The following is a 71,052-nucleotide window of genomic DNA, read 5'->3' on the forward strand; positions in this document are numbered from 1 at the left end:
GTGCTTTATTCAATTACCTAAAATCCAGGAAACTAATCTCGACCACCATGAACTCTGTCTCCCTAGTTCAGTCACCGGCTGAACTTGCTCAGTCTCTGGAAGAGATAGGCAGAGGCCTTGAACGTCGGTTTACGGCTCTTCTTCCTTCTCCTCCGAGATTTCTTGCCACATTGGACGATTTCGAGGAGGTCACCCTCACTGAGCTCTCGAACACTAGTACTGTATCCCGCCTTCTACCCGCGGCCCCTGGCCCTGATGGTGTGACTTCTTCTATGATTAAAATTTTGTTCGAGGAATCTCCCACCGACTTACTGGCACTTATGAATTACTCTCTTAAGGGGCCATGGATTCCAAATGAGTGGCGTCTAGCAAAGATTATCCCTTTGCTTAAAAAGCAAGGAGATGGTTATGTGTTAGACAATATAAGGCCAATTTCTTTAACTTCGAACCTCGTAAAGTTAATTGAGAAGGTGTTGCATGGTAGAATAATGTCCGTTATTTCAGAGACTGGGTTGTTGAACCCTTGCCAGATAGGTTTCAGGCCAGGATGCTCTATATGGTGTGCCCATACCGGTCTGGAGAGCTGCATACAGTTAGCTCGTCGCCGAAACAAATACGCAGCGATTGTTACTTTAGATGTGTGTAAAGCTTATGATAGCGTTGAGCACAGGACGCTCTTGCAAAGACTACAGGCAGTAGGACTTCCGAGATACTTTGTGGCTTGGGTTGCTGAATTTCTTGCTGACAGGGAATTTTACTGCTTCCAGAACGGTGTTTCATCAAGCAGATTTCGACAAGAGAGAGGAGTGCCCCAAGGGGCGGTCCTCTCCCCTGTACTTTTCAACATCTTACTCAGCATTATTCCCTGCAGTTTTAAGGTGTCCACCTATGTGTATGCTGACGACATCGCCTTTTTTTCCTTCAGAGAACGACATTTTCTCTTTGTACCAGTCCTTACAGTCCTACCTGAATGTCCTGGACCAATGGTTAGGAGACATTAATCTGTCCCTTAATGTCAATAAATGTGCTTTATTGGTTTTACCGCTCTCTCATTCAGTTAATATCTCTATTGTTTACCGGAACCATGTAATACCTCAAGTGCAAAGTATCAAATACCTAGGAGTAATTTATGATCCTTCTCTTTCCTGGCGGGCCCATATCGAGCAGATCACTGCGAAAGGAGTCCGAGCAGTTGGTATGCTGCGCAGGCTGAGCAATGTTCGTTCTGGCATGAGAAGGCACTCGCTTCTTATGATTTATAGAACGTACGTCCGCCCAGTCTTAGAGTTCGGCTGTGTTTTATTCTCTGGTGCGCCAGCATATAAACTTCACCCCTTGATTTTCTTAGAGTGGGAGGCGTTGCGCCTCTGGGCCTTCCAAAATTTGTGGCGAATCCCGTTTTGTACCTGGAAGCGCGTATTCCATCATTGCCTTTAAGATTTCGGCTCTTAACGGTGAAAACGTTTGTAAAAATGTGCGATTCGTCGCTTCATGCCTCCAATTTGATCTTCCTTCGTCAGCCTGGGCCATTTTTCAACTAAACCTGGTCTCGTTTCCGTACCCCTCAGATATGTTTTGTGCAATCCCTTCTTGACCCCTTAAACGTTCGCATTTCGGACATCCTTCCGGTATGCTCCAATTCTTCACCTATTCGGATTGTCTTCGATGACATCTTTCCAAAACATGCAAAGTTAATGCCTTTTCATTTGCTCAGCGGTTTATTACAGGATTACTTGCTGCGCTTTAAATCTCATGTGCTCATAGCGACAGATGCCTCACAGTGTGAAGAAAAGGCCGGTGTTGGCATTTTCTCCATCTCCCTTGACTGGTCATTCTCACCTCGTCTTCCCGATTACACCCCTATTTATTTGGCCGAATTTCTAGCAGTAGTCTTGGCGTTGCGCAAATTAAACAGCCCTTTGTCTCCTGTCATAATTATGACGAATTCATTATCGCTGTGTTCCTCTCTCACCGCGCCTACAACATCTCAGGCACTACGCTTACTCAAATGCTTGATTCCACCCCAAGTGTGTTCATTACGGTTGGTCTGGGTGCCTGGGCACAGATGAATCCATTTGAATAAAGTTGCTGATACCCTGGCGAAGGCATCTCTTCAAGGCCCAGTCGTATCTGTGCTTCCACCCAGCGCATATATTACTGCAGCTAGGTTTCGCAGGTATCTGCACTTGAAAGAATTCACAGCATCAGCTCTGACCTCCTCTCCCGAATTCCGGCATCTCCTTTACCCGTGGTGCAGTAAAGGATGGCGATCACGCAAGGTTGAGGTTTCCTTCAAGCGTCTACGTTGTCGCGTGCCTCACTTAAACTTCTACCGTTATAGATCTGGTCTGGCGGTCTCCCCATTGTGCCCGTTCTGCGGAGAACCCGAAACGATAGATCATTTCTTGTTGACCTGCCGCCGTTTCTCCTCTTTACGGAGCCGCCTGCTAGAGCATCCGTTACGACAGCTAGGTCTAAGTCTGTCAGCTGGGGTTGCTCTGTCTCTTGGGGCTTCCTCCCTTGGACACAGCAACTGGAATGTGCTCTCCGCCATGCAAAACTTCCTTACAGACACTAAACGGCTGCCGTCTTAAACTCTGCTCTTTCTCATGATCAATATTTGTCTGCAACGAAAGCTTTTCGAAACATGGAATATTTAGCCCCGTTCTCTACTTCAGTCACCGATCTCACAGTATTTGTTTAGCTTATTTCATTACACATCTGAATTTCTTTCCCAATTACTATTATTATCATTATTATTTTGTTTTTTTTTCCATCATTTATTTCCTTGTTTAACATTCTGAGGACCTATCAGTTGCCGCCTCTGTCTTGGCCAATCTCCCGCAGTGGGTACACGCCATTATTTAGAGGACAACAACAACAACAACAGTTTAACACGCAAGCAGAAAGGCTGCGGTGATGGCCACAAATCGCCGGGCACGAGTATATATGTTTGGGCCTCATTTTTCTCGGCAGTTTTCCTATGCAGTAAAAGAACAAGTCTGCAGCTATGGCTGAACTGTCGAAAACAACGGCAGGCGAAGCTGATCTTTTCGCGTTGTCGCGTGTTTGAATCCCGTTTGAGGACATAAGATGGCAAGTTTCGTTATTGCTCCAGGCTCTGTGCTACAAACGCCGGACACTGTTTTTTTTTTCCACTGAACCGTTCCCATGGTAGCACTGAAACATTACGATCATGTCATATTTTCGGTTTAGGCAAATGTTATTTCAATGCTCTTATGTTCTTTTTTCTAACGTTTTTGTAATGTTACATAATAACCTTCCCCGAACATAATAATGAAACATAACATAAATTTAGCACAGACGTGACATTTTCGAAAACAGTGAAGCAGCCCTACACAAGCATGCAGGCCTTCCAGTTGTGATGGCACATGAACCAGCAATGCGGGCGACACTTCAACTTCACATACAACTCAAATCCACGCACCTCCGAATGGATACCATATGGAGTCAAGCTTATATACCCATTATTTTACTGAGGGACGCCCCATGAGTAACAGTGGCGAATGGGTAATAAACAAAATATTCTGAAAAAGTAATGGGGCTGTGCATGCAATCTATGGCAAGTACTAAGAGATTTAGTTGCTAAGTGCTCCTAGCTGAATAACACGTTCAATGTAAGAACAGCGCAGGAAAAGCCTGGGACCCAGTGCTTAAAGTATATGTTATGTTGTTTTATAGTTAAACGAAAACATTTTCGACGGAGGTCCGTCTGGTTGGGTTTTTGAGATAGTTGAGAGAAAAAACTGACGCCAACCAATATTTTAATTTTGTCCAACGTTTCGGGACCAACTCGGTCCCTTCTTCAGGGGTGTGTAAAGTGTGCCAGCAGCAGCGGGGTGTTGCCTTCGCTCTCCCTTTGTTAGCACGTGGCGGAGCCCACTAACGTCCGCAGAGGGGAGCGTTACTGGAGTTCTATTCATCGCCGCCTTTGTGAGCCGGATGTGCCATGACTCCACATGTCGCCTCTTGAACAGGTTTGGCTCCACGACCAAGACCATGGAGGAAAAAAAACTAGGAGAGAGTGCGCTCAGCTTCTGCAAGCCATCCTCCTCTGACGCCGCTGCCGAGGGCCCTTTTGCGCAATGACTCTTGGGAAATAGGCCTTCCTCCACAGTTACCAGACTGCCAACCAGCGGTGCTTTTTAGTGAACGTCCGTGCTCCGATGTAGCGCAGAAGCGCAGCGCCTGTGTTGCAGATTTGGCGGAATGCGTACCCAGCTCGAGGTTGTCTGAAGGCTCCGCGTCTCAACTCTTCTGTTGATTACACTCTAGAGTTTTTGGCTGCACTGTAGAAAACTGCAGGTAAACTTTTCATCAAAGGGTGCGGCCGCGACCTCGTCACTGTTCAGCTGTGGTTCCTTTCGTCGTTATAAACACATACGGAGCGTTTATTTCAGCGCATGCTATAAGCGGAGAACTCGAAAGTAGGCGAAGAAAACGAGCCTCTAAAAAAGGGCGCAGTGGCTTCCAGAGCGCTCGCGGCGCACGGACGTGTTTAACGAGCGCTCCGGCGTTCTGCGCAAGATTCTATTTCTCGGGCAGGCGGACTTCGACCCGCCCATGGGCCCGCCGTTCTCCGCTATTCTCGAGACACAAGTCGCGCCGAGTACGCTCGCGCACATACGCAGTTCCGGCGTGAAATGCAGCAGTGAAGTATTTCTCGCTGTCGAGAAAGAGTGCCGGCGGCTTTACGTCTGCCCCTGCGCGGGGTCTCCCGGCCACTGCGCACAATCACTTACAAAAAGAAGTAAACTGTATGTACTACGTAGCCGCGCGCACGCAGCGTCCTGTCTCGGACTAATCGCGCGCGCGGCACACTGCACTAGCGGCCGGGGTTGGGGCGCCGGGCCGCGTATACCGTCCGGGGTAGCACCCACGGAGCGTTCGTGTCACGCGTGCACTACCTGGCGAAGAGCAAGCGGGAAGTCAAGTCCGCTTGCTCATGACCGCACAGAGGCTCACCATTGTTCTGTCACAGGTGCGCGCATTGCAGCGCGGCCACAGGAGCGCCTCGAGACTGTCCGGGAGGATTCCCAGCGCCCTGTAGGCCGCGAGCATCTCGTGACGCGGCACTGCAGAAGCGGCACAGCGAAGGAGCATGTGCTCCTGTGTCTTCACTGCACCGCAGTCAGCGCACGCGTCGCTCGCGTATGGCGGCCGCTGCAGCGAGCGAGCAGTTTGCGCTCACCACGGAGCCGTCAGTGAACGCAAGCAGATGGTCGCGCAGTGCTCGTAGAGCGAGAGAGCGAAACCGAAATCCGGCTGTAAGAGCTACCGCTGCCTTGTCACGTGAGGGCCTATTTCCCATGATTCTTTCCATTATATATTTTATGACTAGGCTTCAAGACTGTGACGTCATGCTCCCTCCTAGTTTTTTTTCCTCCATGACCAAGACGCTCACCTCCTCGAAGGATATTGGGTGGTCGGCGCGCTCGCAGTGTTCGGCGAGGGGGTTGGCTTCCGAATTCATTAGCCGGACGTCGTTCTTGTGTTGCCTTATTCTTTGGGGGAGGTTTTTTGTTTCGCCGACGTATGAAGCCGGGCACTTGGAGCACGGGATTTTGTAAATGACACCAGGTTGTTTTTCTTTGGGGACGCGGTCTTTTGGTCGTGGTAAGAAGCGGCATATTGTCGAAACAGGTTTGTGAGTAACGTAGATTCCATATTTTCCCAGAATGCGTGCAAGTGCCTCGCTCCTCTCACGTACGGAAGCACCACGCGTGCGCGTTTCGTTGTTTCATTGTTGGCTGTTATTCCCCCTGTCCTCTGGTCCTGACGGCGACCAACACGTTGAATGAAGCCACGTGTGTAGCCATTCTTCTGTAGGTCGGCGAGAACGGTGGCCTCTTCTGCTCTTTTATATGCTTCCGAGGTGCAGATTGCCTCTGATCTTCTCAGAATAGAGGAGACGGCGGATTCCTTGTGGCTAGTAGGGTGGTTGGAATTAAAATTTAGGTAGCGGCCGGTGGGGGGCGGCTTCCTATAGACACCGAACTTTAGATCTGCCTCTTCTCTTCTTATGAAGACGTCCAGGAATGGCAAAGTGTTGTTCACTTCTCGTTCCTTTGTAAACTGAATTGAAGGTTCGACTGGGTTGAGGTGTGCCAGGAAATTTTCGACCTATGTCTTCAGAATGCAGATGCAGTCGTCAATGTAACGAATGCAAACTTTTGTTTTTTCTTGAAAGGTCTTGAGTGCCTCCTCTTCGATGGCCTCCATCGTCAGGTTAGCAGCAGTCACCGAGATCGCGGCGCCCATGGCAGTGCCGCTTGTTGTAACGGACACGTGTCGTGTTCGTATCAGTGCCGCACATCAGTGATTGCATCGCGCCGATGCGCAACAGTAATGCGCAGTAGGTACAGCGCTCTCGCTCGTGCCTATAAAAGCTGTGCCTTCAATAAACTGTGGTTCACTCTTGCACTGACCATGCTGCTGTAAGCGTCGTCCCTCCGGCTGGTTACATGGTGTCAGAAGTGGCCCTTTGAGGCCTATGGAAATCGACCCTGCGTCCGGCGTGCTATGGACCTGCTGAAGACACCAGGGCCATTGCGGCTGACTGGTAACGTAACAGAAAACTGGAAGCGTTTTAAGCAGAAATTCGAGTTATTTCTGCAGGCGACGGAGACTAAGGACCAGCCCAGATCGGAAGCATCGAGGGCGGCACTCCTGTTGAGCATTGCTGGCGACGACGCTTTGGACGTCTTCAACAACTTCCAGTTTGGCGACAATGAAGACAAGACGAACTACAGCACCTTGGTGAGCAAGTTTGATGCTTATTGTGCCGAAGTTAGCAATGAAGTACATGAAAGATACGTATTCCGTTCAAGAAAGCAAGCGGAGGGAGAACCTTTTGAAAAATTTGTTCGTGACTTGAAAAAGCAAGCGGCACAGTGCAACTTTGGCACGCTGCAAGAATCGATGATAAGGGACCAGATTGTATTTGGCACGTGTAATCCTCGACTACGTGAGAAGATGCTGCGGGACAACCAGCTGACGTTGAAAAAAGCAGAGGAAATGTGCAAAGCAGCAGAGACGCTAGCACAGCGGAATGAAGTTTGGCACAGAGGGGACGACAGTGTCGACGCGATTTCGAGGCGCGCGGCTCCCTCGAAAGAGGGGAAAGAAGCAAAAAAACAGTTTCGTTGTCGTAAGTGCAACCGCTGGCACAAACCTAAGCAATGCCCAGCTTTTGGAAAGAAGTGTCGTTTGTGTCACAAGCTGAACCATTTCGCAAGTTGCTGCGCGTCAGCCGGGGTCAGTGAAGTGCGAGAACAGCAAGACGCGGACTTTGACATCCTAGAAGTCACCACGGCAAAGCGCGAGAGGGATTGGATGGTCAAGGCTCAAGTTCGTAACTGTGCGATCCGTTTTAAAGTGGACACCGGATCGCAAGCAAGTTTGTTTCCTATGTCGATTTACCAAAAACTGCGGGGAGCAGAAGAACTGAAGCCGACTAATTCGATCCTGCGGGCGTATAACGGAGGCATCATAACGTGTTTTGGAACGTGTACGCTTGAAGTCCGCCTTGGGAACACTTCTGCCACAGTGAAGTTCTTTGTGGTGAAAAATGGGCGTCAAGCCATACTTGGGCTAGAAGCGAGTGAAGCTCTGGGGCTAGTCCAGCGTAGGGTATGTGCCGTAGACAAGACCGCAACTGATGACCTTCTGAAAAATTTCGGGCACATATTCCAGGGCCTCGGTTGTTTGCAGCAGGCGTACAGCATGGTCCTGTCACCTGAAGCGATACCTGTAGTGCAACCAGCGCGACGAGTTCCGGTGGCGCTGGAAGAACCCCTTAAAAAAGAACTCGACAGAATGGTACGTGCTGGCATCATTGTTAGGGTGAACGAGCCTACCGACTGGGTCAGCCCTTTAGTTTTGGCAAAGAAGAAAGATGGCACGTTAAGGGTGTGTATGGATCCCAGGGCTATAACAAGTACATAAAGAGGCAGCATTTTCCGCTTCCTAGGCGAGATTTGGAAGCCTGTTTAACAAATGCCCAGTACTTCAGCTGCCTTGATGCAAATTCGGGCTATCATCAGATACCGCTTGATGAGCGGACTTCGAGGATCTGCACTTTTTCTTCGCCGTTCGGGAGATACCGTTTTCTCCGGCTGCCCTTTGGCATTTCTTCCGCACCAGAGGTATTTCAACAGAGTATGAGCCAAGTCTTTGATGGCCTACCCGGCGTACTGGTATATGTTGATGATATTTTAGTATGGGGTTCCAGTAGACAAGAACACGATGAGCGGTTGATAGCAGCGCTAAAAGCCGCCGAGAAAGCCGGCTTGACTTTCAACATCCAGAAGTGCAAGTTTAGGGTGAAAGAAATCAGATTCCTTGGCGATATCATAGGCCGAACGGGCATATCGCCTGACCCTAAGCTGATCAAGAACTTGGTGAATATACCAACACCAACGTCCAAGAGTGACGTTCAGCGAATGCTGGGTGTACTCAATTACTTTAGTAAGTTTGTGCCACGCCTGTCCGAGCGAACGACGCTTCTACGTGACCTTATCAAGACAAGCTCAGAATTTCAATGGACGGAAAACCATGCGCAGGAGTGGAAAAAACTAACACAAATCCTGACCACCGCCCCCCTTCTCGCAATCTTTGATCCGCAGCGAAAAACCAAGATTACCTGTGACGCATCAAAAGACGGCGTTGGTGCAGCATTACTGCAAGACTACAATGGTGAGTGGAGGCCCGTAGCATACGCATCTCGTGTTTTAACGCAAGCCGAGAATTATGCCCAAATTGAGAAAGAGGCACTTGGGATATGTTTTGGCTGCGAAAGGTTTCACGAGTTCGTGTACGGTAGAAACGTGCTTATCGAAACGGACCACAAACCGCTGGTAGCGATAGCACGAAAGGAAATTGCTGACATGCCACCACGAGTGCAACGATTTTTTTTGCGTTTGCTAAAGTACGACTTTGTCTTGCAGTACATTCCAGGAAAACATCTGGTTCTCGCTGACATGTTGTCACGGTCAACAAAGGATCAGGGCGAAGAAAAAGTTGGCGCAACACACGACGTTGAGGTTCACGCCGTCCAGTCCTTGGGCTACATGGACACCGCCGAAACGCTGCGGTCGCTACAGCTGGAAACTGCACGGGACTGCTACCTCCAGACTGTGATAGCATGCTTGGTGGACGAGCAGCCAGTGACAGGTGAACTCAAGCCATTTTCGCACGAACTCTGTCGTTAATGGAGTAGTGCTGAAATGCACTAAAGTCGTCATACCGAAAAGTATGCGACGAATCATGTTGGAAAGAATTCATGCGGGCCACCTTGGGATGCAAAAATGTAAGGAGAGGGCTCGGAAACTTATTTTTTGGCCTGGTCTGAATGGCGACATCACTGCCCGTGGGGAAAGCTGTGCAACGTGCAGAAAATACGCGTACAGGCAGCCACAAGAACCCTTGCTAATGCGACCCGTTCCAAGATGTGCTTGGTACAGGGTGGGAGTAGATATCTTTTCCTATGCGGGCAAGTCGTACCTGGTTGCGTATGATGCATTTTCAAATTTTCCCGAGGTCGACACGCTCGACAACACAACTGCGGAAACCACGATCGCAGCCCTTAGCGCCATGTTCGCCCGGTATGGTATACCAGTGGAAGTATGCACGGATAACGGACCCCAGTTCTCGAGCCATGAATTTGCCACGTTTGCCAGAGCATATGACTTTCATCATATAACATCGAGCCCCCGTTATCCGCAGTCGAACGGCTTGGCGGAAAAAGGAGTGCAGATCGTGAAGCGGATCCTGAAAAAGAGCCTCGACGCCCGGGAGGACTTCTGGCTTGGTCTTCTTGCATATCGCTCTACACCGCTGGAAGATCGGCATTCTCCGGGTGAGCTTCTTCAGCGAAGGCGACTTCGTTCTAACCTTCCCGACTTCGGCAGGGTGACTCGTACTACAGTAAGGAAGCGCCACCAAGCCAGGGCTGGAAACCCTTTGGCAGCACTACACAGAGGCTCAACGGTGCGACTTCAGGATGCTGCTGGTTGGTCGCGTAAAGCGAAGGTCGTTGCTGAAAGCGCTCCACGATCCTACTTGGTACAAACCAAACACCAACGTATGCTGCGGCGGAACCGCCGGCATCTGCTTAGGACGGCGGAGCAGTACACCAGTGACAGCGACGACGACACTTGTTCGGGTTCTCAGCCCCGTACACAGCAACCTACGACACCAGCTGAATCAGGTGCACAATCCTCTAGAGTGACCTCTGCTACAAACGGTGAGGAATCGTCTCGACCAGCAAGTGGATACAATTCTCCGTCGAGCATCCCGTCGTCGCCCACCGTGAGATCAACTCGGACCTCCCGGTCCCCACAGAGGCTACGCTATGACGAACACTTTAATCAAGTGCCCTAACTGTGACTGTTATATTGAAGTCTCATTTTGTTCTTTCCCGAGGGAGGATGTAACGGACACGTGTCGTGTTCGTATCAGTGCCGCACATCAGTGATTGCATCGCGCCGATGCGCAACAGTAATGCGCAGTAGGTACAGCGCTCTCGCTCGTGCCTATAAAAGCTGTGCCTTCAATAAACTGTGGTTCACTCTTGCACTGACCATGCTGCTGTAAGCGTCGTCCCTCCGGCTGGTTACACTTGTCTGCTTGTAAAATTCTCCTTTGAAGGAAAAAGCTGTGCTGCTTAGGCAAAACTCCAAAAGCTGGCAAAGTTCTTCTGGGCTCAGGCTCGTCCTTGTGGCAGGTCAGCGTCCGCTTCGAGGGCTTGCTTCGCTGCGGAAACGGCAAAAGGCACAGGAACGCTGGTAAAGAGCGAGACCGCGTCGAACGAAACCATGCACTCGTCCGCATCCAGTTGAACGTGGGACAGACGTTCGACGAAGTGGCTGGAGTTTCGCACGTGCGTTGATGTTTTGCCTGTTAGGGGCGATAGGACACGGGTAGGCTGGAAGGGGCGCAGCGGAACGCCAGGTTTATGGATTTTTGGCAGTCCGTAAAAGGCCGGTGCTGAGCCGTTCCAGCAGATCAAGCGTAAGTAGAGATGTTTTGATTCCCGGTGGTGCTTGAAGATGGATGCTAGAAGTTTGTTCATTCTGGTCTGAAGTTGCGAAGTTGGATCCTTTCTTAATTTTTCGTAAGCGGCGCCGTCGAGGAGCGTTTTGACCTTTTCCTCGTAATCCGGTCGGTCGAGAACCACCGTTGCACTCCCTTTGTCTGCTGGGAGGATGACGATGTTTTGGTCGCGTTCCAATTCAAACATTATAATAATATTTAGTAGGCTATATTAAAACATTGTTTACTTTCAAGGTTAAAAAATAATACAGATATAGCATAGAACGTTATATGTTAATTTTTAACGTCAGTGTAACATTCGAATGTGACATATAACCTTACTGCAACTTGCATAACATTTTTATAACATTATTCCAATCTTCGGTGCTACCTGCGGTATTAATAGTACACGTCCTTTACCTACCGGCCGCAATGGTTGACCCGGTATGAAGTCCCGCGGCCTCGTTCGGTGGCCGCGTCTGAGTAGAGACGAGGCGCTGAAGACACCCGTGAGCTGTGAGATCTCGGTGCACGTGGCTAAAGGGTCGCCGAGGCAAAACCCGATAGTTCGACACAGCATTCCAGTTGGATCATGAAGTGCACATCTATTCAACAGATTTGAAACCAACTTTTATAACTGATCGTTTCTGAAAAACCGTCATCCGACATCGTGCGCTGAACAATACAGAGCACGAAATTTGTGGGTTCCAACAATGTACACTGTACATTCGAATACAAACTATCAGAAAACGCGCGAACGTGTGGGTAACTAATGCTTCTGTTTCAGATGTAGGGAAGGCACACCTCCCTCACGGAGCCGATAAGCAGAACAGCTTCCGGGGCTCTGCTAAGAACCACGAACATGAACGGGTGGTCCACAGTGAACTTGGAGCGAGCTGGCTCAGTCCACGTGCCAAGCTTGTGCCCTCTCTCCCTGGTCTGCGCGAAAGCGCAGTGAATGGCCAGAGACAGGTGCGGACCGCCGACTCCGCTGGCGGAGCTAATAACGTCTTGAGCTTTGGCGCCAGTCGTTAAGCCCGGCAGTTCGGCCCGTCCCCGAACGAACACGTCCACGACTCCCATCCTTGGCAGGACATTCCTGAGATCCAAGGCCTGCTTGACTCCGAACTTAGGCAGAGTGACGTCGACGCATCCGCGGTCCTCGAGCTGTTCCAGACAGCTCCGGAGCTTGGGACCCGTAAGGGCCTTCTCCAGAGCGGCTAGGCCATCGCGCTCGCGCGGAAGAATGAAGACCATGGACTTCTTGTAGCGCCTGTATCGGAGTTCTAGAGCCGTAGCGTCCAGGTCTTCGGCGAAGTCGGCGATGGGAAAGCGGCCACGCTGGCACATCATGGTCACTGTTTTCACATGCGGAGAGGGAGAGGACAGACAACGCTTTTAACGAGACAGAATTCTCGCCTGTTTACAGACATATGCCTGAGGTAAGCAGCGCAGCTCCTCACTGCACCGCTCGAAAAATAAAGAAAAGTGTTTGTGAGATTCCTTTTCGTGATTTTCCGCAATGCACGTTTTGAAAACATAATGATGATACTGTGCTTAAAGCGGAATGTTCTTTACTCCTCTACTTTCTTCAGTCCCCTCAGATATGAAAGCATCAAAGTTAGTAAACCTGAAACTGTCACCACTGCAATGAGAAAGAGTTTGTATGTCCTCTATGCCGTAAAGTAATCCGCTTCTTTGCATACCTGCTACCGCTTTAATTACTAAGCTTGAGTATACATAAGAGCGTACAGATGACCGAATGGCAGACGTATTGATATTTACTTTTTCCGTTTGAGCTGCTTCGGTTCAGTGACTGCGCTCCTGACTCGGTAGTTTCAAGCTACTTTTCCTTCCTTTATGAGCTCGATGAATTTCCTTTAAGAACTTTTCCTTAATTAAAGAGCAACAACATGTCGCTCACTGCCGGGTGCCAGGAAGAAATCGGTCATACCGAAATCCGTGACGACCAGTTCCAGTTGCAATTGGCGATACGAAAGGGATAAATTAATTAAAGCACTGTGATGTCAAAGGACGCCTTGCCAAACTCAGGTGCATGGAGGAAGGAAAAATCGGGAGGGACCAACGGAAAAGGCAGAAAGAACGAATAAACACACAACACCAGCGCTTTACAATGCTACAAATTAATCAACGAGCCCCGATTACCACTGTCAGCCAGTTCAGGAAGGAGCGCCAATTCAGTTGGAAGCGCAGTCAAAGAAACCGCAGGGACACCTACTTTATTATTGCGAAAGCAATACTGCTTGCACTTTTCTGCCATCGATGGTCGTGGCGCCTCCTTACACAGCGGCGTGTCATGTGGCTGTGTGACGTCACGACAGACCGAGAGACGGGGCCCCAGCTCGCGCCATCGATGACGGAGGTACAGCCTTACACGACAGCTGCGCCGCTCCACCACGGTGACGTCACGACAGACTGAGAGCCGGGGCCCCAGCTCGCGCCATTGATGGTGGAGGTACAGCAATACACGCCGGCTGCGCCGCTGCCGAGAGAGGGCGCTCGCTAGAGCGGGATAAAACGGGGGGGGGGGGGGGGGGGGATGCAGCTACGCTCTTCTCAGTGCGCTATGTCGGATGATGTGTGCAAGGCGAGGATGGAACGATCTGCTGCGGCCAAGCGACGGCTCCGCGCCGAAGAAACAGATGAAGAACGGGAAGAATGGCTAGCTAAACAACGTGCGTATGCAGCAGCCTGGAGAGCACGCCGGTCAACATCGCTTGATGTGGGTGCATCTACAAGTGCAGGGCCAAGTTTAATGAGTGGTGTTTATCTTTTCTCATATCTTTCCACTCTTTTCTATCTGCACGTGGCAGAGGTGGTGGCTCGGCTGGAGCCAGTAGGCAGGCCCGTGCACTTTCCTTTTCATCCGACACGGCGGATGCGGGCTGAAGAAACGGATGAAGTTGCTTTCGCAATTTTCGGGCTTAACCAAGCTGAGCCTCTGCCAATTTTTTTGTCTTGGCAATGCGACAGCATTCCAAGCTGTTGATGCCTTTGTCTGGAGTGACTGGTGGGGCTTCTGAGGCCCAGATTGCTCTTCTCGAGCTTTTACACGTATACACCACTTGCCAGAGGCTTTACACAGACAAGTCTGGTCTGCTGACGTCACTTATGGCCAGGTGACGTCACTTTCCTCTAACCAGTGGACATTCTCAGGTGTGGTGACAATTTCCAGTCTATTGACGTCATGTTCCTGCATCCAATGGGATTTCTCCGCTCTGGTGGTATCACTATAGTGATGCCACTGTGCACTAGCCAATCACGATTTTACTAGACGATGCCGGACGATCACCGTCGGCTTTTTGCTCCTTTGAGGCTTCTATGCTGTCGAATATAATAATAGAGCGAAAGTTGGCCCGCACGTGACAAGGCGCGTTCTACTGGCCAGAATCTAGCCTTGGCCCTCACGTGGGACCGACTGTGACTCTCCCGGAGCGAGAAAAGAAAGAAGAAAATAACGGGCTTCAAGAGGTCTCGGCTTGCGGAGGACGGCCACATGACGCAACGCTTCCCCCGAAGCTTTAATGCAATCGCATTGTAAGCCTCAACACGGAAAGAACCCGACGTTGTGGTGTCATAAAATCCGCTGGTTCTAATACCACTGCACTGTCCACGCGTAATATAATTAAGTGTCCCCAATGTTTTGTTTCCTCCGTGCTCAAGTGCTAAGAACGTATAGGCTCACAAGTCCCTGATGCGGTATAGATACCCGCCAATGCTCTGTATTAACTGATGCTTGTTGGGAGCTGCTAAATAGCGCGAAACCAAGTCAGCGCTCGTGTCGTTGTGTGCTCTTTCTTGTTGCATTTTGGTTTCGCGCTATTTAGCAGCTTCAGATGAGCCACCAAATTGGGGGATCCTTTATCAATGTCACCGAGTCCTTTCACTGTGTGGCCACTTGCCTCATTCTTGAACGATAGTTTCATAGGAGACCTCCTTTGTACATGACGTCGTTTTCGTGTGTCGTGACCAAAAACTGCAGTCACCTGTTGTCTAAACAAAACGGCTCAACTTCATAGAAACTTAAGCTATTCTATTTGGCCAGGTTTAAGGCAGAGGTAACCTGAGCCATACAGATCATGAGCCAAATGTGGGCATGCATTACAAGTGGGTACAGGGCACACTTATACAGGGGGGTGGGGGCCGTGTAAAGCATGCATCAAAAGATAATTTTAATTTTCGAACAAAGCCAATAGCGGCGCTCCCCTGTCCTTTCTACTATCCCCTCACGCCTTTTCTTTCACTTCTACACTCTGCCTGCTATCCTTTATTTCGCTGTCCCAGCTCAGGTGCTTCCAGCTGCGATAGCAGATGCCGGGGCAGCAAACATTCTTTTACCTTCCATATTAAATGTGCCAGTAAATAACCACCACTACTACTAGCGGCGAGTACCCTGTTTGGCGACTCCTGACGTGTTGTAGAAGACTCCCGTGACGCTGTCCCTGAGGCGGAACTTCCACTTCCAGTCGGCGGCTCGCAGCGAGGTCACGCTGGCCACCAGGAGCGACGTACGGGCGTCCACAGCGCCCTCTGATATCGCCCGCTCACATTCGAACGCCGTCATCACGTGTAGCCACTCGTTGGTGCGTTGGCGAACGCCCTCGCCGTCTGCAAATCAGCAAGCACTTACGGCACTAGCAGACGAAGTCGTTGTCAACGGCCACAAAGTTCTTACACCGTTTTTAACGCGGAAAGCGAAGGTAATTAATCAATTGGAGAAACACGTTACCAGAACAAGCCCGGAGCGCACTATATGGAAGCACGTCACAATTGCACGAAACCAGGAACCGCAGACGCGTCGCAGCGCTGGTATAGCAGGCATTTCTCGGAGCTTCTGGTCTTTGAGGCCCAACGTCTAACCCTCTGTTCATGATGCACAGATATTTAACTGCCTGAGACAACTGCGGATTGGAGTGGCCCTTACCCCTGCGGTTCGGCAACAGTGGCATAGCCATACTTTACTCACTCCTGACATATGTGCCCCCACTGTGCAGCATATATTTATTTCATTTCATTTATTTCATTTATTTTACCCTCAGGGCTTTCGCATTACAGAGGGGGTGGGACAGTGAAAAAAAAACAATAAATAGATAAAAAACAGGGCTATATATATGAACAATATTGAAAGATGCTAGAGACAGAGGACGAAAACATTGAGAACAATAGTACAGGAGTAAAAAAATAAAAGGATTACAAAAAAGAAACCTTATATAGTCTATATATGCATGGGTAAACAACATATCACAATTGGTCTGATTCTAACAGTGCGAGTAATTTGCTTTTGAAACGCGCAGTGTCGCTAACACAGGTGGCTGTGGGTGAAAGATTATTCCAGTCACGACATGTTTTAGGGAGGAAGGAATTAGAGCTGGTCAGTGTGCGGCAGTGTGGAACAGCTACTTTTTGATTGTGGTCTATGCGAGGCGAGATGAAAGATGGTGCCTTTACACAGATGGCTTTCAGGCAAGGATTGTGATAGTAAATTTTATGGAAGAGGCAAATGCGTGAAAGCTTACGGCGAGTGGAGAGTAAGGGGAGTTTAAGATTACACTTCATTTTTGTTACACTGGCAGTGCGATGGTAGTTTCCAACGATGAAACGGACGCTTCGATTCTGCACGGCCTCTAGTTCATTTGTTAATGTGATGGTGTCAGGATCCCAAATTGAACATGCGTACTCTAGTTGCGGACGAATGAGTGTAGTGTATAGTAGCATTTTCAATGAAGGTGGAGAGGATGAAAAATTCCTGCGGACGTACCCTAGCATGCGGTTAGCCTTTGAAGTAATGAACCTGATATGAGCATTCCAAGAAAGGTTAGAACAAACATTAACGCCAAGATACTTGTAAGACGAGACTGGATTCAGCTGAGTGTCGTTAATAAAATAATCTGGGCTTGTTTGCTGGTTACGGGTCACGCGCATGCATTTGCATTTAGATATGTTTAATTCCATTTTCCACGACTGACACCAGTCATAAGTTTTATTTAAGTCTGTCTGTAGCTGAACGATATCATAAGTGTTATTAATTACTCTGTAAATTACGCAGTCTTCAGCAAACAAGCACATGTTAGATGAAATCTTTAAAGATGAAATATAGATGAAATATGGTTAGATGAAATATGGTTCTGACACTACTGTGCAGCACCTAACAAGGGAACAGTGACTCATTAGCATCTACCAAAGCGCAGCCATACGGCTACAAAGGAAAGATATACAGATTTAGCTCTAAACTTCGCAGCTGAAAAAAAAAAAATTGCCCTACTCCGTGGTTCGGGATGATTACAGGGAGTAATCACTCCTGGGAGTACTGTGATTATACTACACCGTAGTAGATGTGTATACCTTGAGCGAAATCGGCGCCGTGGTGCTCCACTTTGAGCGATTCGAGCGCCTCGTTAAGGCGAGCTCCGTCCGCCGAGTCGGGAGCCGCTATGCATCCGCTGGTGATCAAGCGCGTCTTGTTGTTCAGACAGAAGTAGCCGAGGTTTCCCGCCAGGCCGGTAAGCTTGCAGGTGCGGCGACGCATGTACGCCTGCGTGTGTACGTGCATGCTCATTAGGGAAGGTTATAACATGCCGGTGGGGTTAACCTTAAGGTAGCCTCGTGACCACTTGCTCTACCCATATCCAGAGTGAAAATCTTGGGAAAGTTGGACACCTTTAATAACGAAAAAAAAAAACGGATCGAAACGCAGGACCAATATGTGGATGACACACCGCCCTGGATATCAAATCATTCAACTGATATGAATCGCGGCTGATGGAATAGAAGAATGGGTTAGTAGCCAATATGGCGTTAGGACTGATGCTTGGGCGAGTTGGTATGCCATGTTCAAGAAGAACAGCGCGAAAAGACAAGGACCACAGGAAGATACACAAAGACAAGCGCTGACAAAGACAAGCAGCGCTTGTCTTTGTGTATCTTCCTGTGGTCCTTGTCTTTTCGCGCTGTTCTTCTTGAACCAATATGGCGTGCCGCCTAATTATTGTCTGTCCGGCGTTTTCCGCGGTTTTTTATTTATTTTAAAAGATTGCATCTCCTGGCAGTGGCTCAAGAGACCACCGGCCTCTACATGTGCAACATTCTTGGGGAATAATTATGAAAATTGGAAAATTGTAAGATACTGTAAAGAAAACATTGAACTTATTGGTCCATTCTTCTGATATGTAGCAAAATGTTTCTCTATTGGTTTGGTTGGTTTATTGGTATATTGGTTTTCTATGGCAGCAGTTGAGACCGCCACAGAAAACCAATAGGGAACGTTTTTCGACAATAGCAAACATGTTAATAAAGAGAAATTCAAGACTGCGGTCGCGTGATCTGTAGGTATATTGACAGTTATATTGAAATCTTGCATTATATGAACCCAATGCGTTCGTAAACAGTTTCCGGCTCAAAAATGCTTTTGCCCAGAGTTGTTGGGTATGTTGTCCTTGATCCTTCATGGCATGCAACCTGCGAGATGCTGTCTAGTGGCCCAACCCACCTTCACAGGTTTCGCTGCAGTGTTTCGTGCCTGTCGCGAAAACACGGGTGCAATGGCATGAAGTGCTACAAGTCACCCACGACGGTACAGTTCGTGAACAGACGTGACGAGCGCATTGAATATTGTCCAGCAACTTAACAGTGCGCAGGCGATACGGGTATCAGTTTCTCTCGCAGTAGGCCTCGTGCAACAACAGGAATGGGCAGAGGCGACAGAATCCAAATGGTGCGTCGCAGGTTGCCTTGAGAGATCCTCGTTCCTTGGAACGGTCTCTAACGCTAGTATAGTGACCACAGTTAGAGGTTCTAAATGGCATTGGGCGCTGGGGCTGCACGTCTGCTAGCGACCATAAACGAAAAATAGCAGTCGCTCACGCCCCAAGCAGCTCAGGCAATCGGCCCAATACTCCAGATGGATGGCTTCACTCTGGTCCATTGTAGGACCGGCATTTGCCAATACGTTTCACCTGTACTGCTTGGGGCAATTGAGCGATTCAGATCTCCGTGCCTAGCTACGTTAGTCATTTCAGTGGGGCCAATATTTTCTCCACGTTAACTCAGCTTCTCAAGTCGCAATCAAGAGGGCTTGGGCAGGGCATGTATAATGCGAAGGCAAGATAACCGCTGGTCCTTATGGGTAACAGAGTGGATTACGAGAGAAGGCAAGTGTAGCAGGGGGCGGCAGAAAGTTAGGCGTACGGGTGAGATTAAGAAGCTTGCGGGGATACGGTGGCCGCAACTGGCAAAGGACAGGGTTAGTTGGAGAGATGTGGGAGAGGCCTTCGCTCTGCAGTGGGCGTAGTCAGACTGATGAGGATGATGATGAACTCAGCTTAGCACGCGTCTCAGAGGGTAGAGTATTGTGAACAGTTGTGCACCGGCGCTTACTCTCAAGCAAATAGCTCCAACAATTGCTGTAACTAAGTTCGTCTCTTCTATTTGATTGCTACCATAGACTGCTTGGTTTTTGAAACATTAATCAAAGTGACGGACTTCAGACCCCTCGCGTTTCCCATCTTTCTTTTTTTTTCTGGTTCCTTTTCGTTCACATGCAGGAGCGAGTACTGCGTGTCTGCTAACACGCATCCTTCCAAGACATACACAACAAGAGGACAGTACTACCGTGAATTACACACAACAAAATGGACAATGTTATGCTGCCTGACGAAAAACACTAGTCGCATGACCAGAAACAAGCGCCCACCTAATATCTTTCAATTCCATAGCTCCACGGCCATGCTGGTCTTGGGGCACATCGTAGAAAGTCTACGACAGAGTGCCCCTTCCGGGTGCAACCGGGCTTCCGTACCCTGAGCTATTGCCAGGAGTGCCCACCTGGAAGTGTTCGTTCGAACAGCAGTGGAGGTGCAGGACGCTCGCAATCTGTTCGGCGGTGCAGCCTTCGGCCAGGGCCAGCATCAGGGCTAGCGTGGTCTGCAGGGCGAGCGGAGAGAAGACCACGTTGGCTGTTCCGCCTTTGGCCACCGCGGCTGCGCTCAGCTCCTGGTACACGTCGACAGCGAACTGCAGCATGGCACCGTGAATGCCGGCCTCGTCCGGCAGAGGCCTGAACAGGGGGGCCTGGTTTTTAACACCTCAGTCGAAGGGGCACCGAAACACGTGTTCACTGATCACGAGAAACTCCTTGGCGTGCTTTCAACCTGTCAGGCGCTTTGTGCACAACTGTGCACGTTGCGAATTGAAAGTTTATTTTGGGGGTGTGCATTGATTTCTTAGTTTCAGGCCAATTTAGCGCTGTTTGTATCTCTATAGGGCGCTCTATTGGGTCAATAGACGAACGAAGTAAATAATAGTACTCAAATCAGTGCCTCCATAGTAGCACTTGCTCCTCCATTTTCATGCATGCTGTTTTTGTCACCTATGATAAATCGAAATTTTTCGGTGATTCAGTGCCATGTGAATCATTTAAGAATAAAAAAATATAGATACCTGGTCTCGACGAATCATTAAACGAAACGAAACAGCGCAACTAAAACGAAGGACCAAGAAAAAGAGAGACACGAACACGCGCTGACTTACAACTGACTGTTTTAATCGGAAAACCACATATAAATGTGTTCGTGTCTCTCTTTTTCTTGGTCCTTCGTTTTAGTTGCGCTGTTTCGTTCCGTAAAGATGCAATACCAACTCGCCCACTATGCTATGTTGCTACATTAAACGAAGCTTGATGCTACGATGTTAGTTTCCTACCGTTGCTCCGTTTTGGACAAAATTTTGTTCATGCGTGAAAAAATAATTACCATTGGAGATTTCCGCTACAAACCAGACGGATGTGTTTGTATTACGCTTCCATAGAAATGCGGTTTCCGCGTCCGAGAATCGAACCGATGACCTCGTGTTATGCACCGAAACACGAAGCCAGAACAGGTATGCTTACTAACGATTTCACCTCTGAGGAATTAGGTAATAAAGCAGGGAAATCATGTGCAGAATATTTATATTTTGTCGCACCTCGCAATGACTGGACCGACATTGACCCCCGATGCCGGCTCCTTTATAATGCCATGATGGTGGCGATAAAGAATACGTAAAAAAAGTGTCACCTTAATATGTGTTCCGCCTGTGGGCGCCATAAATAGTGAAGGTTTGTGTAACATGACCGAGGTGTCATTCAGGTGTATAGGTGTCCACGCAGAGGGCGACAGTTGCCTTTCCCTATCTTTATAACCTCCCTTACTTTATAACCTCCTCCTGCTTTCGAATTGTTTTTGTATAACGATATGCATATTCAGGACTTCTGCCGGGGCAGACATTGTTGCCGTAGTATGCCGTGCCTTAAAATTCCTGCTTTCACCTCCTGGTAAATGAGAATAAAAAAAAATGGCTGAGGATTAACTTGGTTAAGCCTGGAGAATGCGAAGCATCATCGTGTCGCGTAATTTGGAGGCGCACAACCACAGCGACGGCGCGAGGTGGGCCCCCGTTTCTCCACTCGTGACGTCATCGTGTCACGTGGTGTGACGTCATGTATCACGTGATTTGGAGGCGCACAACCACAGCGACGGCGCGAGGTGGGCCCCACGTTTCTCCACTGTCGTGACGTCATCGTGTCACGTGGTGTGACGTCATGTATCACGTGATTTGGAGGCGCACAACCACAGCGACGGCGCGAGGTGGGCCCCCGTTTCTGTAATGTAGTGACGTCATCGTGTCACGTGGTGTGACGTCATGTATCACGTGATTTGGAGGCCCATAACCACGGTGAAGGGCTGAAGTGGTAGCTAAAGTAGTATGCTTCGCATAAAAAAGGGGACACCTTCTAGAATGCCACCTGTGGGGTTACGTTGTCGACGCGAGCTTCAACTATGAGGGTACTGGAGTGAGCGCTTTCATAGGATGTCGTTCGCCCAGGAGGAAGACGAGATCTGGCAGTTACTTTTTTTTTCTGCAATAATTAAGCAGGCCGACATTTCAGGTCTTCTGATCTGAAATTAAAGCGTTGTACCAGTTCATTCCTTTCTGAGGTCATATGAAATTTTGTCATCTTTCTTTCCGAGGTAAGTGGTACTCTTTTAGGTCTGTGCAAGACATGTTCAACCGGGACAAAATAGGCCTAACGTGGGAGGTGTGGGGTGCACGAAAGTTGCTTTGCAAGTACGCAGCGCTGTACCCACTCTTCTCCTCCGTGATTCTGGTCGCGAGCGGCTGAAGACGTTTCGGCCTCGGAGAGCGACGTCGTGCGGCCGGATTCTTCTTCGACGCGGGCTCTCTGCTCGGGCCTTGAGGCTTTTCCGCCGCCCGTGTCTTCCGGCCGTAGGTGGGAAGACGTGAGCTGCACCGATGACCTTGGCGCCTTCGCTCGGGATTTGTCTTTCTTGCTGCCCTTCATGGCGTGCTGTTGATCTCGGGGCAATTGGCACCTACTGGCTTCGCGGAAGGCACGACTTCTTCCTCTTCGCGGCCCTTAGCGAAAAAAGGCTGTGCTAAAAATGCATTTACAACATGTATTGATTTCATATTTATTTTGTATTTTTCTTTCCGCATGCTTAAATTACAACACGAATGCTTTATAAGTATGCTATGAGTAATATTTTGAACATTCTTAAATGTCAAAAATATATCTTTTGCCCGCTCAGTATATGTATCATACATTAAACATATACTAAAAATATACATTAACTAGATCACAATACATTAAAAATTCACTAGAAATACGCCTTTAAGAAATTAATATATACTGACTTTGACTTCAAAAAAGTCTACTAGTTGTCTTTACCGGACGAGACGGATTAAAGTTGCTGTCGGCAGAACTGATCACTGACCCGGCTATAATCGGTGATCATATGAATCCCATCCCTGAAAAAACGCGGCGTTGTCATCAGTCAATAGGTCTATGGTACTGCGAGGTGACGTTACACGTCTTGAACGGGAAAGATTTTACCACACAGCAAATGACGACAGATTGCGACATCAGCAACCAGGAAGTGCTCCTAAAAGCGTGGTGCTTGAAGAGGAGAAACATTATTTTTACCGGTGAGGCGTTTTCGGCGAAAAGAGTGTGGGCCCCCAAATTGTCGCACAAGAGCAGGACTGGTCGCTGCCGAATCTGGGGCGATCCAGAACCGAAGTGCTAATGGTAACTTGCGTCAGGCATCGGTCAGGAGTAGTCGAACTGTCAACTAACAAATACATTGGCGTCTAAGGGAGCCGGTCGGCCTTTCCAGTCGGGGTCCTTTTCACTGGCATATTCGGGCCCGGAGGTGCCCAGGGCGCCCTTGCCGGTACATGCTATCACGTTCTCGACACGTATATTGTAAAAATGTGGTGATTGCCTTCCTCTTAGAAGTTATCATAAAGAAAAGGACGACAGGAAAGGGAGAGTTTTCACTGTTCCCCAAAACGTGATTTCAAGCACTAGATTTTTCCACGGCAGCTTAAAGTGGGCTGCAAATATGTCTATACGGACTGCCCATTTGTTGGAATTGAAGTATACTTTGAACGAATTAATTTCCTTGTTTATGAAAGTATGCTTCTAATACAGTGACAATATGCTAAAGCCGCATACATAATTTTTAACGCATTTGAAACAAGCTCGAAGCATGCTTTAAGTGAGGTAATTTTGACAAATTTTAAGAGCACATTTCGAATACGAAAACGTATTAGTTTTCGCTAAGGCGGTTTCTGGAAAGCGTTCGTACGCATGGGTTCTCGCAAAATCGGCGGGCTTACAAGGACCAGAGACACATAAACAATTATTGACACACGCAAGTTCGTCCCTTATAAAAATGGTCTATAGTCTGTCTACAGACTTTTTTATAGCGTCTATTGACTTCGTGCAGATACTTCCTTTTGTCTACTGATAGCCTATACACTGTCTACGGAAAAAAAGCCCCCTAAAACTGTATGGACATGAAACTATACATTGTTTGTAGTGTGTCAGATCTGTATTTCCTATGGACAAGTCTACAAGAATTGACTGTAGAAAGCGTATAAACTTCATAGATTGTCTAAAGAAATTTCTGAAACCGGTGGCTCCAAGCTGTGGTCGGATATCAAATGCGACACATTTATGAGGCCAACTCTTAGCACTTACCTTATGTCCATCGTGGCCTGAGTAAGACGCACTCTTATCGCTGGTAGAAAAGAACTCCCACTACGGTTACCGCTGTGTGACGGGGGATTTAGCACAGGTGTTTGCGGTGGGGAATATAATATTGTTCATTAATTATTACTTGTCTTCTTCCCTGATAGAGTGGGCTTGACGTCATCGTACTGTCACCAGTGACTCACTGTACCTGAGCCGGTCATCGTGGCCTGGTGCATGTTGTCACTGCTTGCCGACCAATCAACGTTATATTTATATATATATATATATATATATATATATATATATATATATATATATATATATATATATATATATATATATATATATATATATATATATATATATATATATATATATATATATAACAGAAGCCAATAGCCACAGAAACCAAGGGGCACAGGGGATTTTTTAATTAATTAATTTATTTTTTGGTGTTGATCAACTTAGAATATTACTGAATATGTTATCGCTTAAAGCTAACTGATTAGAAAAGCAGAAGAAAAAACAACCACATGCCGCCGGTGGGATCCGAACCCACGACCTCCGAATTACGTGTCCGGTGCTCTACCTCTGAGCTACGGCGACGGCTGTCAAATCTTCTGCTTTCGGGGGTATTTTACAAGTAACCTAACATTGAGAGTATTCATCAGCGCCACCCACGTTCATAAGCGGCGGACGTAGAACGTCCTGAGTTACTGACGTAGAACGTCATTGAACGGAGAGGGTGGAAGCTGCGTGAGAACCCTCTTATGTTTCCTATGGCGTCAAGGCTGCCAGAACCGAGACCCTCGCTAAGCAATTAAGCAAACAAGGAAAGGGGGATGAGGGGCTCTTTATAAATATGACAGAAGCCAACAGCCACAGAAACCAAGGGGCACAGGGGATTTTTTTAATTAATTTATTTATTTTGTGGTGTTGATCAACTTAGAATATTACTGAATATGTTATCGCTTAAAGCTAACTGATTAGAAAAGCAGAAGAAAAAACAACCACATGCCGCCGGTGGGATCCGAACCCACGACCTCCGAATTACGTGTCCGGTGCTATACCTCTGAGCTACGGCGACGGCTGTCAAATCTTCTGCTTTCGGGGGTATTTATGTTTACAAGTAACCTAACCTTGAGAGTATTCATCAGCGCCACCCACGTTCATAAGCGGCGGACGTAGAACGTCCTGAGTTACTGACGTAGAACGTCATTGAACGGAGAGGGTGGAAGCTGCGTGAGAACCCTCTTATGTTTCCTATGGCGTCAAGGCTGCCAGAACCGAGACCCTCGCTAAGCAATTAAGCAAACAAGGAAAGGGGAATGAGGGGCTTTTTATAAATATGACAGAAGCCAAAAGCCACAGAAACCAAGGGGCACAGGGGATTTTTTTAATTAATTTATTTATTTTGTGGTGTTGATCAACTTAGAATATTACTGAATATGTTATCGCTTAAAGCTAACTGATTAGAAAAGCAGAAGAAAAAACGACCACATGCCGCCGGTGGGATCCGAACCCACGACCTCCGAATTACGTGTCCGGTGCTCTACCTCTGAGCAACGGCGACGGCTGTCGATTCTGTCATATTTATAAAGAGCCCCTCATTCCCCTTTTCTTGTTTGCTTAATTGCTTAGCGAGGGTCTCGGTTCTGGCAGCCTTGACGCCATAGGAAGCAAAAGAGGGTTCTCACGCAGCTTCCACCCTCTCCGTTCGATGACGTTCTACGTCACACCTGCGGTAACTCAGGACGTTCTACGTCCGCCGCTTATGAACGTGGGTGGCGCTGACGAACACTCTCAAGGTTAGGTTACTTGTGAACATAAATACCCCCGAAAGCAGATTTGACAGCCGTCGCCGTAGCTCAGAGGTAGAGCACCGGACGCGTAATTCGGAGGTCGTGGGTTCGGATCCCACCGGCGGCATGTGGTTGTTTTTTCTTCTGCTTTTCTAATCAGTTAGCTTTAAGCGATAACATATTCAGTAATATTATAAGTTGATCAACACCACAAAATAAATAAATTAATTAAAAAATCCCCTGTGCCCCTTGGTTTCTGTGGCTGTTGGCTTCTGTCATATTTATAAAGAGCCCCTCATTCCCCTTTCCTTGTTTGCTTATATATATATATATATATATATATATATATATATATATATATATATATATATATATATATATAAGCCTATATTTACAGTCAGACTAGGACCACTGGGGCTCTTGTAGGAAGAGCTCTCATAAGAGCCCCTGTACTCTCTCGACGCATACGTATTTCTTCGAGTAATATACTCGGTCAACTTGGAGGAATACTTGTATAGCGACAGGGTGTGCGGATTGCTGCGGAAGGTGCCGTTGTAATATGTACATACCTCCTTAATGTAAGTGTTCAGAATACCTTTCTTGCGCCTGTTAATGCCCATACTAAAGTACCTTCTAAACTTGCGGCCATGGACTTAAAGGTGCCCGCTTACAGACTCCTATTTCTTTGGTTAGATTCCCAGCTTGTCTTACGTTTAGTTCTTTATTTATCCCGTTCCGACAGGTCTTTTTACCTGCTTCGCAAGAATAATAATGTAACGTGGCGGCCAGCCGAAGAATGAGACGTGGTGAACCATGGCTATGAGATGATTTAATGGCCGCTGGCCTAGCGCGAGCGCTCCGTCCCGCGCCACTGCCAGCTTCGTCTTCGTCACAATATGCATGTCTATTTCTTGTAGGCCGCTTTCAGGGTGTGTGATACTCTTTAAATTCGTTTGTGAGGTGCGTGTCACTTGGAGCTAGGTGCACGCGAAAACTGCAGTGCTGGCTAGTTCCTGTACTTGATATACTCGTAGTTGGTAAGTACGCTTCTCAGAAGTGTTATGAATGCTTGCCATCGAAAGCGCCATAGGACGTTCCGAAGCGGCATCCGGTTTATTGTTGCAGCGAGTTCAGTCGCACATGGACCTGCCAGCATAAAGCTTCATACAGTTGCCTAGAAGAAAAAGTGCAGCTGCAATTGTGAATGCACAGCAGGAATGCCGGAGAAGGTAAACTCGGTATTTGGCTCGGCTAAAGACTGAAAAAAAAATCCGGATTTAACATCGTAAATTCAAGCACGTATTGAAGAAAACCTTCAAGGGACCCCCTTCTAATATTCCCTCATATCCTAAGGGCTCCATAACTAGGAATATAGTTTTTTTTGTGCTTTAAGTGATATTTTATACGATGCATAATAGCCTGAATCACTTGACAAGCTAGAATTCAGCTACCGAAACCCCGATTATGATCTCACGCGCATTAAGCTAGCCAAATGCGAAGTTTGCGCTTCCCGGCATTCTCGTGAAGCGTTCTTTAACCTAGTACAGGCAGGGAGTGAAAATATCGGATAAAAGTTATAAGCTTCGAGAATTCCATCACTGGTGATCCTTTCAGTGCGGAAATGTTAAAAAGCTGGGAATTTGTTGCGAAAAAGTTGATGACAGCATAACTTAATTTAGCTAATTTTAATTACTTGCGGTTCCGTAATAACAGTAAAATTATTTGCCAGTACGAAGGTGCGCACAGTAAATTAAGAGAAATATCAAAACTGCTCCATAACCTGACATCTCACCCCCTCAGTACATATCATCAAGACTAGATCACATTCATAAGGTTGGCATCCCTTTCTGCAGAACAAAAACTTTTTTTTAGTCATTCGTACCACGCACATCGAATGAGTGGAATCACCTTCCTTCTTCGACGGCCACCATCACCGATCATCATTTATTCAAGAATGTCATAGCTAACACTGTTTAACTAGGATGTATTTTATACTGTTATTGTTTTTTTTTCTTTCCCTGAACGCCTTAGCTAACAATGTATGTGTAGTAGTCATGTTTGTACTTTGCCTGTTTAATTAACTCCTGTTTGTTAAATTTCATTTTTTGTAACCACTCCCCTCTGTAATGCCGTAATGGCCCTGAGGGTATAATAAATAAATAAATAAATAAATAAATAAATAAATAGAACATAACGACTACAAATATTTTAGCCTATTTTCGTCGTTACTATTTTGGCAGTTACGGTTATCTTTCGCACGAATTTATCTTTCAGTAAGCGTCTTGCATCTCTAGCAGCTGACACTTTTAGCTCGCTTGGATAAATATGCATGCAACGGCCTTTTATTTGGTGTGTTAGCAATTGATACGCCGGGTATTTCAGGATTAAGAAACTCTTACAGACGGTCGCCTTCGGTAACTGTGAGAAACTGCATGCCAGGACTTCCCGTAGATGGGACAAAAGCGGCCCACCGAGGCACATGAAATCTCCTGCGCACCCGCTCAAAGACTACGCAGGAAGGTGCGAGCTTATTGGTTTGAACGGCGCAGAAAGTCCCTCCAGTGCATTAAATTGAGCAAGCCAGGCCTCTTAGAGAGAAAAATGCAGTTTAGGGCTCGTATCCTACGTTTGTTAGTGCTCTTCACTAAACCGTTTTATCCATTGACATTTCGTTTTTTTTTTTTTGTAAAGCGCGCTTTGCCTTTGTATTTGGTTGTCTCTTAGAGAAGCACGCTCTAAAGGCGGCCTCTGCAAGAAACAGTGGGGCCGGTTGCGGTCACCGTACCTATTAGAGCACTGCACGGGCTTCACTTTGAGAACCGCGCCCTGCCGGGCCCCACGCCTACAGGCCCGTGGCCGGTCGGATACTGTTTAGTCACCGCCTTTCTGAGCTCAGGGTCGGCCCTCCAAGCTTGGTGTGAGGCCCGGCCCAGGCCCGTTTCCACAGCAGCGCTGCCGGCGTAGGCGCCCAGATCACAATAATGTGAAGAATTAGACAATATGCGAAACTGCTTGGAGGTCTGGCGACACCGCGCCCGTAGCTTCCTGTTGCCCTCTTGTTCACGTCGAGCAGGTGCGTCGTTTGCTAACATGCTTTCTTCCCACGAATAGAATGTGAAGACGCAAGTTACAGTCCCTGCGCCACTTATACCGCCGATCGTTTGCCGAATGTGGGTTCCTTCTTGTCGTGTAGTCAGCGCCAGCATGCTTTTACCACGTTCCCTGCTTCGCTTGAAGTTTGGCGCTGAAGATGAAGTCTGGCGCCCCAGTGCAACCTACAAACAGAAACCGGACATATGCTCTCTGTGTGCTGGCTCGAGCACGGCGAAACTGCGCACTTTCCGCAGCGCATTTCCTATTTACTTTCCAACTGAAAAATCTGCTTTAATTATGCCCGTCCAAAAGGGGAGCGGGGGATTATTTCAACACACCCGGAGAAGAAATAAGCGTAGCGCACTTTCCGCAGTGTTTAACTGTTAGTAAAGCGCTAACTGTGACAAACAACGCAGGGAAAACTAATTCAAGCAAAAAGAAAGCCAGCATCCGTCCTCATCACTGGCTTCACGCCAATGCCGAAGTGGCGGCTGCGTGCCGAGAGCTTACCCGTGTTTCCTGTTACGCTATGCCAGCTGGAACAGCATTCACCAGTTTAATTAATAACTGTAGGCCCTTTCCCTACCCCCGGGGCCTTCCTCCTCGGAGCGAAGGCCCTATTTAATCCCTGCCAATGATGAACGCTTTTCCCAGACGAAGACAAGTCCCCTTGTCGAAACGTTGGCTCAAGCAACCTGAGGTTTTCCCCTCCCTTATTCATTTTGTGATCAAGGACCATCTACCACGCCCTCTCTCTACCATGGACTGATATAAGTGAGAAAGAAATGCATTTGCTGGAGGACGAACTGCTGCAGGCGGTACAGTTACTTTCAGTTAATCTGTATCAAGTGTGTTCCTTCTCTGCACAATATGTTGCAGTGTTTCCCCCACTAAAGCTACTTTACATATGAAGTTTGCAGAAGAGAGCTGGATGCCACAAGCAATGATTCTAATCATTGCGACGAAATTTATTTAATGCATATTGCCAGCCTGGATGTCAAGCCTTCGGCAGGAGCGGGTGGTACAGAGAGAGTGTACAGTAATACAATGCAGATTCAGTCGAACAAATCATGGCGTGAAAATAACATGTACAACACATACAAAGCAAAACATTGTGTTAAGACAATGTGAGACGCTGCTGTGCGTTACGGAACGCACTCAGTAAAGTAGACACGGTTGAACCCTCAACCACACCTGCAGGTAAGTCACTGCAGGTGGGGACTGTTCGCGGGAAAAATGACGGTTTTAATGCAGTTGCCCTACATGAAAAGTCGATCACTTTTTGGAATAGAAAGATCGAGTTTGTAGCCTGGAAACTGACTGAAAATAAGTATTTTTATTTATTCCAAGCTGATTATCACAACTGAAGTAGAACAACGTAATTTTTTCATAGTTTAATATAGTATGCTAATGTTGCAAAACACGGCGCACGGAACCGGCCAACAGGATCACTTCGGGGCTCAAGCAGCGTATGAGCAAGTAGAACGGCCGGTCGACCCGGAAGCGAGATGGGTCCAGTATGACGCCACCGGCAGCTGCTGCAGAGTCTGCTGGAGCTGTTGTCTCGGTGCCTTCTTCGTTGACCTCGATGGATGCCTTGTGCAGGGCGACCGACAGGGTGGGGAGGCCTCCTGCCTCTTCACCATCTTTCTTGCACACACCGTCAGTCGTGAAACCCGGAAGGTTGACCATGTGCGGATCGAACAAGTCCTTGACGCCCATCGCTTGCAGAACGGCCTTAAGGTCGGTCGTCTCTTCGAGCTGTGCGACAAGAATGCAGAAGCTTAGTTTTCTGGAACATCAAATGCTGGATAGGATAGAACCAGCAATTCGCGCCACAGACATTAGTGTTCCGATAAAGGGTGTTTCACCTAATACCTTACGCAATTTTTAAAAACAGGTTGCTTGAGTCGGCGTAGCATTGTCAGCGGTGTAGTAAATCAGAATGGCGCTAGGATGTGCTAACTAAATGGCTGGTTAGCTAATATTGAATAGTAAACTTTTACTATCAGGCTCGTCAATTACAGAGTGGCGTGTGCCGACGGTAAGTATATCCATATCAGTTTTTAGAATTTCGAAAACGCGGTTATCCTCTGCGTTGTTTTGGCTCCATCGCGCCAAGATACATGCGCTATCGAGAAACTTGCAGGCAAAGGAACCTCTCCAGTGCATATGACTCGTCGCAATAACCAAAATTTGTCTGGCCGCAGTGTCAAGGCTAACCGCGTTTTAAAAATTCTAGAAACTGATATGGGCATTACTTATGGTGGGCTACAAACCTCTAAATAAATAAGAAGCCCAACACTAATAGTTAAAAAACTTAACCGTTCACTATTGTTTAACCAGCATACTAGTTAGTACGTCTTAGTTATTTTGTGATATACTATACCGCTCACAATGCTAGGCCGAAAAAATCTCTCTTCTAACTCAAAAAGCCAAGCTTTAATAATTGTTTAAAGTCTTAAGCGAAACGCCCTGTATATGCTCCCGCAGAGAGCAGAGTTGCGTCGTTGTCTTTTCCGCGCCGATCGTAACACCATTTCCGTAGCGCCTATCACATGTCCCTGCTGACGTCATATGTCCCATTTTGTATCGGCTCATACCCAACGTATGAGCCTGAAGACACTAGCCGCTCCCATCTTGAGCGTAGTCTGCTTTGTTATTCAACTGAGGGGATGTTGTGTGGCCCCCACCAGGAGAAGGAAGGGTGCCTCTTAATCGCCTTCTCGTGTGGCAGTCTTTCCTGCAGAGCTTGAAACATAATGGCGGAGCTTCGCGCAACTCTGCTCCCTGCGTGAGCGCATACAGAAACACTGTTGAACATTAGCAACTAGCGCCATTTGCCAGAAGCAAATACCACTTAACGCATCAGGGTGAGAGCACGGTGAGATACCACGTGAACATGGTGATAATAATAGGCTACTTTTCCCAATCGCTGCAAAATCTAATCTATAACATTTTCTTTGCTCAAACGAATAGCTCCGACGGCCACAGAAAATAAATGACGTCTGCTCTCCTGTGCGCCGTTCTAGAAGCGCAGCGCCGCTGATATTCGTCTCCTCGGGTGGCGTGTTCCAAAGCAGCTGTCGCAGACTGGCCGTGCTGCCTTCCTCCACTACGGCCATACCCGCCCTCCTTCCACGGTAACCACTTTCCGGATAGTTACCGTGGTATGCCTTCCTACAATCTCGCTATAACCTTATCCTCTCGCCGTAACCTCCATCCACGGCAACCCTCCTTCTAGGGTAACTACCCTTTGGTTAGGTCTCATGGCAACCACTTGATAGTTGCGCCTTCTCACGCTCTCGCCATAGCCTCTTTTAAACATCCTGTAGTTGGGGATTTTCCTACTCTCGCAAAGCCTCTTTTTCCGCGGTAACCACCTACGGATGGTTACCGTTCTAACCGTCCTCTGGTTATGTCTTCCTGCGTTCTCGCTACAATAAAGCCTCCCTCCATTGTAACTCTCCTCGTGCTTCCAGGGGAACAAGCCTGAGAGTGGTTTCCATGTCAACCGCCGAGTGGTTGTGCGTTATGCTTTCGCCATAACCTTCTCCTTCCAGGTTCTCTACAGGGTAACCATCCTCCTGTTGGGGATTCCTCTGCTCGCTCGATACCCTCTGAAGACACAAAACTACGCAGTAGACAGGACACAGAAAAGAAGCAGACAGGACGAGCGTAGACTAACAACTGATTTATTGGTCGAAAACAACCTTCCTTCAAAGGCAACGCATGCGCAACCAAACTTAACGCCCAGAGCAAAAGTACACAATCTTATCAACCCAAAAAGTCAAGTTCCTTCTGATACAAGTGAATTGATGCCTCGCTAACACATTTTTCCGCACCGTATCTAGCAATTTGCCAGGCTTCAAAGATCTCGCGTGCCTTCTTGTCCTTCGCGCAGCCTATAATCTTCGTTTGCTTGAAAAGCGGCGTACAAAATACTTGTTTCTTCTTGTCATTTATCTTACAAGACTGGCAGTGCCTTGCTAAATGCTGCCCACCGTGCTGGCTCAAAGAGTTATTATGCTCCTGAAGGCGTTTATTAATGCAGCGCCCCGTCTGCCCTACATATACGGAACCACAGCTGAATGGGATCTCGTAGATAACTCCCATCTTACAGGCTACAAACTTAGGTCTGTGGTTGACTCCGCACCCTACTTTCTTTTGCAGGTTATTGTTAGTTAATCGGCATAAACGAGACAGTTTACATGGGGCGGAAAAGAACACGTTAACACCAAATTTCCCTCCCACCTTCTTCAAACCGTGCGAAGTCTTGTGCACATAAGGAAGGACTTCAAACTTCTTCCTCTCACTTTCAGTGAGTTCTTGTTGGTTTTGCTTCAACCGTAGGGTTTTCAGCAAAGATTCTGCAACAGCTTTCAGAAGAGAAGGAGGAAAACCCGCAGAGTAAAGCCGGTCTACTTGACTGGAAAAACTACGTTTCACCATGTGTGGGCATGACTTGACAAGCGAAGATCTTAAACATGAGGTTGCGATTCCCCTTTTTACGAGCTTTGAGTGGCAGGAATCATAAGGTAGAAGAGCCTTCTTAGATCTTGGTAAATAGGCCCAGCATAGATGGCCCCCTGTATGAAAAAACAATTTTAAGTCTAAAAACTGTAAACAAGAGCTTTCCGGGAGCTCAAAAGTAAAATTCAGATTAGTGGCTGTGGATTTGAAGGTCGCTAAAATTTCATTCACAATCATTTGTAGGCTATCGTCAGGGTTAATATTCAAAAGGATTAGGAAATCGTCAACATATCTGACCACATGCGTGATCCGGTCATCAGTGAGAACGCACGAAAGTTCAGTGTCAATTTGAGCTAAAAATATCTCAGTTAAAATAGGCGCCACGCTAGAACCTATACAGATACCTCGCCGTTGTACATAAAACTTGTCCTTAAAAGTTACAATGGTAGAAGAAAGATAGACTTTCAGCAATTCAAGAAAACCATCGATTGAAATGCCGCAAGTATTCTGGAAGGACACCACTCCCGAACGTTCGATGCAGTTGCGGACCGCCAGGAACAACTTGTCGTGGGGCACTGAATAGAACAGTTCTTCAATGTCTATTGAGAAACCTGAGTTGATACTTGACGAGTTCTCACTAAACATTTTCACCAAGCTATCAGAGCTACTGATCTTGTACGGATCATGAGGTGTCAGGCTCTTTAGGTGTCGTTGCAGGTACCTGCTGACAATTACTTGCCAAGTACCTCTTTCCGTCACGATGGCTCGGAAAGGACACTCCGGTTTGTGGCTCTTTGCACTGAAGAATACCGTGAGAACATGGACCTTGTTCTTGTCGACTTCATTCTTCAGGCGTTCAAGTTTCAAGTTCTTGAGAAGGGCTACCGCCTTGGCCTTGGCTTCGTTTGGCTTTTGAGTCGAAGGACGGAAGTTTTTCCTTAAAGCTAAAGAGGCCTTCTCACCAAATAGCTTCTCAGGCAAGACCACAAAGCCGCCTTCCTTATCAGCCTGCATTAAAGCAAGTCCGGAGTCATTAAGGCAACCGGCTACTCTCCTCAACAGGGAAGTGCCGTCCTTTTTCTCTTCGTAACCATTCCGCACAGAGTCAATGCCTTCCAATAAACAGTGTCCTTTCTCTTCACCCTGCACCTTCTCTGCTATCTTGTGAGCCGAAGCGAGAAGTTCGTGCTTCTTGAGCGGCACTTCAAGGCAAAACTTCGGACCCCTACTCAGAACCTTTTCTACTTCGGGTGTAATCACAGCCCCTCCAAGAGCAACAACAGGAACCACACCAACCTGCTTTTTGGGCGCTGTAGGTAGGCTCAGCCTAGATTTGTTCCAAAGGAATTCGGTGCTTGCCTCAGCCAGCCTCTTGTAGTCCATCAGTAGCCTGAAGCCAGCAGGTCCCGTACCCTTCCAACTGAAGCACACAAGTTGTAGCCAGTCCATCAACAGGCGAACATGCCTCCAATATTCGCTTCTTAGAATCTTCGCCATCCGCTTCCAATGACCTTCTGAGCAGCCCAGAAACCCGAAAAGACTTGAAACACCGGGACTCGAAGGACAAGAAGGCACGCGAGATCTTTGAAGCCTGGCAAATTGCTAGATACGGTGCGGAAAAATGTGTTAGCGAGGCATCAATTCACTTGTATCAGAAGGAACTTGACTTTTTGGGTTGATAAGATTGTGTACTTTTGCTCTGGGCGTTAAGTTTGGTTGCGCATGCGTTGCCTTTGAAGGAAGGTTGTTTTCGACCAATAAATCAGTTGTTAGTCTACGCTCGTCCTGTCTGCTTCTTTTCTGTGTCCTGTCTACTGCGTAGTTTTGTGTCTTCAGTATGTCTTACCAACTAGCCTCTCATCACACACTTCTCGATACCCTCCTCCGGATAGTTGCTTCCAACCAGCCACCGGTTACGCACTTCTCTGTTCACCTGACAGCTTCCTTTTTTTCACGCTAACCACCCTCCGGGTGGTTCCTACAGCAACGCACCCACTGGTTATGTCGATTACAAATACAGACAACGACAGGCTACTGCGACGCGAGAACCAGGAACGGGCGCTTAACAGTTGTAGCTGTAAAAAAAATTGCACAGCTAGGCTTACCGGCTTAACACACGAATTAGCTAAAGTGCACGGTTTAGTCATATAGTTAATAAGAACGGTAAACTGGGCTAGTTGGTAGGAATTCATACTGAAAACTGCACAAAAAACGAAGACACAGAACGAGAAGGCACGACACGGGCGCAGACTATCAACTGAATTTTTATTCACATGAAGATGCCTATATAAGTATCTTCTGCCCACAGTGAGACAAGCACAAAAACACAACAACCGCGAAAATCAACCCAAAACACAATCACCCACTATCCCATCGCGTGCACCGTGATGCAACCGTCAATTACACTTCCAAAAAACTGCGCACAAACAAAATCACGACAACCTTAACGGTCACGCTGATATCACGCCAAAGACACATACCGCCTGCTCGCCTTAAGAAAACTGGCCAAAAAGGTTATCTCCCTATCAAGCAAGGCCACTGATGGTGAAGCCACACAGGAATCTGAGTCTTTCTTGATTAGGTAAGCCTTAACAATCTACCTGCATACCCGATCGGTGTGTTTGAACAAGACGCTGGTCCTGTTCAAATGAGGGTAGCATTTTTCGCAACTCTTGCAATGCAAGGCGAGATTAGAGGAAGCCGCGCCCTTCAATGACCTACGATGCTCCGCCATCCGCTCGTTTACACAACGACCCGTCTGGCCGATGTACTTTTTTCCGCACGAGAGCGGCACTTCGTAAACAACTCCAGTGTTACACTCTGTGAGCCTAGTTTCCTTCCTGTGCGCTACCGAACAAACAGTTCCAGCACGACTGCCCTCAGCCTCTAGCTTTTTACGCACAGCACTACAAATCCGCGCAAGCTTATTTTTGGCCGTGAAAATCACGTCCACTCCGTACCTCGCCCCCACTTTCTTGAGCCGGTGTGAAATTCCATGGACGTACGGAATTCCCACCACACGTCTCCGTCCCTAGTGCTACTTGTTATTGGAACCACTACTCCCCTTCCTGGCCGGGATCCTTTCGGAGATCTGAGCCAACTGCTCCGGAAACCTGGCTTCCTTCAGCCTCTCCACCTGTGACAGGAAGCTAGCCTCAACTTTGTGGTTAGAAGATTTCGCAAGGGACGCTTTTAAACAGGACGTGGTTATACCAGCCTTGACTATTTTGGAATGCCCCGAGCTAAAGTTCAACAGTGGCTTCTTCGTTCTAGGGTGATATTCCCAACACACACCATTATCCAGGTACTCGGTACTGAGGTCTAGAAACTGGAGGGTATCCGAGCTGGGCATCTCGAAAGTGAATCTGAGGCCGCCACCAGCATCTTTGAACATTTTTACGACGTCCGGAACCGCCCTGGGAGAGTTTGACTTCAAAATGATCAAAAAATCATCGACATAGCGGAAAACTCTTAGCGCTTGATCACCAAGATCCTGCGCCAGTTCCTGATCCATCCTGCTCAGATAAATATCGCTCAATACAGGTGCAACCCGGGAGCCGATGCAAACACCCGACTTCTGGACGTACACCTTACCGCCCCACCCAACAAAGGTCGATTCCAAGTAAAGAGAAAGCAGTTCTAGGAAATTCTCTGTGAAACACCGCATTCCGCCATAAACACCAACTCGTCATTGTCTTTTAACAATGCAGTCTTTCACTTTCTTCATCAGCTGAGGATGGGGCAGCGAATAAAACAAGTCTTCCACATCGATGCTGAAGGCGCAGTACTTTTTATGCGAAGCATATTACTAGAGCTATACTACAGCCCGTCGAGCGCGGCGGTGGAGCTACCATTGATCTTGAGCGTGAGCACGTGACACCACGTGACAACATGACGTCACAGCAGAGGAGAGATGGGCTCCCGGCTCGCGCGGTCGGCCGCGGCGGTGGAGGCTCCACATCAGAGGCGCGGCGGCTGACCACGTGACAACATGACGTCACAGCAGAGGAGAGATGGGCTGCCGGCTCGCGCGGTCGGCCGTGGCGGTGGAGGCTCTACATCAGAGGCGCTGCAGCTGACCACGTGACGCTACAGCAGCGGTATAAAGCTGAGCTTGCCTCGCTCTCCGGGCACTTACGAGGCGGCCAGGTGTTGAGATGCCGCCTAGAAGCAGGGCTGATTTGAACGAGAAGCGAAAGCTTCAGCGTGCCACAGAGACCGATGAAGAGCGGGATGAACGTCTGGCTAAGCGGCGTGCTCAATATGCGGCTCGGCGACAACGTTTTTTCCATGGGTGCCAAGAATGCTGTTCTAGCCGGTGCTGGGGCAGCGGTTGTACACTGTGCATTGAATTCACCGATGATCCCGTATATAGCTGCCACGGCAATCCTTGCTACACTTCTAGTGGTTGTATTAAAATGACCAAGTATTCAACCAAGGAAAGCCATGTATTACCAAGCCTAGCCATCAATATGCTTCGCATCTGACTAGGCTTAACCTTAGCTAAGCCTCAGCCATTTTTTCTGTCCAGCGCTGAGAGGAACTCAACCACATTTTCAGAGTTGTTCACCAAGAAGGGGTCCAAAAGATTGAGTGATCTCAAGTGCCTCTGTAGAAACCCCGACACAACATGCTGCCATGTATCCCGCTCAGAAATGATTGCCCTGAGAGGGACGCCCCTCAGGGACGCAGGGAGGGACGCTTTCTAGACCTCAGTATCGAGTACCTGGATAATGGTGTGTGTTGGGAATATCACCATAGAACGAAGAAGCCACTGTTGAACTTTAGCTCGGGGCATTCCAAAATAGTCAAGGCTGGTATAGCCACGTCCTGCTTAAAAGCGTCCCTTGCGAAATCCTGTAACCATAAAGTTGAGGCTAGCTTCCTGGCACAGGTGGAGAGGCTGAAGGAAGCCGGGTTTCCGGAGCAGTTGGCTCAGATCTCCGAAAGGATCCCGGCCAGGAAGGGGAGTAGTGGTTCCAATAACAAGCTGGACGAGGGACGGAGACGTGTGGTGGGAATTCCGTACGTCCATGGAATTTCACACCGGGTCAAGAAAGTGGGGGCGAGGTACGGAAGTGGACGTGATTTTCACGGCCAAAAATAAGCTTGCGCGGATTTGTAGTGCTGTGCGTAAAAAGCTAGGGTCTGAGGGCAGTCGTGCTGGAACTGGTTGTTCGGTAGCGCACAGGAAGGAAACTAGGTTCACAGAGTGTAGCACTGGAGTTGTTTAAGAAGTGTCGCTCTCGTGCGGAAAAAAGTACATCGGCCAGACGGGTCGTTGTGTAAACGAGCGGATGGCGGAGCATCGTAGGTCATTGAAGGGCGCGGCTTCCTCCAATCTCGCCGTGTATTGCAAGGGTTGCGAAAAATGCTACCCTCATTTGAACAGGACCAGCGTCTTGTTCAAACATAGCGATCAGGTATGCAGGGAGATGGTGGAGGCTTACCTAATCAAGAAAGACTCAGATTCCTGTGTGGCTTCACCATCAGTGGCCTTGCTTGATAGGGAGATAACCTTTTTGGCCAGTTTTCTTAGGGCGAGCAGGCGATATGGGTCTTTGGCGTGATATCAGCGTGACCGTTAAGGTTGTCGTGGTTTTGTTTGTGCGCAGTTTTTTGGAAGTGTAATTGACGGTTGCATCACGGTGCACGCGAAGGGATAGTGGGTGATTGTGTTTTGGGTTGATTTTCGCGGTTGTTGTGTTTTTGTGCTTGTCTCACTGTGGGCAGAAGATACTTATATAGGCCTCTTCATGTGAATAAAAATGCAGTTGATAGTCTGCGCCCGTGTCGTGCCTTCTCGTTCTGTGTCTTCGCTTCTTGCGCAGCTTTCATTATGTAGTCATATAGCCTTGCATTCTGCCATAGAACCACCCTCGGTTTGCCCATCCCTCCGCCAACTTCACAACCTCCTCCTCCCAAGGTTGCGCTTTTCTCCCCTCTTGACATAACCTCACAATCGACGAGGTGATCCGTCGCATCCCACTCTTTCACTTTCTTCTCTCTCTATCCTCTCCCTTAAAAGTAGAGAGGAAGATTTTACCCTTCCCACTTTGCCGCCTGCCACGGCAAGCAGGTAGATGCCATTCATCCGAATTAAAATAAAATGGCTACCACCCAGAATTTTAACTGAATTTAATTGAATTGAATTAAACTGAAGTAACTTAAGTTAGTTAGGTTTATTTAACTAAATTCAATAATTATAGTTATAGGCTGACGCTGTATATATATTCCACCCTATAATGCGGGGATGTAATGTTGAACCAAAGTTGTAACACTTTTCGCAGTAAAAAACTCGCCGAGTGAGCGATACGTTATTGGATAAGTCGTCCACTATAACGGCTCACAAAACTGCTTCTGTCATGTTGAATTTGGGCCAGTTAGTCTTTTGAAACTATCTGAAAAGCATTGCAAGAAACGGTCAGCGCGTTTGTCATTCGTATACTCCCGAGCAACGTTTCTAAATGCAGTTGGAAAACTTGCTCCGGGTATGCGGACGGACGGACGGACGGACGGATGGACAGGAGCGCCCCCTTTGAAACGGGGTGGTGGCAATTGCCGCCATGCTCAGCTTTTCTTTGTTTATTATTTTTTGTTTACTGTGTTGGCAATTCTCATTTAGATTCGCCATCATCTTTACCAACGGTTTCCTACAATTCTAACCTTATGCCACATCTCTGCTTTTCACCCACCAATCCTCCAATCGATTTTTGCTAACTTCCATTGCAGATTTATTTACATGACCATTGTTATCTTTAAACCCTAGGGCCTCAGAAAGAGTGACTGTGCCTGCATCGACATCCGGATGGATACCATCACATTTGATTATGAGGTGTTCAATTGTTTCCACAGATCTACCACACACTGCACATGCGTCATCTTCTTCGTTAAATTTCTTTTTGTAGCTGCGCGTTCTAAGACACCCTGACCTAGCTTCAAAAAGTAGGGCACTGCCTCTTGAGTTATCATAGAAAAATTCTTTCCTGATCTGCCTTTTCCAGTATCGATATAGTTCTACACTATGTTCCTTTTCCATTGAATTCATCCAATTTTTAACTTCCGCGTTTTTAACCTGTCGTTTAATGCTCTTTCTTTCTCCGTCCTCATGACCGGCATACTTACTGGTTAGTTTTCTAGTCCTTTTCCGCTACTGTGTGTCAACGCTCTTTCTGTATAAATATTTAAATACCTTAGCTGCCCACCTGTTATCGTCCAATTTCCTCAGGCGTTCTTCATATAGTATTTTACTCTTAGCTGCCCGTGCTTCGAACGATGCCCAGCCCATATCCCCTTGTACTGCCTCGTTTGTGGTTTTGCCGTGGGCACCTAGTGCTAATCTTCCAACAGCTCTCTGATTTAAGTCTAATCTCGACTGAACTTCTGCCCTTAAGCACAGAACCGCATTGCCGAAAGTAAGTCCCGGCACCATTATTCCTTTCCAAATACCTCTTAGTACTTCATATTTGTTGTACCCCCTTAATGCCCTATGTTTCATTACCCGGCGTCTCTTTTTCCTTTTGCCCTACCGTGCATATCTGCCCTTCGTTTAGCCATATCCCGAGGTATTTGTATTCGGCCACTTTGGGTATTTCGTGGCCTTGTATTGTAAGCACCTGATCAGTTGTATCGTTAAAAATCATCACACCTGATTTAGTTGCGCTAAAACTGAATCCTAGAGCGTCTCCTTCGTCTCCACAACAATTAACCAAAGTTTGTAAATCTTCCTGGCTATCTGTTAGCAGTACAATATCGTCCGCATACATTAAACCCGGGAGTCGCTGCTCAACTACATTTCTGCCTTATCTGCACGACAGATTATAACTTAGATTATTTTCTTCTAGCCTTCTTTCCATTTTAATCACGTAAAGCATGAACAGCAGCGGTGATAGAGGACAACCTTGCCTTAATCCTTTGTGCACCCCCACAGTTGTGGTAGTGTTTTTCCCTTCCCATGTAATTTCAACTTCATTATCTCGGTAGATTCCCTGTAGAAAATCAATTCCCTCATGACCGATACCTAAATCTTTCAATATGCTCCTCAGGAGTTCCCTGTTCACGTTATCGTATGCACCGCTTATGTCCAGAAAGGCTAAAAACAGAGGTCTGTTTTTCGCCTTAGCTATTTCTATGCATTGGGTAAGCACGAACAAGCTATCTTCTAAGCGCCTACCCCTTCTGAACCCATTCTGAAGTTCTCCGAGTATCCGATTACCTTCTACCCATGACTGCATTTTAAATTTCACCGCCTGCATTGCCAGCCTGTACATAACAGATGTTATCGTAATCGGACGAAAGGATGTTATGTTCATCTTATCTCCTTTCCCTTTATAAATCAAATTAATTTTACTCTGTCTCCAGATGTGCGGAATTTGCTGATTTGTTATCACTGTCTCCAAAGCTTTTAGCAGCGCTTCCTTGCTTCTTGGGCCAAGTTCATTAATCAGCTTAATTGGAATTTCGTCTATCCCTGCGGATGTGGTTTTAGGAATATTCGCTTCCGCCTTTTCCCAGTTAAGACTAGTCAGTTCTAAGCTGTTCTCTGTTGTTCTGTCCTGTGCTGCCGCCTCACTTGGGGAGATTACCCCATTGTCGTTGCTAAAAGACGCGGCTATAAATGACGTAATGTAGTTCACAGCATCGTCTCCCTCTAAACATTTTCCCTCAGCATCTATAATCTGTTCCTGCGTTCTTTGATTTCTTTTTCCCAATCAGCTTATATGGTTATAGAATTTTCTTGGCCCCCCTTTATTTGCCTTGCGAACTTCAGCCAGCCATTTATCAGAGGACTGCTTCATTTTAGCCTGGACTAGGACCTGAACTTGCTGTTTCTTTTGTCGATAAGATTCCCATTTTTCGCCTATTTCCTGATAACTGCGCCCTCATTGCTTCTCTGTGTTCCCTTGAAGCCGCCCGTCGTTGTTCGATGGCCTCCTTAATTTCCATATTCCACCAGCTTCGTGGCTTCCTCTTTCCTCTGCAGCGGTTTACTCCTTTCACTTGTTTCATTTTTGTAGCGATGAGCAGTTCTAACTGATTATAATCCCACTTTTCCATGGGGCGTTTCTCGATTACTTCTTCTATATCGGCTGATATTAGCGCTATTTGTTCATCGTTTAATTTTGCGTTGTCTTTTTGACTTCGCTGCATTTCTCTTTTGACTAGGGCTCCCAACTGCAGACTATACGTTTATGATCACTTCCTAGGCTGTACTTCCCATCTTCGTCCATTTCCATTATTGCGAGCTTGCTATAGTTGCCCTGCGACATTAGACAGTAGTCAATGGTTGTTTGCCTGTTACGGGATTCCCACGTGATTTGTCCCTCACATTTAGTTTCTCTAGTGACAATAACTAGGTTGTGCCGCTCACACAAGTCTAGCATTAACTTCCCGTTACAATCTGTGTATCCATCCAGATCCTCGATGTGGCCGTTCATGTCTCCAAGCAAAATAATATCGACACCGTCTCCAATCTGCATTATATTGTCATTGAGGCACTTAACTAGATCTTTGTTTTCTTGCCTGCATTTGTCCTCGGTCCCTAAATAAACTACCCCTAGCCATGTCCTTTTGCCAGCAATTATACCTGATACCCAGACATGTTCTTTGCAAGTTGATTTTATTCTTTGCCAATTTGTTCCTTGATGTGCCAGCATACCTACTCCTCCTCCCTTCTTCTCCGTTGTTGTTCTGTTGCACCCTTCCCAGACATAGCCATCGATTAAAGGCGGATCTTCTAGATCCCTCAGATGTGTCTCGCATAGAGCGTACACACCTACTGCTTCGTCCTTTAACTGCTGTTCTATTTCTAGCCATTTCGCTCTCTTTCTACCCCCCTTGCATGTTTATGTAACTGATTTTGGCGTTAAATTTCTTTTTCGTAGTTTTCTTTCTGGGCCTCCTAGTGGCCATTTTGTTGGGCACAGCCGCCATTGTTACATTTACTACATCGCTTCTACCTACCCCTACGCCCTGATCCACCGTGGACCCCCTAAAAAAGCTACCGCTCGGCCTCCCAGGCGCCAGCCTATCTCTTCTCCTACCCTTCCACTGAAATGGATGCCATCTCGTCCAAAGTCTCTGCCCAAACCTGCTCTGTGCACTTCCTTGTTTATGTCTACCACCTCAAAGCCTTTCTCGAGGCCTAACTGCCTTATCTCTCGATTAAGATTCACAACGTCGTTAGCAACCTCTACATTCCTTCCTTGTACCTCCGGCATTGTACACACCACGATCTGCGCTTACTGTGCTATTGCCCTTATACCGTCAACTCCCTCAGCTAATCTTTTCCCTACTTGTACGGCGTTACCATTCAGGACATCATTTAGCCCCGCCGCTACCACTACCAAGTTACGCCTTGCAACATTCTCGGAAAGTTCAGTTTTTGTCGCTCTCAGAACATCGTCCATTGTCCTTCCTGGAAACACCCCGACTGCTACCCGCTTATCACCCTTCACACAATCCAGAATGGCGCTCGCATCTCTTTGAGATGCGAGCGTCATCTCTCGGGTGGTGGGAGTACCGCGTTTGTTTTCCTATGGCCTCCGTGACCGGCACGAGCATCGGTACTTTAACATTGCGCTTGATCTCAGAGGCCAGGATTTCTCTTCACCGCCGCGGCGCCCATTGGCTGCGCTTGGTCACAGTTTGCTGCGCGAATGATTAACGTTAGCTCGCGCCTCGCATCGTCTGCGCCGGGGGCGGCTGCTTCTAGCCGCGCTCATCTACGAATTTTGAAGTCCGCGTGCGCTCTACGTCTGGGGTACGTGAGGGCAGGATGCTCGAGGTTGAGCTTTTGGCTGTAAATATAGGAAAAAAACTGGAAGCCCTTCTTTCCGCGGTTTAGAGAAACATGAAGTACCGCTTGCCTCCTCGTAGTTTATATTGCTAATATTATCTAAAAAACGTTGAGATGGGAGTAGCAGACGACGCGCTCATCCTAAAGCGACCGCAGCGCCACCGCCTAGACGGCGATCGCGTGGGGCCGCTCTGCTCCCTGGTTCGCCGGCGCAGTTTTCCAACTGTCTTTATCTAGAAATGTTGCTGCCGAGTGACTCCTCCCTTGGGTTGTTTCTCGGAATGCATCGCCGAGAGTGCTTCGCACCTTGAACCGAGGCAGCTCGAGCTGCACATCCTGCTGTGGGTCGAATCCACTCAGTAGCCGCTCCAGGCGGTCCGGGGTGAGAGCCTCCAGGAGAGGGCCGAGCCCGTCCAGCTGGTCGGGCACCAGCAGCGTCATAGAGACGCGGCCACCCGCGTAGGCCAGTTCCACGGCGCGCGCCGGAAGGCCGTCGCAGTAGTGGTTGAGCCGCGCCGGCGTGTCGCCCGACATCATGCGCACGCGGACCACCCGGGAGCGGGTCTCGTGGAAGTCACGTGTGACCGTACGGCCTGGGTCGAACGGCACGATCCATCGTCCTGCGCATGCGCGTTTCGTAGGAACGAGTGAGGCCGGTTGCTGACGTGAAGCCGGTGTGGGCCTTCCTTTAGTTCGCTTTCGTTTTATCTAGACAAGGAAATCTGCAGTAAGAAGTATAAAAACAAAGATAGATACAGAGACGGTGAAAAGGAAGGGATGTTAACCAGAAAGGTCTCCGGTTGGCTACTCTGCACTGGGGAAGGAAATGAGGGGATTAAAGAGAGAAGGAACGGGAAATACAGTCACAATCTGTCAATCAAGGCAGTCTCTCGCAAAAAAACAAAACAGTGCCTTGTAAGCCTTGATGGCAGTCGACTGTTGTGGCCACGGACCGAGGATCTTGGCCGCTGTGAAAGGGCGAAGATCAAGGCGGTCCAGAGCACAACGTAGCTTACGTCTTTCGTTCACAGAGACAGGGCATTCACACAAGAGATGATTTACAGATACACAGTGAGGGGTTACTGGCACGGTTCGGACCCTGAACTCAGGGCCAACGCCACTCCGCTAGCTCGACCACACCTGTGGCCGCGAAGAACACACCTCCGAGGTATAAGCCCGCAGGCAACACCTTTAATTGGGATCTCCCAATGTCTTTCCTCGGTCGCGCGCAGGAAGCAGCGGCAGGCAACAGGCACAGGACACAGGCACGGGAGACAGGCACATAACAGTTCGGGTCACCTGGGCCGCCGCTGGTGTCGCGTCCGCTCTCTCTCAAGGCTCGCTGTCAACTCTCCATCAGACTGTGCCCGTGCGCTCGGCCCGCGCGGCCGCCGAAACCGAGAGGGGTGGGTAAGGAGGGCTGCCCACGTGACGACGCGTAGTCGCGGGCGCCTCCCCTCTGCTCCCTCCACCACTGCTGCTAGTCGGGGGCCATGCAATGTCGGGGGCCGCCAGGGGAAGAGCCGCGGTAGGCCACGAGAGAGAGAAGGGTGCATCCGGCGGGCGAGGGGCAACATGGATCCCCACACCCTCCCTCTCTCAATAGTGACCTCCACCCGCTGAAGCGAACTCGGCGGATCAGCAGGTCCATGCCGCCTTTCTGGAGACTGGGCCCCGGGATGGTAGCTCTGCGCCTGGGGCGCGGGCCAGACCAGGATGGCGCCCGCGAAAGCCGGCCTGCTCCGCATTCAGGCCGCCCATCGTCAGCTCGCCCCGCGCTGTTCCGGAACCGCCGCGGAGGCCCCGTGCGATGGTGTGGGGGCGAAGTTCGGCGGCTCGACCCCGGCCGCGCGCCGCTCTCCGTGCCGTCGCTGAAGCCAGGGCCGTAAATCAGGGCAGCCGGAGGGGGCTCAGCTCCTCCGAGTGGGCGTCTTGCAGTGTTCCGGGCACAGGAACTACACCGGCTTGTGTATCCACACAGGCAGGGTGGGTACGAGACCTCTCGCACCAGGCTTTGCCGTGGTCGGCATGGGTCACATTCGGCGATCTCGCCCAGTTCGGATATTGTGACGTCGGGGGCAAGGATCTCCTTGCATGAGGTCCACCGTGCGCGATCTCGCGCGTCTGGCGTTCCTTCGCCGTTTGCTCGATCTCGAGCTGTTTTGGCAACCGACGCTGCCGTGTGCGTGATCTCACGCTTTCGGCATTCTCCCGTTGCCCCAGCGAGCTCGCTGGCTTCGGGTATTATAGCGATGCCTGTAGAGATCTCTCTGGGCTTCGCTCGCCTCTGCACAATCCTGCGCGGGTGGCGTTTCTGCTTCCACAGCAACCTCCCTCTGGAAGTACTGTTTCAGCTCTCCCACGTGAATGGGTCCGCTGCTTCGGCCCGATCTCGGGTCTTTCAGCCGGTAGTTGAGCCGCGAAAGCTTCTCAGCGATCAGGAAGGGTCCCACCCATTTGGGCGCTAGACTGGCCGCGAAACCTGCGGTTGGATCGCTTACTGCGTGATTGCGCTTGAGAACGAGGTATCCCATCTGAAAGTCCACGTCTCTGTGTGCGCGATCATAAGTGGCCTTTTGACTTGCCCTGGCCTTCGCGCGGCTGCGGTTCGCCTCCTTAATGGCATTTGCCAAACGCTCGCGCAATCGCCTTGCGTAGTCGTCAACATCTGCCGTGACTTCGCGGACACTCTCCGACCCTTCCATCAGGATTGTGTCCATAGGCGTGTTCAGCTCCCTGCCAAACATGAGAAAAGCCGGCGTGAAGCCGGTCGAGCGATTTGTGCTCGTGCGCAGAGCGAAGGAGATGGCGTCCAAGTGCTCATCCCAATCATTGTGCGATCTCGCATATGCGCCCAGGAGCGGCTTGATATCTCGATTTCGGCGCTCGCTCACATTGGACTGGGGATGGTAGCACGTGGTTTTCTGTTGCCGGACACCCATTGCTGCACACGTATCACGGAAAACTTTCGATGTGAAATACGTGGCATTGTCAGTGATCAGCCGCTTTGGGAAGCCGTAGCGGCAAAACACTTCACACAGCTTTGCCAGGATCTCCCGGGCAGTCGCTTTTCGCAGCGGGTACAATTCAGCGATCCCACTGAAGTGACACGTGACTACCAGCACGTATTTGTACCCTCGTTTGCTGCGCGGCAGCGGCCCCATCAAATCGCACGCCAGGATCTCTCAGGGTTTGGTGCTTATGACGGGTTGGAGTAAGCCGGGTGCCTTTCCACCTCTAGGCTTTCTCTCTTGGCATACGTGGCATGTTCGTACATATCTACATACGTCAGCCTTCATTCCCGGCCAGGTAGCAAACCGACAAAGCTTCTGCCATGTCTTTGGAGCGCTCCCGTGACCGTCTGCGTCGTGATAGTGCCGCATAGCGGCGCGCCGCAGTTTGCGCGGAATAACGGCTTTGAAACTCTCATCCGAGGCCTCTTTGCCTGGCACGTATTTTAGCAAAGCTCCATCACGGTCCAGCAGGAAGTTCTCCAACTCACTCGCCGCAATACCAGCGACACTAGAGTTAGCGCCAACCACACTACCAGTGGCTTCACAGCGCAATTTGGCCTGACTCGTCGGAGTGTCTGTCTCTTCACTAAGACTATTGATCAACTCCTGACAGAATGAGTCTTCCTGCTGAGCCTTGACAAGCTCTTCTCTGCTGAACGCAACCTCGAGAGGGATCCCCGCTCCAACGAGGTGCACGTGCTCGCGGGGCTTCGAAAACGGGGCACTCCCCGCAACGAGCTCCTTCCGCAGAGGGGGAGACAGCTGCCACTCTGCCTCCTCCTCGTTCTGGCCGGCCGGTTGGGTGTCAGTGACCGGCGCCCGTGACAGCGCATCGGCGACTACATTTGCAGTGCCTTTGCGGTAACGCACTTCGAACTCGAAGCGTTGCAGTGTCAGGGCCCATCGCGCAAGCCTCCCGCTGGGCTCACGCAGGCGTTTCAGCCAGGTTAAGGCCATATGGTCGGTCTCGACCGTGAACTTTGTTCCCTCTACGTACATCTCGAACCTTCGAAGTGCGTAGATGATGGCCAGGCATTCCTTTTCTGTCGCTGAGTAATTGCGTTCTGCCGGCGTCAGGGCGCGGCTCGCAAATGCCACAGGTAGGAGTTCATGCCCCTCCATCTGAAGGAGTACTGCTCCCACCCCGATATCACAGGCATCTGTCTGGATAACAAATGGGCGGTTCAGGTCGGGCAGCTTCAAAGCCGCCGTCTCAGCGATAGCGTGCGAGAGCTGATGAAAGCTCTTTTCCTGCTCGTCTCCCCATATCCACGGAGAAGACTTTCTTAGCAATCTTGCCAAGGGCGCTTGCAGTCGCACACAGTTAGGAATGAAATGGCGATAGTATCCCACCATGCCAAGATAACGGCGAACACCGCTCACATCTTTAGGCGCAGGAAACTCCAGGATCCCCCGAAGCTTCTCTGGATCAGGAGACACCTGTCCCCGTTTTACTCGATATCCAAGCAAGCTCACCTGAGCCTGGCAGATTTGCACCTTTGCGGGATTGAGCGTGATGCCAGCCGCCCTGAGATTTCCCAGGACATCTCTCAGGTGATCGAGGTGCTCCTCGAAAGTTTGAGAGTAGACGATCACATCGTCCAGGTATGCGAGAGCGTGATGCCATCTGGCGTCTCCGAGTACACGGTCCATCAGCCTTTGGAATGTGCTCGGAGCTCCGGACAAACCGAAAGGCATTCTCGTGAAGTGAAACAGACCTCTGTGACACGTGAAGGCCGTTTTGCACTCATCGCCCGGTCGCATTTCGACCTGCAGGTACCCCTTACTTGCGTCAAGAATCGAGAAGAACTTAGCGCCGCCGAGATTTGAGACGATCTCGTCTATTCTCGGGAAGGGGTACGCATCTTTCTTTGTGACCGCATTCAGCCGCCGATAGTCAACGCACAAGCGCCACGTGCGATCTTTCTTCGGCACAAGAACCACTGGGAACCCCCAGGGTCTGGAAGAGCGGCATATGAGACCAGCATCGAGCAACTCCTGGAGCGCCTCGTCGATAGCTTGCCGTCTGGCAGCACTGACGTGCCTTGGGTTACATTTCCAGGGCAGCGCGTCACTCGTATCTATGCGGTGCTGCACCATACTAGTGCATCCCGGCTGGTCCGTGAATATCTCGTCAAAGTCATCCAACAACGACAAGAGGCGGTCACGTTCGAGCTGTGTCAGCGCACCGGCATCTGCCAGTAAGTTGTGCATTTTCGCCCCCGATCTCGGAGGAAAACGGTGCTGACAGGCCGCCGCTGCCGATCTCGGCATTGGGCGGGGAAACCCGCTGTCTCTTAGCTCGCCGACATCTGTCGGTACAGCCTGCCTTCCCTTCTCCGACCTCAGAGAGGGCGCATTGAAGCGGGCCGCTGGTGCCGATCCCGGCAGTTGGCGGTGCGGGCTTTGCTCGTGGGAGGTATTTCGCTCCTCCGCGGGCGTGTCGGCCGTGCGTTCTGACAACGATCTCGTTGCAGTCGGAGGGTCGACAAAGGGCCTCAGTGGGGCGCACGGGCTCTCCCGATATCCGCCACGGGCGATGTCTACAACCAGTCCAGTTTTCGCCAAGAACTCTCGGCCTAGAATAACTGGCACTGTGAGACCAGGCAGGTGAACGAAACGCATTCTGCGCACACGCTGATCCCAGCGCACTGCGAGGCGAACGTCACCGCAGGACCGCACTTCTCCGCTAGCTAGCTGGAGTGGCGTCCTTCGCGGTCGCAACCGAACAGATCTCCGCCGGAGCTGGGAAACGACCTCGTCTCCTATTAGCGAAATGCTTGCCCCCGTGTCCAGCAACGCCTTAAAGGTTCTCCCCGCAACTGCGAGGCCCATGAAAGGAGCAGGAGTGTTAGTTGGTTCTCCAACTTTGAATGCGGACGTGACGGGGATGGGCTCCCGAGCGTTGTTAGCCTCCGCCGGTGCTGCTACCGGCGGCCTGCCTCGTTTCCCGATCTCCAGGGGTAGTTTCTGGCTATGTGACCGCTCTGGCCACAATTAAAGCAGCGCACAGATCTCCATGCTTCTCGCTGCGACGCTCGGGGGGTCTCAGTGGCACCTCGGCCATCCAGCCGTACACGGATCTCCGTGGGTGCTTTCTGAGTAGGTGTGGGCTTTTGTGGCGGTACCCCGCAGATCTCCGGGGGTTGTGTATCAGCACTCCGCAGCCCGTACCTGTAGGGATCCAGAGCACGATCCGATATTTCGAACGGCATCCGCTCGTTCGTGAACGCACCTGTCATGGGAGTGATCTCACCCCTTAACGCTGCAACGCCGCTCCAGGCACACCTTGGCTCGAGGCACTCCTCAGCCGGCGGTGGGGGCCGGTATTTACGGGCCGCTGAAATTTCAGCCTGGACTCGGCGCGCTTCAATGGCAAGCTCGTTCAAATCGCTGCATCTGCAGCCCCTCAAGTAGAGGGAAAATGTCGGATGGCTCTGCCGGATGACACGTTCCACTCGCTCCGAACTCGGAGCTCCTGGCTCTGCATATTCATACAGCTCTTGCATCGCTCGTACGAACTCGACAAGCGATTCATCCGGGGCCTGTGTCCGCAGTTCAAGCTCTCGTCGCATACGCAGCTTGTAATCGTATGGAAGGAACTCCTCCCTGAACAAGCGTCGAAAATCAGCCATGTTGCCTGCTGTGTGGCCAACCAACTGGTACCACCGGGCGGCATGATCAACGAGTGCGACGGGGAGAACTCGTCTCAGAATCTCGCTCTCGCTCAGGTCACTCGCTAGCTCGTACCGGCACAGGGCCAGCAGAAAGTCATTCGCACTTTGCTTGTCGCTGTAGCCACTATAGTTCGGTATCGGCACTCCGATCCGAGGGCCGGGCGAGCCCGCTAATTGCAACATCTGCTGCAAAGCGTTTGCGAGGACGTTTGCGATGTTCTCTCCTTCCGCCGGACACACTGCGCGCTCTTCAGCCACCTGGCTGGGTGCGCGTCCCACATTTGCGGGCGTAGTTAGAGCGGGGCCAACTGGTCAGCTTTTGTCTGAGGCGGGAAAAGGGTTGCCTTCGCCAACTGGCGGTGGCTTGTAGTGGTGCTCGGGACCTCCCGGAGCAAGGTGCGCTGCGTCACCCTCTGCCATCTGGCTGGGAGCGCTGCCCGCATCTGCGGGCGTCGACGCAGTTAGACCACGTGGTCTGAATGCGTGCGCAGGAGTTGAAAGGAGCGAGTAGCCGACGCCAACTGGCAATGGCTCAACGAGCAGTCCAGGATCTCCTGGGTGGAAACTCGGTTTGCGAACCGCATCTGCGGACGCGCCTGAGACGTAGCGGAGCGTTTGGAAGCCACTGACACCTGACATTGGCTTTCCTTGCTGGCCGGGATCTCCCGGCGCGTAACCAGCTGCGCGACCCGCATCTGTGGGAGCGTAGCGGAGCGTTCGGAAGCCACTGACACCTGACATTGGCTTTCCTTGCTGGCCGGGATCTCCCGGCGCGTAACCAGTTGCGCGACCCGCATCTGTGGGAGCGCCTGGGGACACGTTCAGCAGAACGGAACTCCTGTAGCCACAGCCATCTGGCTGCTCCAGCTCGGAGTATTCACCAGGAACTCCTGGCGCAATATTTCGGACGCCAGCCGCGCCTGCGGCTTCATGCATAGCGCCCCACGGACCTTGCGCTACCGCATCCGCGGTCGGTTTAGATGTGGCCACGGAAACGATGCTCGAGATCTCCCGTGCTTCGCCGCATACATCAGCCAACATCATTAGGTCCGGCAGCCCGTAGCGCGGGCTGGTCATGCTGTTCTTCGTGAGCTAGCACCCCACCTGGAACTCCAGAGGGGCCCTACGTTGGGCGCCAAAATGAGGGGTTACTGGCACGGTTCGGACCCTGAACTCAGGGCCAACGCCACTCCGCTAGCTCGACCACACCTGTGGCCGCGAAGAACACACCTCCGAGGAATAAGCCCGCAGGCAACACCTTTAATTGGGATCTCCCAATGTCTTTCCTCGGTCGCGCGCAGGAAGCAGCGGCCGGCAACAGGCACATGACACAGGCACGGGAGACAGGCACATAACAGTTCGGGTCACCTGGGCCGCCGCTGGTGTCGCGTCCGCTCTCTCTCAAGGCTCGCTGTCAACTCTCCATCAGACTGTGCCCGTGCGCTCGGCCCGCGCGGCCGCCGAAACCGAGAGGGGTGGGTAAGGAGGGCTGCCCACGTGACGACGCGTAGTCGCGGGCGCCTCCCCTCTGCTCCCTCCACCGCTGCTGCTAGTCGGGGGCCATGTCGGGGGCCGCCAGAGGAAGAGCCGCGGTAGGCCACGAGAGAGAGAAGGGTGCATCCGGCGGGCGAGGGGCAACATGGATCCCCACAACAGTTCACAAAAGAAGGGCTGTCGGCCATCGCGATCAGGAGAGCACACTGAATCGTGAAGGCAACGCCGAGCCATAGACGGCACAGTAATGTTGTTCACGACGAGCTACATCACACGGAAGACGGAGGCGCAGTCCAGGGTCCAATGCCCTGAGGCGACGGTTGCAGAACTTTACCGTGTTCCACGCTGAAAGTGTGAGCTCCAGCCTCAAGGAACGAAGCCCACACGATGCATTAGCTCTCGTTGCAGGGATATTTGTTGATCATTAATTGTGTGGCAGGGGTTGTCTGTTCCTTGCCAATGTCATGCGTTAAAATATACATAAGCCTAACCGGGGGATATCTGAATGAAAGACTACGCAAACACAACAGAAACGTAGAAAACGGTAAAGGAAGCCTTGCTGAACACTGTCAAGAATGCAAGCCAGACGTGTGCTTTCCGATGTTTAATGAATGCATGGTCATAAACAGGAGCAGAAAACAGCTAACACGGGAGATCATGGAAGATAGAGAAATAAAAACCTGAAAGACGATTGTGTGGGCACCCCTTCTGTTTGTCTATCAAGGAAGGAGATGACGTTTCTTAACGGCGCGAACAAAATATAGATATGCGGTTAGCGCAAGTGGTGTCCTCTTCGTTTTGTCTTGTCTGATCGAGTGCTACTTTTCGTCATCTTTAGTTCGCATTTCTCTCTCCAGGTGTCGCGAGTGATTTTTAGCATCTATCTTCCATGCAAAACCACAAACGAGGCATTATATACAAGGGGATATGGGCTGGGCATCGTTCCAAGCACGGGAAGCTAAGAGTAAAATACTATGTGAAGAACGCCTCAGGAAATTGGACGATAACAGGTGGGCAGCTAAGGTATTTAAATATTTATACAGAAAGAGCGTTGACTCACAGTGGCGGAAAAGAACTAGAAAACTAACCAGTAAGTATGCCGGTCATGAGGGCGGAGAAAGAAAGAGCATTAAAGGACAGGTTAAAAACGCGGAAATTAAAAATTGGATGAATTCAATGGAAAAGAAACATAGTGTAGAACTATATCGATACTGGAAAAGGCAGATCAGGAAAGAATTTTTCTATGGTAACTCAAGAGGCAGTGCCCTACTTTTTGAAGCTAGGTCGGGGTGTCTTAGAACGCGCTGCTACATAAAGAAGTTTAACGAAGATGACAAATGTGCAGTGTGTGGTAGATCTGTGGAAACAATTGAACACCTCATAATCAAATGTGATGGTATCCATCCGGATGTCGATGCAGGCATAGTCACTCTTTCTGAGGCCCTAGGGTTTAAAGATAACAGTGGTCATGTAAATAAATCTGCAGTGGAAGTTAGCAAAAAGCGATTGGAGGATTGGTGGCTGAAAAGTAGAGATGTGGTATAAGGTTAGAATTGCAGGAAACCGTAGGTAAAGATGATGGCGAATCTTAATGAGAATTGCCAACACAGTAAACAAAAAATAATAAATAAAAGCTGAGCATGGTGGCAATTATCACCACTCCGTTTCAAAGGGGGCGTCATCCATCCATCCATCCATCCATCCATCCATCCATCCATCCATCCATCCATCCATCCATCCATCCATCCATCCATCCATCCATCCATCCATCCATCCATCCATCCATCCATCCATCCATCCATCCACCCACCCACCCACCCACCCACCCATCCATCCATCCACCCATCCATCCATCCATCCATCCATCCATCCATCCATCCATCCATCCATCCATCCATCCATCCATCCATCCATCCATCCATCCATCCATCCACCCATCCATCCATCCATCCATCCATCCATCCATCCATCCATCCATCCATCCATCCGTCCGTCCGTCCGTCCGTCCGTCCGTCCGTCCGTCCGTCCGTCCGTCCGTCCGTCCGTCCGTCCGTCCGTCCGTCCGTCCATCCATCCATCCATCCATCCATCCATCCGTCCGTCCGTCCGTCCGTCCGTCCGTCCGTCCGTCCGTCCATCCATCCATCCATCCATCCATCCATCCATCCATCCATCCATCCATCCATCCATCCATCCATCCGTCCATCCGTCCGTCCGTCCGTCCGTCTATTACAGTGAGGGAGACATTTCTCGCCTAGAATATGCTCTGCTACGTCAGTGTTGGTTAGACATGTAAACTGATCGTGTACGCCCGCCTCCGTAAGTTTATGCCCGGCACTTTGGTGACGGAATTTAATTTGCCAGACCCATTGGGTGATATTTAACGCTGTCAGTTGGCGCACATTATTCCGAACGAATCAAAATATTTTCTGGGCTAAATTGTATATCCAGGCCTAAAAAAGCTAAAGCGGTAGTTGTGGAAACACGAACCACGAATTATTTACTTTATTATTTATTGTCAACATACTGCCAACCCCAGAGAGGTCATTACAAGAGTGTGTGAATAGACATTGACAAATTCTAAAATCATCCCAAACAATTCTAGATAAAACGTTTTTGAACGGCAAGGAGTGTGAAAACCAGAACCGTTTGTCCAGACTTTAGGGGGCTCGCGAAACGGCGAAGCATTGATTATACAGCAGCATTGAGTGCCAGGCTTCTGGACCGCAGAAACGGGCAGCGCACCTTTGAAGTAGAGCGCGCTGACAAGAGCTAGAAGCGTGCCGGCGTCCACGCTTCCGGGGGGCAGCAGGTCCTTGATCCACGAACACGTGGTTCTCTCGACACAGTCGTTGATGTTGCACCGGCAGGCGTCCGGGTCCACATGGAAGCCTATGGACTCGACAGGGCTCTTGTAGTGCTTGTCCAGAGTCGCCTGGTAGTTCCCCGATGGCCGGAGCCGGTCGTCGGCGTACAGTCGGTTGGCCAGGCTCAGAGCGACGTCGTCATCCAGGCGGCCCAGCTCGCTGAAGAGGTGCCTGCGTAGGGTTCCGGGCGAGGAATAGTCAGACAGACGGCGCGTGCTACTCTCGAAGATGATCAAATCTTCACGACTGCATGGAATGCGTTATGCGGATACATTCTGGTTCTCCGTGTCAGGTCTCCGGATGTCTTGTCTTCCGTTGTATCATTCTTGTATGGTATCCCTCGCCCGCACAGGCGCACAGCTAAGTGCAAAGGGCAGTCAACGTGTACTCTGCGCCTGATCTCATCCTTGTGCGGATGCCGAACATGGTGAAACAATCCAGCGTCCCTGGTAAAGGTGACCCCGCATTGCACCCAACCAATGCAGGTCTGAATTCATCTGGAAAAGGAGCCCACGTATATTTAAAAGCGCAGATGACAGCTTCGTAGAAAAATGGAGGGGACAGGTAGGCTCCGCCTTAAGGGTATGACGCGATAGAGTGAATGAGTCAATGCTCATATATGCGGAACTGATCATCCTCAACTTTGCATTCATATATGTCCCTGAGAGTCGTCGCACCATTCCTTGGGCAGTGGTGCAGCCCACTGCCCTGCGATGGCAGCCCATGAACTCGGTTGGGCTTGTGCGACCGAATTTGCTCTTCCCGAGTAACCTCTCATGATCAATCATTAATTTAACAGGCACCCGTCATGGTGGTCAGTTTGATTCACGATCTGGTGGGCAGGTTGCAGTGACCTCACGAGATCACGGGACCTAGGTGGCCATCTAGGTTGCTTCAACGGCGGGTGGCCATCTACGTGACCCCACGCCAATATAATTTTTGCTCACAACGCCGACAACGCCTACGCCGGATTTTCTAGGTAGCGGGGCCTATAACGCTATCGCGTTAATACATACGCCTATATGGGAGCTCTGTTAGGAGGAAGTGCCCACTCCCTACTTCATGGCAAACGCAGCTCGGATTAGCTTGCACCATTCGTATACAGACATACAAGAATCCTTAGCCAGCGGCTTCGAATGCACCAATATACAACTTTTGAATTGACGATTCGGAGAACTGAGAAGAAAAAATTGGCAGTGGTTTAGCTCTGGTTAAACCTGCAGGATTGCGAAAGCAACGAGGAGAGAGAGAGAGAGAGAGAGAGAGAGAGAGAGAGAGAGAGAGAGAGTCGATGGAGAGCGCGCGGCAGCGGCGGCGGCCCCGGCACGCTAGCTATGCGCCGCTACTGCGCATGCGCAACTGGCGAGCGCGACGGCGGCACCTGTCACCCGCGCAGCGACGGCGTCGGCGCGCCAGCTGTGCTCCCTGTGACGTCACTGCTGCTCGCGCATGCGTAGTATGGCCTTTCCTCAGCTCCGCGAAATGGCTCGGCGACTCGCGTAGTGTTGCTTTCGCAAGAAAATGAAATGAAAAACGCTGTCTACAATAGCTGGACGGGACATAAGAAATAACATCAGTAATTACTTACTGAAGAAATAAGTAATGGATGATGTAATTTGTAAATTATTAGTCCCACGACTGGAGGAGAACGCATTGTTGCTGCGATTGCGTGTAAGCCACAGATGACTGCTAGCGCATCCCAATGAGCTCCTAATAACCGTAAGCTGGGCAGTGAGGCACCGCGGCGTGAATTGGATCAAAGAACAGAGTTTGAAGCTGCTGTGCTCTACTTTTCGTCACTGCTCTCGAACACTACTTGAAGCGTGTTTGTAACAAAGAATATGAAGCAGCACAGAGTCGAGGTGGACCGTCACTGATGACGAGTCTTGCATGATACTCGACCTCGAGGTATCGGTGTGGCTTCGATCGTGCCCCGCTTGACCTCAACTATTTCCCCGAATTGAAAATCTTAAAAAAAAAACGGGATCATATGAGCTTCCATTTTCGGCGCGTCCGATGCTAATTCTGCCTTGGTTATAGCTGTCGGCTCGTTGCAGCGACCTGGAAACACTGTGTGCAGGAAGGCGCAATTATATCGCTTGAAGCTTAGCTGTCAGACAAGTCGCGGTAGAGAGTGCCTAAATCCATCCAAAAACACAGCAGAAAACTTTCTGTTGTCACAACACATTTTCTTATATTATTTACGGACCTGAGGACAAGAACTCTTGTAGTAACAGGATTTTGTGTAGTATTGGGCAGCGGTAAAACAAATTTAGAAAATGCACTAGGGTACATAACACTAACAGGCTGGGCTTCGGACCCGTGCACGTTTGCACATACCCTTAAACTTCTAATCTAATCTACTTCTAAATCAACTTCTAAATCTAATCCACCTTGGGGGATCACCCAAACACGCTTGACTGCGCATGCGCTGCTGGTGGCTGACGGTTGCGGTAGGTGGTAACGCTACGCGGCTAAAACTAAGAGTAACACGAAAGCATTTAGTATTCACAGGCGCACCTGAACTGCTCGTGCACCGTCCTGTTATCGGCCCCATGGAGGGCCACGGAGAGCTCCCTCATGGTGCGTCCTGCGGTGCCCGCGAGCACCATGGACAGCGCCGAGGCCACGGCCAGCGGAGAGAAGGCCACATTTTCCGCCGGATCGTCGCCGGGCCGCTGGCAGGTCGTCTGCGCACGTAGGGGTAGTGAGATGCCTAAATGGTTGGGGTGCTCTTAACACTGCGTAATGCGCTGTCGTATGCTCTGAGCAGAGCTGTCCAGCGATGAATACGACTTTTGACCAGGGCCGCTCAGCGCATGCGCGCTTCTTCTCATCCAGCTCTACTGGTTGAAACGAAAACCACAAGCTCTTACTGCGCATGCGCAGTAGGCGCATGCGGTAGATGGCGGCACAACGGGCGCGGCAGACAAAGCAGCAGACGCAGAGACGAAGCGCCGCTTGACTGAGTGGTGAACGCTAGTGCGACGTCAGCCAACTGTTTCTCATGGAGAGTTTCGTCGCCGTTTGTGTGTGTGTGTGTGTTTGCCGCTTCGCTGTCGGTATTGTTGTTCAAGTTTTTGTGGCGTCAGCTACACTGGCCACAGTCTCGCCGTTTCGCGTGCTCCCTCCGTCGACCATACTGCGCATGCGTGAGGAGCGAGTGACGTCACTGCGCACAGCTGGCGCGCGCTCGCCGCTGCCGCTGCTGCCACCGGCGCAGAGCCACGTGATGTCACTGCTCACGCTACGTATATCCTGGCATAGCAGAGCTAAGCCACTGTCAATTTTTCTTTCCTTTTATCTCTCTGTATCCGGCTAGGGCACTTTTTTTAGACGCCCGCCCGTTTCGAAGCGAAAGCCGCACTATCATCATCATCATCATCATCACTTGCCACTTTTCAGGCGCGGCTGGCTCCTCGTGGAACCTGATCGCGCCTGCGTCTCCCACCTGCGTTTGCTTTTAACCAGTAGCAGATAAATATTTGCCACTCCCCAGAGGGCACTACGTCTTGTCAGAAATGCGGATTCCCGAAATTCGTCAACCTCGCCTCCGCTGTTTCAAGCTCTAACGAACTCAGTCCTTAGCTCGGCGTAAAGATGTTTGAGTAAGAGGACAGTGACTGACACATCGATGAATGAATGAAGCCCCAGGCTTTCACAGTTGTACAGGCACGAATGAGTAACGGAGATAGCTATATCCGTCCACACGAGTGCTCCCGAAGCCGCGCCCACCTTGGCCGCACAAGCACAGACGGCACATGTGGAGATCTTCTAGTTCTCGTGTCAAGTGTACAGTCTATGTGAAAACTAGAAGAGTGCGGTGTGTGGGTATAGTTGCAAGACTTTGTGAAGAGGCCAAGAACCAACTTTACTAGGTAGTTGACCGTGACCGTCTCTGGGAGCGGAAGCGGAGCCGACCAGCGGCGCCATCAGAGAGTTATAGCATAGTGCGCCAGTGCGCACGCGCTGATTGGTCCGCAGACATGGCAGGCGTACCCGCCATCTTGGATCGCACGAAGTCGTCCAAGAAGACTGCTTCGCCGAAGTCAGCATCGATGCAGGCTAACTTCTTTCAGAGCTGAACATGCGGATAAGCAATTCGTGCTCTTCACGGGCGCCGAAGAACAGTCGGAGTACGGATAGGCCCCGTCCTTCAAATGTAAGTCATTCCGTTAAGTTCAATGGTAGGCAGACTAGTGACTAATTAAGCAGTCTTCGCGGATGTGGGATTCCTAGCAGTCCATATTCGTGAATCACGCAGGAGACAATTGTGCGCTTGAGAGCTTTGCTAAAGCAGTAGATGCTGTAGGTCTGTTTATACAGACTGTTTATATTTATAATCTGACGATGGCGAGTCTCAGCGTTTTGATGGAATAAACCTCGTCACTGGTTCCTCGCCTTGTGTCAAGACGGCTGGTGTAACGCCACGCAGATGTGTTTTGCTCTTGCTGTAGTAGCCAAATCACTTCTTGCACATATTATTTTTGTGTTTACAGTGTTTACTATTCTTTTTATGTTTACAGGACCGTCTGGATGAACACTTTCGAATAGCACGTACAGTTTAGCATCAATAATAAAAGAATAATAGCGTACGTCGTTAGCGTTGGCTGCAAGTAGACTGACCGATGGGAGCTGCCACCAGTCGTCTGATTTACACGCGGCATTGTTGCTGCATAAAATGTGGAAACCTTTGAAACATATTTTCAACATGCAGTATTTGTAATTTAAAGAATAATACCCGTATAACTTTCCCTAAGTTTCAGTTGAATTTTTATGCCGTGAGGAGCAGACAAGTTCCAAGACGTCACATCAGATGTCTTGTCAGACGTGTCGAGAATTGCAACGCAGCTATTGTCATTGGGCAGCACGTAAGTGCAGGAGTTCTCGGGTAGGCCAGTTTTCGGGATGCTGGCAGTGAAGCCATCGAACCGGAGGATATAATTCCTCATGCAGCAGTCATTGTCCAATCAATCATTTACTCAATAAATAAACGGTAACAAAACTTAGCTGTGAACGATATCATAGCCCCTCAGTTCGTACTGATTTCGAATTTTGATTCATACAGCGCAGTTAGACAAGAACGCCAATTGCAGGGCGCTGAAGTACATTTAACAAACGGTTTGGTTTATTGGGGTTTAACGTCCCAAAGCGACTCAGGCTATGAGGGACGCTGCAGTGAAGGGCTCCGGAAATTTCCACCACCTTGGGTTCTTTAACCTGCACTGACATCGCACAGTACACGGGCCTCTAGAATTTCGCCTCCATCGAAATTCGACCGCCGCGGCCGGGATCCAAATCGTCGTCTTTCGGGCCAGCAGCCGAGCGCCTTAACCACTGAGTCACCGCGGCGGGGGCATTTAACAAATGACGATAGCAAAGCGCATGCCGCTGCCGCGTACCGCGCGCCACCAGTGCGCACGCGCTGATTGGTCTCTACGCGGCAGGCGTGGCGCAGCTCGCCGGCACCCGGCGCCATCTGGCGTCCCCAAGGCAATCTGCGTATGGGCACTGACGGCGCGCGCTCGCGGTAAGCGGTAGCGGTACGCACTTTGCTAGATGTCTCTAATGCCACGCTCATGTGACGAGCTTGACGTTGCTTTCATTGCTTTACTTCGGAAGCGGATTGGCTCACGACACCTTCAGCCGGAGCAGCTGCTTGCACATGTCGACGGCGAGGCCATTGCAGATACGAGTGATGGCGTAGCCCTTCGAGCTCGTAGGGCTGCTCCTGGCAGACAGCTTGCAGGGGCCGGGCTTAGAGTCGAAGCCTTCGGTGGTGGCCATTCGAGAGAACTTTTAGCTGGGGTCAAGACAAACACCAAGCGTGCGTTGAAAAGAGCCATCAGTACCAACAACGTAAGGCTGTCAACGTAATGATGGACACCTTGAGCCTACCGCGTTACAGTTGCCGTTAGCGGAGTACAGGGAGCTCGCCCATCCCAGTGCGCACGCCCTGATTTGTTCCGATGCAGCATGGTGGTGCGGAATATATATGTTTTGTGCGTTTAGGTGAAAAGCGCTGTGTAGCCAGCGGAAGAAAGGATGTCTTTAAAGTAGCGCCGGGCGACTCCTGACGGAACAATCCAGACGACCGAATCAAAGCGACCTTGTAGCAGCGCAATCTCTTCACGGCGGTCCACCACGCTGGGAAGACGAAGATACATGGGCCGCGTGGCAGAAAAGCTGGCGCTCCAGGTTGGCTCGGGCCCCGGGGAGATTAGAATAAGCCTCCTCTGAAGTCCAGCAGATGTCTGAGTACAGGCCTTGTCTCCGCCTGCACGCTACAATCTCATTTGGAGGTTTGCAATGTCGTGGCAAACACAGCTCGCGGCCGTTCGTTGAGTTTGAGACCTGCACATTGACCATGCGCTAACCCATCTGGGCAAAATGTTATAGTTACTACGGCGACGCAACGCATCCTGGAGTGTCTGCGATGTTGCACTCGATACTAGTGGTAGTTATTGCCTGCGTAATCGGCTAGATCGCGACGTATCGATGCGGTTGGCCTCTTACCTGAGGAGAATACCTCTACCTTCGCTTTTGATTCGACCTTCGTTGTTAGCCTCTGAAGGAGTCAATGAGCTTACCCCTTCCTTCGTTTTCTTCGTCTTCTTTCTCCCTATGTTTTTTCGCTTTCTTCAATCCATTAGTACGCCGACTTTGACGTCGATAAAGCTGCACCTCTTGTAAGATGCAATACTGTTTGCAAGGGTGTTGACAGTGGGGCTCACAAGAAGACACAGTACCCACCACCTCCCCGGGGCGTTCCACACCGGCTGCACAGGTGGATGTTCGCCACCTGCTTTGGACTTGTGCGGGAACAAGAGGTACGCGAATTTTACAGGAAGTGGAGCTAACGGCAACAAGGGAGGAGGATTGGTCCAAGTGACTGACCGACAACCATGAGAGCAGGAGCCTTCTCCGGTTCCTGCACGAGAATACCTTGCACAATTTTCTACAGTATACAGCGGCCCCATATTATGCCTTTATGGGAAGCGTGTGACATAAAAAAAAGTGATAGAGAAGAAAAAACATACTCTACAGCTGGTATGAGGTCACAGCGGCAGTAGCGCCACAGGTGCGCAGCGCGGCAAACACACACCGTAACTGCAGCCGGGCTCTCTGAAGGAGCGAGTTGGTCGCCCATATTCTACAGATGGTATGACGCCACAGCGGCAGTAGCGCCACAGGTGCGCGGCGCTGCATAACTGCAGCCGGGCTATCTGTAGGAGCGAGTTGGCCGCCCATATTCACTCCGTTAAAGGTCAAACGTAACTGCGGCCGGGTCAAAAGCGAAGGCTTGAACGTGCGAGTAGTATTGCTTTCGCAATAAAAAGTGGGAAAGAGCGAGAGAAAGAAAGAACGAAATGAAGAAAACGCTTCGGCTGATTAGCTTTTAGTCCTATCGATCCTTGGCTGATTCTCCGTGTGGGTCTGGGCCATCTTTTCCTATGGATGAGCAACAAGCGACCGTGAGAGCGTTACCGGAGTCGGTTCTCGCACACCTTAGGGACCTCAATTTCAGCCATGCCATAGACGGACATGTCACACTCACTACGACAGTGCCCATTTCTGGCACAAGCGTTCCCTACAACTCAGGCCTGCTTAACCAATAATGTTTCGGGTAGTTGGTGATTATGGTTTGGATGAGGTGTAAGCTTTGTCATCGTACAGGGGCCGCACAACACCGCAAGCGGAAATTCCGAGTTCACATTCATCCTCAACGAGCCTAATTAAGGAACAGAGGTGTGCCAGAGGTCGAGTTCTACCATATACCGCATTTTCGCACAAGATAGCAGAGAAGTATCCATCTGTGACGTATAGAACACCGACAAACTAAAAGTACATCAAATCGCTGTCGTTGGTGGGAGCCCTATGTGGAGGCTTTCGCCCTCGTGTTTGCATTAAAAAACTGCAGAGAATGTTTTCTACATTCGAATTGGAGAGAAAGCACGGATTTGTGCTACATACAAGACGACGGTGAGCAGATGGAAGTTGATGAAGACGACGCTCTCCAATGCACAGCGCGAGAGTGTGGTGCAGTTTAACACGAGGCGTGTTGGCTGCAAACGAGCAAACGTGGAGTATGCTGTATTTGAGGGTATGCAACTTTGCTACAGCAACTGATCAACACGATTAATTATTAATGGCCAGCTCTGGCGCAGCTCTGCGGCATGAACTTCACGTGCGTCTAGTCACCGCGATGCGCGGGCCAGCCAGTGTGTGTGTGTAAGGACATCACCCATGAAACTCATTGTATTATGCCATCATCAACCTTCATTCGCACTTTCGATTTCCTCCCCTTCCCTTTCCCCGGTGTGGAGTAGCAGGCCAGGGCCATGTTACCACCGGCTGACCTCTCCTCCTTTTCCTCTCATTAAAATTCCTTTCTCTCTCTCTTGAGTGAAAAATCAAGTTGATTCACTTCACCCGTTTTGGTGTCGGACATCGCGTTTTCTGTTTTCTGAAGGACTAGAAAGGCAAAAGCATGATGGCCAAAAACATCACATTTACTTTGGTGTGCCCAATGAATGGCACCTCAATGTTCACTGCATCATGAATGTAAAAGTGTGTACTGACGAGTTGTGCAATATATATTCAGTAGTACCACCGGGTCATCTGGTTACTGATGATATTGCGATGTGCTGCTGTGCCCCTGTGCCCCATTCATATCTTGGCACTTAAAGGTTGTCGCTGCTTAAGCTTTACTGCTCCTTACGGTTTAATTCTCTTGTGTTTTAGAGCGCAGCTCTTAAGCACCTGTTCCTGCGTTCCGCTTTGTAGTCGTCGGCGTAGCCGGCGCAACACGCCATCTGACAAGTAAGAGGTTACCACGAGTCACCTGGCCGCTTATAGGTGGCATTTAGTAGCAGAGCAAAACGCCACCTGCCATGACGAGAGCTGAGGAATGTGCAACCGGAAGGTGGCTCCCACGGGAAGATCCCGGAGGGTGGCTAGCAGCGTAACACGCCACCTGACAAGTCAGAGGTTACCACCTGCCACCTTGCAGGCGATAGTTGGCATGCAGTAGCAGAGCAAGACGCCACCTGCCATGACGAGAGCTGAGGAATGAGCAACCGGAAAGTGGCTCCCACGGGAAGATACCGGAGGGTGGCTAGCAGAATTACTACCTTTGGTAGCATATACAGTAACTCTAACCACCATGACATCACAGCGCCATCTGTGGCAACAACTAGAAAACAGCACATCTCGCATTGAGACTTGTAGCGCCGGCTACAATATAATTTTAGAAACAACCACCTGCAGCGTGCTAATGATGACGTCATGGTCCAATATTGTGGATAGAGGTGGAACTATGCGAGTATGAGTGTTATGGAAGAAGTAAGTTCGTCTAACCAACCAATCAAGTGAAGAATTTGATGAAGGTGTTAGTGAAGATGTTAAGCAGTGATTTGTGTGATAGTTGGTTGCAGTATGTACAAGTGAAATGCTTATGAGTGTGTTTATGATATGGGGAAATGAACGTACAAATTCGTATTTCCATGATATACCTCCCTTTAATCTCACTCATATCAATTCTTGTAAACCGAATAGCCAATGCTCTTTACTTCAACATCCTGTTGTTGTTGTTGTTGTGACTGAGAGAAGAATGAAAAGAAATGTGCAGTGCACAGGCCTGCCAACTGGCTCAAGCCGAGCCACCACCGCTGCCACGTGCAGATAGAGGAGAGTTCAAAGATAAGATGAAAGAGAAAAAAAGCAAAAAAAAAAAGACGCGCGTCGCAGCAACAACCGCGTCCGCCGAAGCGGACGCTGGCTGAAAAAAAACATCCTCCAGACGGTGCCAGCCTTTTTTCTCTACAGAGCGACGAAGGAGAACAAAACGACAAGATCGCACACAAAATTTTGTGGATACCGGGGCACACGGGGGTGGCAGGGAACCAAGAGGCCGACAGGATAGCTCGAGGATACATTACTTTCCGAGCATCCGACGAGCGCGGGGAACTCGCGCCAGCACCCAGGGAATACTCGGCCATACTACAAAACTATAGAGGCAGAAGAATGCGATATCCCCCACCGCACAAATCTCTCAGCAGAGAGGAAGCTGTCACTTGGAGACAATTACAAACAGGCTCTTTCCCAAACCTACAAATACTAAACAAAATGCACCATACAATATACGCGGACAAATGTCCCTGGTGCGACGAAAAACCTCCTCTATATCACATCACATGTTCCTGCCAAAACATACACGTCGTCCCCAAAATACAAAACCCGAGTGCGGAGCAATGGGAGACTCTGCTGTCCAGCGACAGCTGTGAAGACCGACAAGGTCTGGTACAGCGAGCTCAACGGGCGGCAGTGGCCAGCGGAGCCCTGGGCTGAGGGCAACTGACCATTGATTAGAGGCGGACGACTTCGGCAGAGAAGGCTCCTGGGGGTAGAACCAAGACGTCTCTGAAGATGCCCCCAAACCGCAGGAAAAAGCATTAGTGAAAATAAAGTTTTCCCTTCCTTCTACAGAGTACGTTGACGAATGTTCGTGTTGTCAGGGTAAATCTACCCCGAAGCTCGGCACATGGATCTACCTAAGGTAGACTTAGACCTAAATGTGACGCACTGGGACCACTTGCTGGCCAGCGAGGACGAGGAAGTGCAACGACTTCTCGTACGCAGAGTCACGATGGCAGCAGTCAAGCGCGGCATCCTGAACCAAGGATCGACCAGGGTGCCCAGTGACCAGTAAGTGTCGTGAACAATTGAAATAAAGGGCAATTGTTTTTTTCTTTCTTAGGAAAGGAAATGACGCAGTAATAATCTCAAATATCTCGGTGGACACATGAATCGCGCCGTATGGGCAGGGTAAAGGAGGGAGTGAATAAAGTAAGAAAAAATGAGGTGCCGTAGTGGAGGTCTCTGGAATAATTTCGACCACCTGGGGATCTTTAACTTGCACTGTCATCGCAGAGCACGTGGACGCCTTTTGCGTTTCGCCAAAACTCCCTTGTTACAAAGTTTTCATCATCACCATCATCCTCCATCAGTGAGCGCCCGTGTGCTGTGCGATATCAGTGCACGTTAAAGATTCCCAAAATGGTCGGAATTATTCCGGAGCCCTCCACTACGACGCCTCTTTCTTCCTTACTTTATTCACTCCCTCCTTTACCCTGCCCTTACGGCGCGATTCAGGTGTCCACCGAGATATGTGAGATAATTACTGCATCACTTCCTCCCCCCCCCCCCCAAAAAAAAAAAAACAACTGCCGCTTATTTGAGGCGTTCGTGTCCCTTACGGGTCACTGGGTGCCGTGGTCGATCCTTGGTCCAGGATGCCGCACTTTACTGCTATCTTGAAGCGGGAAATAAAGTGCTTTCCATCAATCCATCCAGGAGCCCATGCCATTCGTCGACCTTGGCACAGAAGGCGCTGTACGCCCAATTGCTTTCAGAGGCATAAGGAAGGGAAAACTTTATTTACACTAATGGTTTTTCCTGCGGTTTGGGGGCATCTTCAGAGACGTCTTGGTTCTACCCCCAGGAGCCTTCTCTGTCGAAGTCGTCCGCCTCTAATCAGTGGTCGGTTGCCCTCAGTCCAGGGCTCCGCTGGCCACTGCCGCCCGTTGAGCTCGCTGCACCAGACCTTGTTGGTCTTCACAGCGGTCGCTGGACAGCAGAGTCTCCCACTGCTCCACACTCGGGTTTTGTATTTTGGGGACCACGTGTATGTTTTGGCAGGCCCATGTGATGTGGTATAGAGTAGGTTTTTCGTCGCACCAGGGACATTTGTCCGTGTATATCGTAGGGTGCATTTTGTTTAGTATATGTAGGTTTGGGAAAGAGCCTGTTTGTAATTGTCTCCAAGTGACAGTTTCCTCTCTGCTGAGAGATTTGTGCGGTGGGGGATATCGCATTATTCTGCCTCTATAGTTTTGTAGTATGGCCGAATATTCCCTGGGTGCTGGCGCGAGTTCGGCGGTCTCGTCGGATGCTCGGAAAGTAATGTATCCTCGAGCTATCCTGTCGGCCTCTTCGTTCCCTGCCACCCCCGTGTGCCCCGGTACCCACACAATTTTGTGTGGGATCTTGTCGTTTTGTTCTTCCTGGTTTTTAATTCTGTCGCTCGCTGCGAGGAGTATACGGAGCGCGTGACGACCTATCCTGCCATTCATGTAATTTCGGCAGGCTGTTTGAGAGTCCGTGAGTATTGTTAGTGACCGCCCGGTTCTATAGCCCTCCGCCACCGCTAGAGCAACGGCTACATAAGAACGAATTCTCAGCTAATGTTTTGGGGACGGAATCCTCACAAAATATAGGTGCGGTTTCGATGGAGGCGAAACGCAAAATACTCCCATGCGCTGTGCGATATCAGTGCACGTTAAAGATCCCCAGGGGTTCGAAATTGTTCTGGAGACCTCCATTGCGGAACCTCTTCCTTCCTTTCTAGAGTGCAGCTCATTGGCACCCTTTTCTGCTTTTCGCGGCGTCGCCGTCGCCGTTGTCGGTCGCCGTTGTCCGTTGGTGGTGGTGAAAATATTTTAATGAAATGGTTTAGGAGGTTGTAGCGGCGGTTGGAGCTCTAGCTCAGTCCGGAACCCCATTGGCGTAGGCTGCTGTCCGGGCTCTTTCAATGAGTTGCTTTTGACTCTTTTCGTCCGAGCTGGAGAGAGCTGCCTCCCACCCCTCCTGCGTTGGCTGGTTATTAACAGTGATCGCCTGATTTCGTTGGCAGGCCCATACCATATGGTACAGGTCCGCCTTCTCCCCGCAGAATTTGCATTGTGAGTCAAATGACTACGGGTCTATGGCATGTAGTCTTCGTGGGTTGTTGTAAGTGTTGGTCTGTAGCTTTCGGAGGTGTTGTTCCTCCCCTTTATCTAGTGTCTTAGCCGGCGGAGGGTAGACCCGGGGATAACCTTAAGTGCTGAAGTATGTCATTGTAAGTTAGTAGTGGGGTAGGAGGTTCCACGGCATCCGCACTGGGTGCCCGGGGGAGAAATGCTCGGGCTGAGGCATGTGCGCTCTCGTTCCCTGGGATGCCCTGGTGACCTGGTACCCATATTAAGTGTTTGTGTGTGGGTTGGTAGCCACGGATGTAGCTAACTTGAAGGATTTTAGCTGCTAGCGGTGCGACCCTGCCCCTGAGGTAATTGCGATAAGCTGTCTGTGAATCTGCGAGAATATATTCTGAGCTAGTGTGTGTTGCAGCTAGAGCAATCGCCACTTCTTCCGCAGCCAGTATATCCTGGCTAGCCAGTACTAGTCCGTCGACTGTTGTATTTTGGTGCACTACCGCGACGGACGTCATTCCCTGCTCGGGACCCGCAGCATCGACATAGAACACGCCCTCGCGCCCGCCGTAGTGTCTTTTCATGGCTTCGGCTCGTGCTTGTCGTCTTGACTGGTGAAAATCGGGGTGCATATTAAGGTGAAAGCCTTTAATGTCTCATCGTTGTAAGCAGCAGTTGTCGACAGATATGTCACGCTTTTCAGTTGGTCGAAACGGTCGTGACGTCACAGTGCGCGAATTTCAAACGGGGCCAATTGTACTTTGGCTAGTAACCATGCAACCAATTGAAGGGATCCTATAGTGATGTTCCAAGAAAGTGGGACTGAGCTTAGTTAATTGCTTAATTACCCAATTAGCGTCATTAGCTTTTCTAGTCAGGTCATATAAATAAATAAAACCGAGTACGAAATTGGTCGAGCTCGGGAATCGAACCCCGGTCTTCGCAGTGCGAGACGAGCATGCTATCCACTCCGCCATGCCAGCTCGATGGTTTGGAATGAACAAAGGCGCGTCTAGTGAGTACGGTGTCCGCTCACTGCCATCCACCTTCCAACCCTTCCGGCGAGGTTTAGGTGTCCACCGAGATATCAGAGACAGATAGATTTCCTTTCCTCAAAAACCAATTTACCCTCGAGCGAGGCGGAGAACCGAATGGGCGATGGCGTTCTATGGACCCCCTGGTTACAGTGAACTAGAATAGAAAATATTCTAGTTCATTGTACCCTGGTAGCATTGCAAGACGCTGTCGCGTTCCACTCTTAGAGGCGAAGCTTAACATCTTAACCACACATCAGTGACCGCACTTTAGGTCAAAAAAGTGCACCCCCTCACCCCCCCTGAATTTTGACGGGTGTCCACCGAGATATGTGAGACAGTAACTGCGTAATTTCCTTTCCTCAAATACAATTTTCCTTTTCTTCATTACGGGCCATCTTTGTCTTCCTTCTTTCACTCCCACTTCCTCCCTTCCCACTTCCTCCCTTCCTCTACGGTGCGGTTCAGGTGTCCACCGAGATGACAGAGAATTACTGCGCCATTTGCTTTCCTCAAAAAGCGTTGCGTTCAAACGGCAAGGCATCGCGCCGAACGGGTAGTGGCGTTCCGTGGCAGCGCAACAACACGCTGTCGCGTTCCACTCCTAAAGGCGAAGCTTAAGCGTCATTAATCAGCAGTTAATTAGTATTCAAGCATTAATCAGTAATTAACCATTAATCAGTTATTTGTCGTCACTTAGTAATTAGTACTCAATTACATGTGACGCCACCAGTGCCACAGAAGCAGCCAAAGTGGTGCGGAATACGCTTTCGCCTCTACGCACTTTAGGCAGTCAAAGTGCCCCTGAATTTTTCCTGGGTAGTGGAACTCCCTTGGGTTGTCCTCTCCATGAGGCTGGGATGTCGGTTTTGGTGTCTAGCTGTCGGGGGAAATTGATGTTTAAATCACTCAGGACTTGTCGGCCAGTTCGAGTTGTGGAGAGCCGTACCACCTGCGCCGTAAGGTGTGCCTCTATCAGCTCATCGATCGTGTTGTGCACACCCAGTCGCAAGAGCCGGTCCGTCGATGTCGTAAGAGGGAGTCCCAGGGCCTTCTTGTAGGCTGTTCTGATAATGATGTCGAGGTTTTTGATGTCACGTTTCTTAAGGCGGAGGTAGGGTGCTACGTAGACGACGCGGCTTACAACGAAAGCCTGCACCAGTCGCAGAGTATCGCCATCTCGCATCCCTGATTTGCGCGTCGTTATCCTGGCGATCATCCTGGCGACTTGCTCGCTCACGAGCCGTATTTTCTGGAGGGTAAGAAGGTTGTTGCCGTTGTTATTTATGTACAGACCCAGTATCTTCAGGGTCTGAACTTCCTTGATGGGTGACTTGTCTACGCGGATGTTGATGGTGTCTTGATTCTTGCATTGACGAAAGACTATGAGTTCGGATTTTTCGGGTGAGAACGTTAGTCCACACGCCCGGGCACAATTTTTAACGGTTGTCGCCGCTGTTTGTAGTTGTTCTTCAATCATTCCCATACTTCCCGTGGTTGTCCAGATGGTTATATCATCAGCGTACAGGGCGTGTCGTATGCCCTGTACCTGATTCAGAAGAGGTGGGAGATTTAGGAGTGCAATGTTGAAGAGAAGTGGTGATAGTACTGCTCCTTGCGGAGTGCCTCTCGTGCCCATCTTCACTTGCGTTGTGGGTTTTGTGCCGGTGCTGATGTTGACGGTTCTCTAAGTAAGAAAATCGCAGATGTACGAGTAGACTCGCTGTCCACAGTTCATGCTGTGGAGGTTGTTGAGGATTGTGGAGTGTTTGACATTGTCAAACGCTCCCTTGAGGTCAAGTGTAAAAAGGCGCTCGGTTACTGTTTGTGCGTGCGGGATCAATCACTTCGTGTTTGATTTGCAGAAGCACATCATGGGTGGACAAGTGTGCCCTGAACCCAAACATCGTGTGTGGCAGTAGCTCGTTGTCCTCAAGAC

General features: G+C 49.8%; 3 protein-coding genes across 3 annotated transcripts; all 3 read right to left on the reverse strand.

Moving 5' to 3' along the window:
• Nucleotides 1-11,796: 11,796 nt before the first annotated feature.
• Nucleotides 11,797-22,443, reverse strand: LOC149331093 (iris-like). The gene is made up of 5 exons (XM_089556323.1): nt 22,197-22,443; nt 19,897-20,128; nt 17,419-17,608; nt 15,469-15,684; nt 11,797-12,413 (listed from the first exon to the last, which is right to left on the reverse strand). The coding sequence occupies exons 1-5, from the start codon at nt 22,409-22,411 to the stop codon at nt 11,839-11,841; spliced, it is 1,428 nt and encodes a 475-aa protein (XP_089412449.1). The 5' UTR covers nt 22,412-22,443; the 3' UTR covers nt 11,797-11,838.
• Nucleotides 22,444-30,318: 7,875 nt separating this feature from the next.
• LOC149331094 (iris-like) lies at nt 30,319-58,005 on the reverse strand. The gene is made up of 4 exons (XM_089556325.1): nt 57,848-58,005; nt 55,206-55,498; nt 44,582-44,895; nt 30,319-30,765 (listed from the first exon to the last, which is right to left on the reverse strand). The coding sequence occupies exons 1-4, from the start codon at nt 57,937-57,939 to the stop codon at nt 30,412-30,414; spliced, it is 1,053 nt and encodes a 350-aa protein (XP_089412451.1). The 5' UTR covers nt 57,940-58,005; the 3' UTR covers nt 30,319-30,411.
• Nucleotides 32,690-35,006, reverse strand: LOC149331095 (uncharacterized). Its single transcript, XM_089555391.1, has one exon. It carries the CDS (start codon nt 34,972-34,974, stop codon nt 32,782-32,784), a length of 2,193 nt encoding a protein of 730 aa, XP_089411517.1. The 5' UTR covers nt 34,975-35,006; the 3' UTR covers nt 32,690-32,781.
• Nucleotides 58,006-71,052: the final 13,047 nt, after the last annotated feature.

The sequence above is a fragment of the Amblyomma mixtum genome, chromosome 8 (assembly GCF_055824585.1).
Source record: "Amblyomma mixtum isolate Tamu chromosome 8, ASM5582458v1, whole genome shotgun sequence".
NCBI lineage: Eukaryota > Metazoa > Arthropoda > Arachnida > Ixodida > Ixodidae > Amblyomma > Amblyomma mixtum.

Excerpts from the sequence above, each read along its gene's own strand:
- LOC149331095 (XM_089555391.1), bottom strand. The coding sequence starts at position 34,974 with ATGGCGAAGATTCTAAGAAGCGAATATTGGAGGCATGTTCGCCTGTTG.
- LOC149331094 (XM_089556325.1), bottom strand. The coding sequence starts at position 57,939 with ATGGTGCTCGCGGGCACCGCAGGACGCACCATGAGGGAGCTCTCCGTG. Across the intron at positions 44,896-55,205 it reads CAGCGCGCTCTACTTCAAAG|GACGATGGATCGTGCCGTTC; the intron begins GTGCGCTGCCCG and ends GCGCATGCGCAG. Across the intron at positions 30,766-44,581 it reads TCGAGCTGCCTCGGTTCAAG|CTCGAAGAGACGACCGACCT; the intron begins GTGCGAAGCACT and ends CTTGTCGCACAG.
- LOC149331093 (XM_089556323.1), bottom strand. The coding sequence starts at position 22,411 with ATGAAGGGCAGCAAGAAAGACAAATCCCGAGCGAAGGCGCCAAGGTCA. Across the intron at positions 17,609-19,896 it reads GTTCGAACGAACACTTCCAG|GCGTACATGCGTCGCCGCAC; the intron begins GTGGGCACTCCT and ends GTACACACGCAG. Across the intron at positions 12,414-15,468 it reads GTCAGGAGTCGCCAAACAGG|TGACCATGATGTGCCAGCGT; the intron begins GTACTCGCCGCT and ends ATGTGAAAACAG.